Consider the following 72,089-nt stretch of genomic DNA (forward strand, 5'->3'; position numbering starts at 1 on the left):
ATATCTCGAACACCGATTTCACCTTTTCAATCCATATCTTTAGGGTTATGATTCCCCCTGTTCCATTAAAGGTTCGTGGATTGACGTTGGTGAAATCTTTGTAGGAGCATGTCTTGGTAGGCCCTTGATTCATTCCGTTGTTTGAGCTCCCAGCCCCTTGCCCATTGTCTCCACCATTGTTCCCATTGTTGATAGAATCAGAGTTCGACAACGGCTTTCGAGAGCTACGATTTCTAATTGGATTTTGAAGCTACATTGATAGTTATAGTTATTATACATATCAAAATGGGAGACTGTTGGATTGGGTGTCTAATCTCATAACTATAATTGGTATGTACTTGACTTGATAGTAGCATGGTCCTTTTGGGTTGCATTCACCAGAGCAACTTGATAGGACGAATATTTGAGAAAGAGGTTATTTGTGATTTATTAATATATTATATTAATAATATATTAATTGAGAAATCATATTATTTAATTGGTATTGATCAAGAATTAATTTAGTGATCAAAAGAAACTGGTTAAATTTATGGGGATTGATTAGGTAAATCAACAATACTTATAGTTTGGGCTAATAATCCATGTTGATTAGCGATGGGCTAAATCTATGTGAGAGTCCATGAAGAGTTAGTCCAAAGGACCTATCATATGGATCATTGAAATACCTAAAAGATTAGGTAAATTAGGGTTTTATGTATGTAACCCTAGGAATTCCATACTACAAAAGTAACCCCTAGTATCCAAAAATCGGCACCTGTGTTCTAAGTAAAACCTTAGCTGATTTTGGTGCTTCCTAACCTCTCTCTCATATTCAACCTTTTGCTTTTGGTGTTTTGTGACTTATTAGAGGTATCATACTTGAGGTATTAAGCTCTTGAATGGGCAAGAATTACAAGCTACAACAAAGAGCTATTCATCTAACTAGTTTTTATGTTGTATATCTTCAATTGCATGCTAGTTAGGGTATATGCTTTTGATAAAATGAAATTGCATGTATAACTTGAGAAAAATTAGATCCAAAGCATCTAGAGTTGTATGTGCACCATAGGATTGTTATAGTGCTCAAAACCCAACAGTTACCTTCAGCAAGGTTGTGCAGGTTATGTAGCTTATGTCATGCATACTCAGGATAAGGGTAATGCGACAGTGGATGATATACCGATCGTGTGAGAGTACCTGGATGTGTTCCCGGAGGATTTACCCGGGATACCTCTGAGGAGATAGGTTGAGTTCAGGATTGACCTAGTCTCTGGTGAGACTCCGATAGCCAATGCACCATATCGGTAGGCTCCTCCTAAGATGCAAGAGTTGTCTACATAGCTGGAAGAGTTGTTAGACAAGGGATTTATTAGGCCGAACAGTTCTCCATGGGGAGTCCCAATCCTATTTGTGAAGAAGAAGGACGGGTCACATCGTATGTGTTTAGACTACCGGGAGTTGAATAAAGTAAAGTGAAGACCCGTTATCCCCTCCCGAGGATTGATGATTTGTTTAACTAGCTATAGGGACCATCTTGGTTCTCCAACATCGATCTACGATCGGGTTATCACCCGATGCAAGTCAGAGACAACGATGTGCAGAAGACAACTTTTAGGACTCGCTATGGTCACTATGAGTTCGTGGTGATGCCGTTTGGGCTCACCAACGCTCATGTCGTGTTCATGAACCTCATGAACCGTATGTACAGACCGATGCTAGATCGGTCTGTGATAGACTGCATCTATGATATCTTGGTTTATTCCAATACTCAGGAGCAACATGAGGAGCACTTGAGGGAGGTTTTGGAGACACTGAGGAGGGAGAGACTTTTCACAAAGTTCTCCAAGTGTGAGTTCAGGTTGCGCGAGGTACAGTTTCTGGGGCACCTTCTCAACCCAAAGGGAATTTTGGTCCATCTGGCCAAAATAGAGGCGGTGATGCAGTAGGAGGTTCCGAGGTCTCCAACTGACATTCAAAGTTTTCTTGGTCTAGTGGGTTACTATCGGAGATTCATTCAGGACATCTCTAAGATCGTTGTTCCTTTGACCTGACTGACCAAGAAGTCGGTGACTTTCTGTTGGGGGCCTGAGCAGTAGGCAACCTTTGAGACTCTGAGACAGCGGTTATGCGAGGCACCGATTCTTACTTTTCTATAGGGCGTCGACGACTTCGTGGTTTACTATGACACTTCGATCATGGGCATGCGTGCAGTTTTGATGCATCGAGGTCACATGATAGCTTATGCTTCAAGGCAATTGAAGCCTCCCGAGAGGAACTATCCGATGTATGATTTAAAGTTGGGCATGTAGTATTCGCCCTCAAGATTTGGCTGTATTACCTCTATGGGGTTCGTTGTACCATTTACACGGACCACAAGAACTTGAGGTACCTCATGGATGATCCAAATATGAAAATAAGGCAATGTCGATGGTTAGATGTGGTGAAGGACTACGACTGTGAGATATTTTACCACCCGTGCAAGGCCAATGAGGTGGCTGATGCCCTGAGCCGTAAGGAAGTGGCGGCCCCGATTTGATACATATGTCTGAGGATGACAGTGATTACTCCGTTGCTAGAGTAGATCTGGGAGGCGCAAGTCAAGGGCCTGAAGAAGGAGCGCCAGAAGTGCGAACAGATCATAGGCTGGGGGGCCTCATTTGATTCTGACAGTTGTGGGTTGTTGACCCTGCATGGGAGGCTCTGGGTTCCATACTGGGGTGGAGTACGACAGGTTCTGATGGATGAGGCCAACAAGTCGAGGTTCTCCATCCATCCCGGGGTGACGAAGATGTATTGGGATCTTCGCCCTGATTACTGGTGGCTCTGCATGAAACGAGATATATCATGGTACGTAGAGCCGTGCTTGACTTGCAGGAAAGTCAAGTCCTGTGACATCCCCATTTTCACGGCCAAAAAGACCGATTTTTGTTTATGCTTTATAAAAATCAGAGTACTTCTTTTAATAAAAATGTTGCGGAATTTGTTCCCAGAAAAACATGATAAATACGTTATTAAAACATTTTCGAAGAAACGTATTTTATTCATTTCAAAACGTTTGGGATGTCATCGTTAATACATAAACATAAGCATAAGCAGAACTTACATTTATTTACACTAGTGATCTACATCTCTTTAAATCTCTCAGTGTAAAGTGACTGCGTATCAACACCTGTGATATAAATAAACTGAGTGGGTCAGGTTGGGAAACCTGGTGAGTACATAGGGTTTTCAACCCATAATAATATAATTATTATGTTTAAACAATCAAGCAATTAAACCCAATTACCCATCCCCATTATCTTCTTTACTCTTAAGGATCTACCCTAAGAATCAACTATTCCGCGTTTGTTCATTCCTAAGGATTATCCTAAGGAATCGGTAAAAAGTCCATCATTGCCATGGTTTACACAACGGGCACTAAGTTTGCATAGTCGCCAGGGTTTAGGCATCAAGTCTGCATGATCACCAAGGTTTAGGCATCAAGTCTGCATGATCACCAGGGTTTAGGCATCAAGTCTGCATGATCACCAGGGTTTAGGCATCAAGTCTGCAAGATCACCAGGGTTTAGAGTACACCGGGTGAACACGTCGTTCACAACACCTACAGGTTGCGAGCCTGCTAGTGTTCCACTGGACTGTCTAGAATAGTCTGTGGTTGTCATCCATACTCCGCTGAATGATGGGGCCATCATTTGGGAAAAAGGCTTCTCACATCGTCCACCTCTCATCCTCACCTCACGGTCTACTTCACCTCTCAACTTATTATCCAACTCATACTCCATATATTACATCTACCCATGTTTTACCCCAACATTATCGTAGATATAAAATACATATACAGTTTAAATCATTTAAAACATGTATAAAATCGTTCATCCAACATAGACAACAAGTATTCATATAATATCCACACATAGCACGTAATTTATATAAAATACTTCATATCTATGTGTAAGATGAAAGTAACTATGCACTCACCTGAAAGGTGGTGACTCAGCACTCGGACAACGCTTTGATACTCTCAAAACAATTTCCTTCGATAACACCTAGTACCAATACCACTAGGATTTAGTTTAACGATAACCGCGGCAAATTAATTAGTCTGACTATTATTATTATTATATAAACGTTAATAACACTCAATATAACTCATAGCCCAAATAATTATTTTAAGGACCTAATAACATTCCTATAATTATTAGAAAGCCATATTAAAAATTACATAAGCGTAGCTCACTTACAGCGAACTTTATCGAAAACCGGAACTTTATTTGGAGCAGCGTTTCGAAACCGAAAGACCCTTTTTCTCGGGACTCCGGGAGCCTCAGGGCTTCCCTCGGGAGCTAAGGGGTTTAACTAGGGCTTAGGGGGTTTAGAAGCCCTAGAGAGAGAAAGGAAATGGTGTGTGAAATTTGGAGGAGTTCGGACCCTTTTTATAGGCACCAACAGCCTCGGTTACGCTGGGCGTACACCTTGGATAAGGTTGCCAGCCGAAGCCAGCTGTCTCACACCGTCGGATGGATTAGACCGAAGTTAAGCGGGGTGTAACTTCTTCGTACGCGGGGCGTAATAGCGAGGGTGGCGTGTCACTCATCCGAAGCGGGTACCGAGCCAGCGATGGAGGGTCTAGATTGTGCCACGTCATCGATTCTTCATCAGATCTCGCAATTTCATGCTTCAACTTTAAAAATTCCTAACTTTCACGTACAAAATCCGTTTTCGATGTTCTTTATATCCACACGAAGGCGGGAACGTACTCTACAACTTTCGTTTAGACTCTGTCGGCTAATTTTGACTCAATTTTAAATTTTATATTATTAACAGGCCAGGATAGGATTGGTCCGTTAAATTCTCATAACTTCTTCATCCGACGTCCGTTTTTTGCCCATATTTTTTCTCGTTATGCTAATCTTAACAAGATCTTCGATTCTTGTTTAGTTCGTGTCGGCTAAAAACCGCTCGATCTAACATTCAAATTTCAGGCTCTACACTACTAATCTGAAACTTCGAAAAATCATAACTTCTTCATACGAAGTCAGATTTGGGCGTTCTTTTTATTGATGTTCTTAGTTTAACATATTCTACGACTTTCGTTTAGATCGCTAAGGCTAAATCTCACTCTATCGTAAATTCACTATTTACGCTTCCCGGTATCGTGTCGGTTCCGTCGCGAAACTTCAACGGGTCATAGCTTCTTCGTTATAACTCGGATTTCGACGTTCTTTATATGTACGAAAACCTTGTAACATATTCTACAACTTGGTTAAGATTATTTATTCTAAATAATCTTTTGTCGAAAATTTATTTTCGACCCGTATTATCTCTAAATTGACTAGCCCGGATCTATGGGCGTTACAATTATCTCCCCCTTAGGATAATTATGTCCCGGAATCATCAACGAAACAGGGCTCGTATAATGAATCCATATGTCATCTCTTCATCCTAGGTAATAATTGTAACTTCTATATTCCTTCAAGTCAATCTCTTAGACTCATTGACTGTAAGCGGCACTCGATCGTGCACCTGCTCTCTTCCTCAGGCTAGACTCCAAATTATGACCTTCAAGTCACAATCTCGATCCTTACTGCATACGAACTTGAGATAAATTCTTTTATTACTATTATGGATCTATGTGTCATATTCTAATGACATATCATCATATGTTGCAACGCTTTAGACTTAGGTCTCTTAGAGTCAAACTCCAAAACAGAGTATACCTTTCTTCATGTTCTAATGTGATATAATCACATTTTAATATGTAGCATTTCTAGCTACCAACTTCTTTAACAATCATCGTGATACTTCTACTGATCGTCTTGGGTTAGCTTTCATTTCAATCTTTTGTTTTAAGTTAGATGCTACATCGAACTTGGTTCTCTGAACCACGTAACATACTCATCGTATTCAGACTCAATTTGATATGACCACTAGGGTTAGAATAACAAAAATCTTCTGAGTCGTTACCGAAATCATGGTAACTACATGATTGAATAAAACAGACTCAATTATTGGCTTCTTGGTAACCTTGTGACTTTCCCTGATCCAAGCGTGAGTCATGTGCTTTCGGTAGTATATGCATCTACTACCTTTCACACCTACTCATACTCGTCCCAAGTATTGTCTTGCAGTTTCCCAATTTATTATCACAAAACAATTTTTAACACATAAAAATGTGTCCAAACAATCACAAAATTTTCCCTAGACTCTACTAGGACTTCTTCTATATGTATCTTCAATCATCAATTCCGCTTCAGCTCGGTGGAAATACCATACGATGGGTCAACTTCATGAATTACGCCAATCATTCCATCATCCTGCCAATCGAAGGTGTACTTCGGACGTACTGTACTCCTCTAAACGTACTGCATGACATATTCTAAAGGTAAGATACCACTCTTATGATATCTTCCGATAGGTGTCATTCACTATCGTAAGCCTTTTCATTTCCTCCACTTACTCAATTCTGTATGAGTCCTTATCATGACATTCTATTCTCCAAAGCAAGCATTTGGTGTATCGAGACGAGAATATAGATAGAGGAAGAATTAGACGCGTATTCCTCCTTATTACTCCAAAAAGTTACATGCCAGTTCTAATATCGTAATTAAACGTTTAGAAACCTGAGCACATAAAATTTCCAGATCCGGTTGGCAACAGACCATAGATCCGATCATATAATGCATATCATAAATCATTTAGCACATAAACGCATGTTAGGAATTTTCCCTAAATAAGCTAGTGCTTGTGTCTATTCAGGTGTATTACCTAAATTTTATTAGACACACTCCTCACAATCATTGCTTAGCATTCTAAGTTTAAGTCTAGAAGTAAATCCATATTCCTAGTTCGCTTAAACTAATGCTCTGATACCAACTGTGACATCCCCATTTTCACGGCCAGAAAAAACCGATTTTTGTTTATGCTTTATCAAAATCAGAGTACTTCTTTTAATAAAAATGTTGCGGAATTTGTTCCCAGAAAAACATGATAAATACGTTATTAAAACATTTTCGAAGAAACGTATTTTATTCATTTCAAAACGTTTGGGATGTCATCGTTAATACGGAAACATAAGCATAAACAGAACTTACATTTATTTACACTAGTGATCCACATCTCTTTAAATCTCTCAGTGTAAAGTGACTTCGTATCAACACCAGTGATATAAATAAACTGAGTGGGTCAGGTTGGGAAACCTGGTGAGTACATAGGGTTTTCAACCCACAATAATATAATAATTATGTTTAAACAATCAAGTAATTACACCCAATTACCGATCCCCATTATCTTCTTTACTCTTAAGGATATACCCTAAGAATCAGTTATTCCTCGTTCGTTCATTCCTAAGGATTATCCTAAGGAATCGGCACAAAGTCCATCATTGCCACGGTTTACACAACGGGCACTAAGTCTGCATAGTCGCCAGGGTTTAGGCATCAAGTCTGCATGATCACCAAGGTTTAAGCATCAAGTCTGCATGATCACTAGGGTTTAGGCATCAAGTCTGCATGATCACCAGGGTTTAGGCATCAAGTTTGCATGATCACCAGGGTTTAGAGTACACCGGGTGAACACGTTGTTCACAAAACCTACATGTTGCGAGCCTGCTAGTGTTCCACTGGACTGTCTAAAATAGTATGTGGTTGTCATCCATACTCCGCTGAATGACGGGGCCATCATTTGGGAAAAAGGCTTCTCACATCGTCCACCTCTCATCCTCACCTCACGGTCTACTTCACCTCTCAACTCATCATCCTACTCATACTCCATCTATTACATCTACCCATGTTTTTGTTGGGTTATGAGCATTCTAACACTCCTAAGTGTACATGCAACCCTAAATACCTTGGATCTATGTTTTCTCTATTATACATGCAAATATGAACATCCAAGGTATTATCCTAATCTAGCATACAAAATAATGGATATAACAAGATAGAATACATACCTCTTTGATAGTGCTTGTCTTCATGAAGCTTGAGTGCTTAGTGCCCCAAGTGTGACACCTCAAATGGTTCACACAACACCATAAGCACTTGGAATAACTTAGAGAGAAATTAGAACACTTCATGAAATCGTGTAGCCCTCATACATACACATAGTGTTAGTGTCGATTTCTTGAGCCATGGGTTTCTTTTATATGGTGGCTATTAGGATTACACCATGTAACTCATGACTTTACCCATTCCTTATGCTCCATGGATTTTAACCTCCATGGAGTATCCATGGGTCACCCCATGGACTTAGTCCAACATAAGGAATCTTGGATCACAAGCCCACATATATAAGAATGAATGATTTACACAATCAACCCATATATTTAATTAGTCTTCTTTTGATCACTTAATTAATTCTAGATTAATTCTTGATCAATACTAATTAAATAATCTCATTATTCTTATTATTAATATACTAGAACTTATAATATATTAATAACCGTAAGTGTCTTATTTCTCTCATTATAGTCTATCCAAGTGCATGATGCCATGCAACCCAAATGGACCATGCCGGGTCGGGTCAAGTCTTACCAATTATAGTTATGGACTTAGACATTAATCCAACAGTCTCCCACTTGGATAAGTCTAAAACTATTATTGCGTATGACTTCAGGAACCAACTGGCAATCGTAGCTCTCAAAAGCTTCTGTCGAACTCTAACCTTGTAGATGAACTCTGATCTTTGTCAACGACTTGTCCATTAGATAAGGGATCATATATTCCTCCATTCTAGATATCATATGGACTGAGACATGGATTATAATCATTCTCTCTGTCCATTAGTTGTTTCCTGATTTCCGATTTATGACGACTGACTAATTGAACAAATCAAATCAGTCCTAGCCCGGCCGAGCACTTCCATTTGTCATCATCAAATCATCGAGGGGCCCACAGATATCGCTTTTATCCCGAAGGTAAAAGGAATGGATAAACTTCGACTCATATGGCTTGTTCTACTACTTATTGAATCATACACAAAGACACGTTTTATAGCACCGAGTTACCAAATGCAGTTTCGTGCAATCAATGTACAACCAACTCATAGTAACAACTCATATCTCTAGGTTTGAAGAATAAAAGATATTATCATCTCATGATCACTCGTGATAAAATCCATGAAGTGATTCCAATGAGTGCGGGTTGAATCCAATACTCAGAACTTATGAGCACTCATGAGTGTTGTAGCCCTTTGTCCAACAACTTAGACCTCTACAAGCCAACCCATGACAGTCTTAATTCATATCTACTTCCAACATATGACCGACTGTGGATGGTTTGAATAACTTAGTCATTCCGGAAGAATAACCTAGTTTATTCGGGAAGTCAAAACATGCAAAGTGAAACACAATAATAATTGAATCCAATATGGTCTCAGAACTTATGAATATAAATAAAACTCCTTTTATTTATCACCATATGGTTACACATTATTCATTGTATATTTTTTCAGCTATCAATATTATTCTTGAATTTGAAACAATAGTTGTCCCATGCTCCAAGCATGCACACTATGTTTTCTAAACAATAGTCATGCCATACACCAAGTATGCATAATATGTTTGTCTATGATCTTTATTTTGTGAACTAGATCAAATGAACATAACTTCAATGATTCTCTTTTCACACTCCCAAATCCTTACTGCAAATGCAAGAATTCCAAATTCATGTCATTTACTGAAATCTGTTAGATTCTAAACTTATATGCATCGATCCTCTTGTAATGACTATGCACAAAGTCAGAAAGACTTAACAACAATCATTACAGAGCATTCCAAAGGAGATCAAGTCCTTGGAACCATCCTTCTTGCATTAAGTTTCCTTAATCTTACATAGATTGAAAATTCTAACTTTGAAACATTTCCAGATTCCATTTCGACTATCACTTCTGAACAAGAGTTGCCTCCTTACAGATTATGTCAATATGGTCCTTCCAGAATTATCACTATACTTCCAACTGTCCTTGAGCAACCAATCTTTGGTAACCCTTAGATTGTCCTCGACAATTGTTTAATCCTTTTAGTCATATCCAATTCTAAACCTTTTCCCTTCTTAATGCCCTAGGCATTTGGAAAATTTTAGAAAGGATGAACATAGCACATGTAATCGGTCCTATATCCGAAGCATATGGGACACGATTCATGATGTCTCGCATAAAGACTAAACCAGTCTTTTGCTATAACATTTCCATTTCTATTTGCCAAGTTCTCATAATTCAGATTATGAAAAGGGATGTCGTAATCATAATCGAATTTAAGAACGCAAATAATGGACCCATATACATAATTTCCTTATGTTGAGCCATTCCAACATGAAATTCATATATATCCTTGACTAAATGATTAAAACCTCACGATCTAAGCTTATAGATTTGAGATGAAGTATAATTTCCTCTCCCTTAATTATAGCAAAACAACTTTTTCCCAATTGAAACCTTTGGTTTTCTATAATTAACATTGCTAGCTTGCAATACTTATTGTAATTATCATGCTCCCACTAACATGATGATTATTAGCATAACACTTATGCTCCCACAAGCTTTGACATATACTCAGAAAGCTCGACTTCTAGAAATCAATACTTTATTGACTTTGTTACCAAAGTTCAGATTTCTGATACTAGATTGTTTTGATAAGACTTTATCAAAAAACATACACCTTCCCTTAGATAGCTCGTGGGTGTGTCAAAACAATTTTAAGAACTATGAAAAAGGATGCCGTAATCATAGTCTTGATCGTTTTGACCTTTGCCATTTCTCACAAGTCCAAGTTAGTGTGCCGGTAAACCACACACGCTCCACTAACGACTTTGAGAATGCAAAATATCACATTTGCTATCTAGCTAAATTCTACTTAGTGAAAGTGTTTCCTCACCATCATTTTTATGAATCGGAGAGAAACTTTATGACACTTAGATTTAATGGTGTGTGTGTTCTTATCCATGTGAATTGTCAAAACCATAGTCACAAGACAAGGTTAATGACAAATCCAAACTCATATGGACTGAACTCAATCTTAATTTCTTGCCACCTGGTAGCTCAAGGGCCTACCATTGCTTCCAAGTTGTTGTGCAACACATTGAGAACTCTAAGAACTCATATGCAAAGCCAACTTTAACTGGAATGGGCATAGAATATGTCAACACGATAGGTTATAAACCTCAAGTCGTGTGCTAGTGAAGAACTTCAGGTTTCATTCTTGATTAGTTCTTGAGACTTTCAAGACCTTTAAGACTCCCACTGTCCTCTTGACCTATAAGACTCCCTTGTCAAATATCCAAGAGATAGTGTGGATTCTAATCAAGACAAACACTTCACACAATTAGCCTAAGTTGGTCTTTGTTTTATCCAAAACATCACAACTTACCAATTTCAAATGTACAAGAGTAGAAAACTTTTACTCTTACAGTTGTCAAGTGTTTTAAACCTTCTTTAAGACATGTCACTCAAATTACAATCTTGGAGTATGACTCTAAGACTTGTATTGAAACGAAGTATGACTCATCTTCTTGATTTAACCATTTCAACAATTTCAAGATCCCTTCTTCTTAGTCATAAGAATGCACTAAGACTTCCTTAGAGAACAAATTTTTGATATGGTTTCTTAATCATTAAGATGATCACAAAGCTGATACTAAAGTACTCTCCCATCTTTTCAGATTTGAGAAACTTTTATCCTTCTGCCTAATTTGATTCTTCTTATTCGCTCTGCCTTACATTGGAACCTTTTTCCAATGTCTCAGAGTTACACTTAAGCTTGTAAGTATAATCATATTTACTGAACTCTAGTAAAATATGACGAATAGCCTTATATCTTTTGTGGTGGACTTAATCAGTGCACATGACTATGTACTCGATCCCTTAGTCCATTACTTGACTCACACATCCATGTGAACAAGTAATTAGTCTTAATTTTCCAATACTTGAAAGTTCTCATTCATCATGCTATAGAACTTGCATGATTCTAGGTCCCGGTCCACTTGAGACTTGGGTGATGAGAATCTTTCCTTATTTGGTAAATTTAGACATTACCACAAATAAAAGAATCAATTTCATATTTCCACTCTTGCTATTAATGGAATCATATAAGCAACAATTTTTTTCCTCAAATGCCATTGTAAGGATCAAAATTTTCTTTTATTTTAAAACTATGCGGAAAAACTTATCCTTACAACCCATATGAAAAACTTGTTGTTATCTATTCCTTAGCAATATCTCATAACTCCTAAGAATTAGCTCAAGAATCCGATTTTTCAAACTACGCGATAGAAATCCATCTATGCGATCAGATTCAGCATATTCTTTCTTTAAGTTCCTTTACTTTTCTTTGATTCTTAAAACATTACCATGTGACCCAGTCACATCATGTATCAGGAATCTGAAAATAGAAACTTAACAGAGTTAGATTAGTGGACTTTGACCTGAAGTAGAGTCAATCTTATTGACTTTAACATCCTTAGGTAAATCAGGCAGCTTCGCAACCAATGCCCCTTCCTTTGGCAATATAAACATATGGACCCTTTGATAATGGTACACGAGACTATCACAGACTTAGACTTTTCTCTTTACCATTTGGTCAACCGAGTTGACTATGGCCGATCCCTTTCCATTGGGAAGAGAATGTTTTTCTGGATTTCCTGTGTCACTATTGTCAATGTCCATAAAGTTTCAGGAAGTTGATCTTAACAAATAGATAAGATCATTAAGGGTCTTGTCATAGTCTGTTTCATAGGTGTTCCAAAAGAACTCACTATGTGACTTAGAAAGTGATTGAACCACCAACTTTCTCAAGACTTTGACACCCAACTCTCCCGGCTTGTCAATATGTGACTACATCTCCAAGATGTGATCACACCTAGACCTTGCCTTGCCATTAGGGCTTGAGTGACCTTAAACTTTTAAAGAACTTGTGGGGTAGGGAGAATAATTTGGAGGAGGTGATAGAAGTATGATTTCCATGGGACATCATCTTCATTTAGGAAAGCTTGTTTCAAGAGATTTAGGAAGATCATAAATGTCTAATCCAGACATCTTTTGGGAGATATTCAAGATAGTTGATCTAAAGTCCTTAATATGACACCCAATATGAAAATATTAAGGCTAGGACCCAACAAACTATTTTATAACTTAGAAGAGGTATGCCGTAATCCAAGCTATAAAACAATTTGAAGGTAGGTGAATGACGATTCACCAATTTCCACCAAGATAAACGAAATGTATTATTAGGTTTTAATTGGTTCTGAAACTCCTAGATCTTTTGAGATTCATTGAACTGTTCAATGGCATGTTTCAATCTCGAGTGTGCCCTTCAGGTTTTGTGACTGGGATGCCGAGGATCACAAAACAAGGTGTGAAGTAACCATGCAAATTACTTGGTACCCTTAATAAATTACCCCTCAATTGATGTGCCGGTTAACCACACACGCTCCATCGATACTATGATAAATATTAAGTTACCCTTTGCCTACCTTGTTAAATACGAGTTAGTGTGCCGGTTAACCACACACGCTCCACTAACCGACTTAAACAAAGTGCAAAGTGTAATTTCATGGATTAGCACCTTATTCACATTTTCCTAAGTAACTAAGATTGGGTATTATTTAGAGTTTAGTTACTTAGTATTTATCATTAATACTTTTAATGAAGGGAGAATTATAGTCATGTCAAACCCGTTCGGCTAACGACCCTCCACCAGTCAAGCAAGCGGTGGGTGAGAGTGAACACCCATTAAGTTGCCATTTTATAGGCAACAACCTTATACCCACCTTATAGACCGGCTTCGTGAATGAGGCGTACTAGCGGTAAGACCGACTTTACTCTTATACATATAAATATTATTAACTTATAATATTATAAAGTATAAGGGTTGAATTTTAACTTTTAAAAATCTAAGGGCTAACTTGGAATTAAAGTATTCATAAGAGAAAACTTTACAAATTCCAAAACTTGAGGGCAAGTTTTGAAACTATTCAAAACTAATTAATTCCATAACTTATGTATTTAAAGTAGTTTTAATCCAAAAACTCTTCAAGTTCCATAACTTGTGGACAAATTATGGAAGACTTTAAACTAATAAAGAATTAATCTTTTCTTTTATTTTATAACTTATGGAATTAATTAAGGTTACATATTTTATTTATTTATTTATTAATGAAGTGACTCTTGAACCTCCATAACTTAAGGACAAGTCTCTTCATCTTTTTTGTAACCTTTGCCAACTTTATGAGTTTTATGAGTCTTTAATGTGACTCTTCATGTAACTTAAGGATAAGTTACACAAACACATTTTATACTCAACTCTTAGATTAAAATGGATTGAAACCAACTATTTCATTCAACTTTTCTATTAATCTAAGAAACTCATAAGAACAAGATGATTCAAATCAAACTTTTTCATGTAATTAGTCTAACCTTTAAACTAATACAAAACATGAATCTATTGACAATTATCTTTGAAAATGGATTAGCATGAACATTACCACATTAAAAAAAAGTTTATAAGTTCAAAAACAACTTAGGGTAATGTTCCTAGTCCATTTCTAGCCAAAAACCTCGAAGATATGCTGTCTGGGGTCCAACTCGTCGAGTGCATGAACACAACTCGGCGAGTTGGATGCATTTTGCCTTGGACTCGGCGAGTCAGCTGGGCTGACAGCATCAAAACTCGATTTTTCAGCTTCTATTGCAGGTATAACAAGAAAACAAGCCTAGGCTCTGATACCACTGTTGGGTTATGAGCATTCTAACACTCCTAAGTGTACATGCAACCCTAAATACCTTGGATCTATGTTTTCTCTATTATACATGCAAATATGAACATCCAAGGTATTATCCTAATCTAGCATACAAAATAATGGATATAACAAGATAGAATACATACCTCTTTGATAGTGCTTGTCTTCATGAAGCTTGAGTGCTTAGTGCCCCAAGTGTGACACCTCAAATGGTTCACAAAACACCATAAGCACTTGGAATAACTTAGAGAGAAATTAGAACACTTCATGAAATCGTGTAGCCCTCATACATACACATAGTGTTAGTGTCGATTTCTTGAGCCATGGGTTTCTTTTATATGGTGGCTATTAGGATTACACCATGTAACTCATGACTTTACCCATTCCTTATGCTCCATGGATTTTAACCTCCATGGAGTATCCATGGGTCACCCCATGGACTTAGTCCAACATAAGGAATCTTGGATCACAAGCCCACATATATAAGAATGAATGATTTACACAATCAACCCATATATTTAATTAGTCTTCTTTTGATCACTTAATTAATTCTAGATTAATTCTTGATCAATACTAATTAAATAATCTCATTATTCTTATTATTAATATACTAGAACTTATAATATATTAATAACCGTAAGTGTCTTATTTCTCTCATTATAGTCTATCCAAGTGCATGATGCCATGCAACCCAAATGGACCATGCCGGGTCGGGTCAAGTCTATGTGTAAGATGAAAGTAACTATGCACTCACCTGAAAGGTGGTGACCCAGCACTCGGACAACGCTTCGATACTCTCAAAACAATTTCCTTCGATAACACCTAGTACCAATACCACTAGGGTTTAGTTTAACGATAACCGCGACAAATTAATTAGTCTGACTATTATTATTATTATATAAGCGTTAATAACACTCAATATAACTCACAGCCCAAATAATTATTTTAAGGACCTAATAAGATTCCTATAATTATTCGAAAGCACTATTAAAAATTGCGTAAGCGTAGCTCACTTACAGCGAATTTTATCAAAAACCGGAACTTTATTTGGAGCAGCGTTTCGAAACCGAAAGACCCTTTTTCTCGGGACTCTGGGAGCTAAGGGGGTTAACTAGGGCTTAGGGGGTTTAGAAGCCCTAGAGAGAGAAAGAAATCTAGGGAGAGAAAGGAAATGGTGTGTGAAATTCGGAGGAGTTTGGACCCTTTTTATAGGCGCCAGCAGCCTCGGTTACGTTGGGCGTACCGAGGTTACGCTGGGCGTACACCTTGGATAAGGTTGCCAGCCGAAGCCAGCTGTCTCGCACCGTCGGACGGATTAGACCGAAGTTACGCGGGGGGTAACTTCTTCGTACGCGGGGCGTAATAGCGAGGGTGGCGTGTCACTCATCCGAAGCGGGTACCGAGCCAGCGATGGAGGGTCTAGATTGTGCCACGTCATCGATTCTTCATCAGATCTCGCAATTTCATGCTTCAACTTTAAAAATTCCTAACTTTCACGTACAAAATCCGTTTTCTACGTTCTTTATATCCACACGAAGGCGGGAACGTACTCTACAACTTTCGTTTAGACTCTGTCGGCTAATTTTGACTCAATTTTAAATTTTATATTATTAACAGGCCAGGACAGGATTGGTCCGTTAAATTCTCATAACTTCTTCACCTGACGTCCGTTTTTGCCCATCTTTTTTCTCGTTACGCTAATCTTAATGAGATCTTCGATTCTCTTTTAGGTCGTGTCGGCTAAAAACCACTCGATCTAACATTCGAATTTTAGGCTCTACACTGCTAATCCGAAACTTCGAAAAAATCATAACTTTTTCATACGAAGTCAGATTTGGGCGTTCTTTTTATTGATGTTCTTAGTTTAACATATTCTACGACTTTCATTTAGATCGCTAAGGCTAAATCTCGCTCTATCGTAAATTCACTATTTACGCTTCCCGGTATCGTGTCGGTTCCGTCGCGAAACTTCAACGGGTCATAACTTCTTCGTTATAACTCGGATTTCGGCGTTCTTTATATGTACGGAAACCTTGTAACATATTCTACAACTTGGTTAAGATTATTTATTCTAAATAATCTTTTGTCGAAAAGTCGTTTTCGACCCCTATTACCTCTAAATTGACTAGCCCGGATCTACGGGCGTTACAAGGCCGAACATTAGTACCCACACGACAAGATGCAGCTATTATACATTCTCGGATGGAAATTGGAAGATATCACTATGGACTTCATCACAAAACTTCCCAGGACCGCACGTGGAGTAGATTCGATATGGGTCATCGTGGATCGGTTGACCAAGAGTGCTCACTTCATCCCGATCTAGAAGAGTATATCAGCTGAGAAGTTGCCCGAGATCTATGTACGTGATGTAGTGGCACGACATGGAGTGACTGTTTCGATTGTGTCAGACAACAATGTTCGTTTCACTTGCATATTTTGGAAACATTTTCACGATTAGATGGGTACTCTTCTCCACTTCAGCACTGCTTTCCACCCTTAAATGGATGGGCAAAAATGAGAGTACGATTCAAACTGTCGAGGACATGCTACACGCATGTGTATTGGATTTCGGTGGCAGTTGGTATACGTATCTTCCAATAGTGGAATTTTCGTATAAAAACAGCTACCATGCCAACATAGACCCACCTCCCTTCGAGATGCTCTATGGGAGGAAGTTTAGGACCCTAATCTGTTGGGGCGATGTCAGTCAGAGAGTCATGGGGAGTATTGAGGAAGTACTCAAGACTACGGAAAGGATCATGCAGGTCCCGAGTAGGCTCCAGACTGCTCAGATTCGAAAAAGAAGCTATGTCGACAAGGGACATTCAGACTTGGAGTTTGAGGTAGGCGACATGGTTTTTCTGAAGGTGTCACCTTGGAAAGGTGTCATCCGGTTCACGAAGCGGGCAAGTTGAGCCTCAGGTATATTGGGCCTTTCAGGGTTATAGCCTGTGTGGGAAAGGTGGCGTATCGATTGGATCTTCCAGCAGAGGTCATCCAGATCCACAACACTTTTCATGTTTCTCAGCTATGGAAGTGCTTGGTTGATGACTCATCGAATGTGTCATTAGAGGATAGTCAGGTTCACGACAGTCTAAATTACATCGAGAGACTGGTAGCTATTCTCGATAAGAAGATGAAGAAGCTGAGGAACAAGAGGATGGAGTTGGTGAAGGTGCATTGGCAGACTTCGATTGTAACGCCCTGTTCTAAATTATTCAACTATGGAATTTTAGAGGCCAAGGCTAGAGGCGTTTTAGTCTTTGATGAATCTTAGAGGTATTATTCGAGAAGGTTTCGGGCCAGGGTGTGCTGTTAGAAGCGTAGGGCTTCTCGCCACCTTTCCGTGGATATAAAGTTCATCGGAAATAGATCTAGAATGAAGGAGTTATGACACTTTGAAGATATTGACATTTATGGCCCCTTAATGGGAAAAGTTTACAGGGATAGCCATGCATGCAATTTGGGACATGCGTGGGTATGCCCAGCGTAGCGGAGCAAATGATCGTAGGTGGGAGAGGCGTACGCCCACCGTACGAGCAGTACGCCCAACATATGCTAAAAGCCATTAAACCCTAATTTAGGGTTGAGCCATAACATAATGGCTTCAACCCTAGCCCCCATATCAGCCTCCCTAATCTCAGAAGAAACCCTAGAACGTCCCAACCTTCATTTTGTGAGATCTTGACGTTGAGAAGCTTATTTTGGTGGTTTAAAGCTTGGAAGAGAAAAAAAGAAGATTGGCAAGGAGGAACCTTTGAAGCTAGAACTTATAAATCTGGGATAAGTGCTTCATTTTGGACCTCTACAAGGTAAAATGTTTTGAGCTTGATGATTATTCTCTTAGATCTCTCTTAGTACAAGTTTATGGACTTTTTGGTCCCAAGAATGGGTCTTTGAGACTTAAGCATGTTTCTAAGACTAGGGTTGCCTCCCTTAGAGTTAGATATGTCCCATAAGCAGTAAAGTTCCAACCTTTAGGACTTATATGAGTTCATGGATGAGTTAATACCTTCTTCCATGGAAATAGATTATGGTTTTTGGAGTTAGGGCTTATGTGAGTCAAGGAAGCCATAAAGTAAGCAACTTTATGGTTTAAGACGTGAAATAAGACTTGGATCTGAGTTGGAAGCTTATGAATCGAGGTATTAAGCTCTTAATAGAGAAAGGACTTAATAGAGCATTACGTTGAGCGTACGTGCAGGTACGCCCATCATACACGTCATTGAGCCTGTACACTAAGCATACATTGAATTACGCCCCACGTAACGCTGCCAGTTTGGGCCTTGAGTATTTGGGCCTCAGTAGGCCATCAGGAGTCAGGGAATATAGGCCAAGTATGGGTGTTGGGCTTAGGGTAAGGCCCAATAAAGAGATTGGGCCCAATGTAGCAAATTGGGCCATTAGTAGGCTTGGGAAGCCTACCTAGGGTTTGGGCCTTTATATATTATGCTTGGGCCTTAGTTATGGACTATATTAGGGTAGGGGTAAAATAGTAATTTTACCCTGAGAAAAGACTATGATATTGAGCTAAGTAATATTATGATCTTGGTAGCTCGGGGAGCCGAAGAAGCAGAAGTCAGGGAATCAGCAGTAGAGGAATACCAGCAAGTTCAGTAGTGTAGGTGAGTTTTCCCTTTGTGTGGATGGGTCTACGACCACAATGCCGACCCATGTAGTTAAGAATAGGAACACTCGAGGGTTAGCCCTAGGCATTGTATGCTAGTATGATACTCAGGACCAAGGTCCAATGTTAGCGGACGGGTGCCTAAGGAACAATATACATGATAGTTTATACGTGTTGTCTGTGTGATACATGTATGTGCCTGGTAGGGAGGTAGGTGTGGGTGAGGTCCCGTATCTCACCAATAGCAGATTGTGGATGGTGTTCCATATCTCATTAACAGCAGAGTAAGGGCGAAGCCCAAGGTAGGAAACGAGTGAGTGTGGGCTGAGCCCGTATCTCACTATTAGTAGGAGCGTGGACGGGGTTCCATGACTTATTAGTAGCGGGACAAGGGCGGGGCCCAAGATAGGCAAGTCCTTAGAATAGGAATCCAGTAGTATATGTTTAGTTTATGTGATATGATATGATTGTATGTTAGTTTATGTTAGCGGGCGGGGCCCAGAGACAGGCGAGGCCTAAGAGAAACAGATTTGTACACCGAGCGGGGCTCGAAGCCAGGCGGGGCCTGTTGTAGCGGGCGGGGTCTGAGGTAGTGGGTGAGGCCTAGTATTTGCAGTATGTGATTATGTGCATGGTATGTGGTAGGTTGGGGAACTCACTAAACTTCGTGTTTACGGTTTTCAGTTTTTTTCCAGTAGGAACGGGTCGAAGGCACCAATGCTGGCTCGTTTATGTATGTTAGTAGATGCCAGGCTAAGGTCTGATGTCGGGCTGTGCCCGATGTAGGTTTATATGTTTCCGGATTTCGGTCCAATGTTGGTGCAAGCCGAGGAATGTGTGTAGGCTTGATGTCTTCGTGATTATTGCATGTGTCTGTTTGTATGTTTCCGGACTTCGGTCCGATGTCGGGGTAAGCCCGATGAATGTTTATATGCTTCCGGATTTCAGTCTGATGTCGGGCGGGGACCGACGAATGTTTATATATTTATGTTTATATGTATTTGTTGATATGCTAATGTATACCGAGCTTTGTTCGATGTCGGGCGGGGCCCGATGCCGGATTTTGGTCTGATGGCAGGCGGGGCCCGATGTAGTGAGCTAGGCCCAAGTTATGTGTTATGTGTTTATGTGTTTACGTGTATGGTATGTGGTAGTTTAAGGAGACTCACTAAGCTTCGTGTTTACAACTTTCAGTTTTGATTTCAGGTACTTCTGTTAGTAGGGGGAAGAGCTCGAGATAACTGCATGACACACCACAGTGTTTAGCCTGGGATGATTTACTTTGATGTTTTGACATACGATTTTGATATATTGCCAATTGGTTATGATATTTTTGTGATACACGATTTATGATTTTTATATGATGAGTGACATTTATGGTTTTATTAATGATTTAAAAATAAAATTTTTGGACTGTATTTTTGGGATGTATCGGTGAAAAACTGTTTTCATTTTCTAAGAAAAATATTTTCAGAAAATAAAATTGAGTTTCATTTTCAATTTTCGATGAAAATTTTAGAAAACACGTTTGGTTGGATACATGTATAGTTTTCATTTTTCATCTTAAAAATTTGAAAATCTTTAGAAAATTGTAAAAATTATTTTTCTAATGTACTTACTATTTGGAAAACTAAAGGTGCGTTTGGTTGTGAAAAAACTGTTTTTGTTTTTTAAGAAAATGCTTTTAGAGAATAGAATTGAATTTTTATTTTTAGTTTTCAATAAAAAATTTAGAAAACGTATTTGGTAGAGTTTAATTTTCTATCTTAAAATTTTGAAAAACTTTAGAAAAACTGTAAAAATCACTTTTCTAATTTAAATACAATTTGAAATTTTGAAAAAACCTTCATTTTCTTAGAAATTTCAAAAAATTAAATGAGCCAAATGTGTTTTTAATTTTTTTTTTTTATTTTGTAAAGTTTCCACGACCAAAAAGACTCTTAATTTCCTACCACTAATCACATAAATAGCCAAATACCGAATTTGCATTTATGAAATATACCACCAACTAAAAACGACATTTTTCATTCCAAGAATCCAAATTTCCCTACCACTAAACACAGAAAAGTGCAGGTGTTCTATTCCCAGTGTATGAGATTTTATCATCAAAAGCTTACTACTAAAAACCATCTTCCGATAATACCCCTCTAATATACACTTTCCCCCAGAATCCATAAATCACATCATCATGTTTGTCCAAACATCGACTCCACAAGCACATACAACGGCTTCCCATGCAATTTTAATCTCTCACGACCCTACAAAATCCACAAATACAAACAATTTTAAAAAGAACAAAAAAAAAAAAAGTTTAACTTCCATATATATTTTTTTTAAGATTCTTTCGCATCATATATACCTTTAAATCCGGCACTTCAATCACGCAAGCACACTCCACAACCACACCACCAGCACGCTCTGTGCACGTGATAATCCAATTTTTAATAAATAAAAAAACAATATACATATATTTTTTTTCATAAATTTATGAATATTACCAAGTAGGTTGATTGCAGCACAAAGGGTCCCACCGGTTGCCACCAAATCATCAACCACAAGAGCCCGCTCTCCCGGTTGAACCGCACCTACATGCATTTCAAGACAGTCTGTTCCGTATTCCAAAATGTATTTTTCTGATATCACTTCACCTGAAATTAATTTATAATTTAAAAAAAAAAAAAAAATCCATTTATAATTTTATATCTTATGTATTTCTTTATTTATTTACCAGGCAACTTTTTTGGTTTCCTTAAAGGAACAAACTTGGCTCCTATAGCCAGTGCAATTGCAGGACCAAACATAAAACCCCGAGCCTCAATACCTGTCATCGATTGATTAAACTACCTTCGTTATATATTTTTATGTAACAATAATTCATTACTAGAAAATGACATATCAAAACAATGATTAACTACCTAAAAAGAAAGAGTAAGCGTGTGGGGTGACTTGTGAGGTCATAAAGATAAGACAAAACAAACAAATATATATACATACGCATTGAAAAGTTATATGAAAAATCTTATAAAATCCACATTGTAACGAAAAAAAAAAAAAAAACTTGTGCCCACTAGGAGAGGTCCGGTCCCACTGGCTTTCCTCCAACAACAACTGCCATGAGCCATCATTCCACTCCATATTTGGATCTTGAAAGAGAGAGAAAATGCAGATGCTTTAGTAAGCAGAAGGCCACTTTCAGCCGCTCATACTCATTCATAGCAACTAATCGATGACCTCTCCATACCCTTATTTGATTTCCCACTATCAACCACTACTCGTATTGTTAATAAGAAAGTACATGAATATTGTTGATAAAAATCAGCAGCAAGGATGACGAAGGGAGAATACTCAACCAAGTTTGAAATTTTGCTAAATCGAATTGAAAATTGTGCGATTTCCTTCTGACATTTACGCTATGTAAAACTCAAAAGTCAAAATTGGTCCCTGTTCTCAATAAGTATTTTCGATTTTTGGGGAAAGGTGACGTTTGATAAGTATTTTAGTCCAGAAGGGATTAATTTTGGTAAAGCGAGAAGAATTTTGAAAAATTACCAGCAACTACAGAGATGTTTTCCTGTTTGTAACGCTCGACGAACAAATCGATTGTGTCTTTGAAGGCCTTTGGATCGAGCAACAATGTAGTGATGTCGAGGAACAGTATCCCTGTGATTCACAAATTCTATTCACGATCATTATTCTTCAATGTAAGCGAGATTATGTGTGCAATTTTCGCTCATATAGATACTTGTGAATTTCATAAAAAAAAAAAAAAAAAAATGGAGATTGAGTGTACCTGGTCTGGGGAAATCGGGGACGACACGTAGGGTGGACTTGATGCCATTAACACGATCGGAAAATCCGTCGTTTTCGCCGGCAAGCATACTTGAGAGTTCAGATGGAGATGATGTGTGTGTGAAGTAGCAGTTGAAGAAAATTAAATGGCGGAGTTAACACACGCAGGAGGAAATTGGGAGGGAAATTGGTTTATTTATAGGAGGGTTTCTTACTCCACTTTCGGAAGGTGTCGATTTGATGTTTTCCAAAATGAGGAGGGCTGTTTTGAAATAACAGTATCTCAAAGAATAAAATGACAAAAACAGTCCCTGTACTTGTACAATATAACTTTATTTCTTCTTTGAAGTAATAACAAATCATGAATCTTCTATAAATTTGTCAAAATCTAATTGACTAACTAAACGTCAGTATATATACGTAAAACGTACAAATGATCATGTCGCTTACTCATAGTAAACTAAACCACTTTTTATCTTGGTTGTACGAATCTTTTAATATATCAGTCATTGTTACCAAACATTGTTATGATTATTGTTTTGCAAACGTCTTTCCAACCATCAAAACAAATTATTTACGTAACTTCAAAATGTATAACAATTATAGTAGAAGATATCACGGAACTATCTCCTAAGACTGTTGTTTTGCGTGATGTTTTTCAATTACTATCAATCAATATATCAAGGCAAGAATTAAGCTCAATTCAGTTTTAATCACGCTCTTTTCCTTTCTTATTTTCTAAAACTTTTTAAATGAGTTTATTAATATAGACTAAATTGCAAATTTGATCTCTGTGGTTATCGTAAAATGTGGATGAAATCCAAAAAAAATTCAACTTGCACCACTAGTCCAAAATCATAAATTTATTGTGGTTTTGATCCTGAAAAAATTAAAAATACTATTTTAACCTTTTAATTTTTTTACATTTTATATTTATTTTAATCCTTTTTACTTTTGAAAAAAAAAAATAGCAAAGCCAACTCACCCACCTCTCCAACGTACCCCCTCTATTTCTCTCTCCCCCTCTCTCTTTCTCTGACCGTGTTCTTAATTCTTCATCTTATCTTCATCCCATGGTTTTCAAATCGAATAAACATCACTCCTTCTATGATTATTATGAGTTCAGACATCAAATCCTTTCTCCCTTCACATGTATTCCAACAAACCCATCTAAACAAAAATTATTAGAGAGAAAGGGATAATGGATTGGAATCAAGATTGGAGCTAATTTGGTTCCATCTTCCTCATGTCACTATTGAGTTTACACCAGACCTCCATCGCATATACCATCTTCTCCTCCAAGCTACCATATCTACACATCAACCATTTTCACCACTATTTACCAAGACTCCCACATCACCATCTTCACACTTTATCATCTCAATAGTTAACACCACCATCTGGAATCAAAAATACAAACAAGTAAAAAACACATTTGTTCTTCCATGGTATAACAAACCAGTAAATCAATTCCTTGAGGGGAAGAGATGAGACACAGACAAGAAAAACGGTCCATATTATTTGATTTCCACATACGATCGAATCAAAAAAGTTAGTGGGTTTAGGATTTCTTAAGGGGAGCAGCAAGGAGTATGAAATTCAGATGCACTAGTGGTTTAAGGTATAGGAACCCTAACCGTGGTAAGGTCAAAAGGGGATGTTGTTTTTTATAGCAATCATGGTCACCCCATTTAATCTGTGAAAGGGATAGTGGGCTAAAGATAAAGGTGGATCTAAGGAGAGCATATCGGAGGAAATTTATACCACAAACCATGAGGTTCAAGTTACCTGGATCAACGATTCTAGCGACTTATACGTTTGTTTCTCGTTTTTGAAATGCATATTAAACCTAGGTTCGATTGTGGTGGTTTGGTTGTTATGATCTTGTCGGGCGACGAAGACACTGGGTACATCGGATGAAGGTGTGTTGGAGGAAGAAGACGTTGGGTTTGATCGATGGGTTTTTTTATCTTCTGTGTGTGATATATATATATATATATATATATATATATATATATATATATATATATATATATATATATATATATATATAGGTAAAGGTTCAAATGAAAACCAAAAAAGGTTAAGAACCGTAAGAACCTCTAATTTTAAATGTTTATAAAGGGTTTAGGGTTTAGGGTGTTTATAAAGGGTTTACGGTTTATGGTTTAGGGTGTTTATAAAGGGTTTAGGGTTACCCTAAACCCTTTATAAACATCTAAAGTTAGAGGTTCTTACGGTTCTTAAGCTTTTTTGGTACTCATTTGAACCACTCATTATATATATATATATATATATATATATATATATATATATATATATATATATATATATATATATATATATATATATATATATATATATAGGGATATGGGAGAGGGTATATATAGGGATATGGGAGAGGGTATGGTAAAGGGGTGGGTGAGTTGGTTTTGCTATTTTTTTTATTTTTTTTTCAAAATAAAAAAGGATTAAAATAAATATAAAAATGTAAAAAAAGAAATTAAAAGGGTAAAAAAGTCTTTTCAACTTTTTCAGGGACTAAAACCACAAAAAGTTTATGATTTCGGACTTGTAGTGCAACTTAAAAAGATTTTGATCTCCATCTACATTTTTTTGCTAACCACAGGAACCAAATTTGTAGTTTAATCATTAATATAGAATAAAATTATATGATTAGTCCTTATGGTTTGTCATAGCTACCAAAAACATGTATATGTTTGATCCATGTAGTTAATAAACATTGTCGTCTGGTCCCTAAAGTTTTATTAGGGTGGTCAATTTGGGCAGTTGTGTCGTGTTTTTGTTCGATATGATTGTCGTGTTTTTGTTCGATATGACACGACAAGGTTTTGTGTAATATGAACACGATATGACATGATATCATGTTTTTTCACTAACACGACACGAACCAATTAAAACACAACACGACATGACATAACAAAGATAACATTGCATAATTATTAGTTTATTTAAATTCATACTTAACATATATAACAAGACAAAAACGACAAACAAACAAACACATGCTCAGTCGTGTCAATTTTTGTGTCGATTTGTGAACATGAAACGACATAATATCGTGTTTTTTAAACTTGGCTTGAACACGACATGAACACAAATTTGAATTTTGATTTTGACCCGATTTCATTTCTTGTCATGTATTTTTGTTGTGTCGTATCATAAATTGAATCCCTTGAGTTTTATTTTATTTCAAAATGGAAAATCTCTGATAAAGTTTTAATATTTTTGGTTATTTCACAATTTAATTACAAATTATTATTTTTTTACAAAAAAAGATAGATTATTAACTAAAATTTCAAAATAACCATTTTTGGTTGGTTTGACAGATTTAGCCAATATCCCATATGTTTTTTGCTAATTTTGTCAAAATATTGGAACTCTTCTAAAGACCACCTTAATTTTAATCAATAGCCAAAATATTGTGACTTTTTTTTTAAGATTACCCCTGAATTAATGTATATTATAATTAACAACTCGTTTATAAAAGCAACAAATTTTTTATTATAAACGAAAGAAATGCATTTGTTATTAATTTCTAGGAATTAAAAGGTGGACTAAGTACTCATATATTGTTTGTCGATCACATCAAACTCTTTATGTTCCTCGTATGCATCATCGTGGATGTCATACTGAGATGCACTATGTGGGTGTTCCTCTTATGTTTTTTTTGACCTAATTACCACCTAATCTGCATATGTCACTTGGAAACAACTACAGGCTAACACACATCCATCTAGAATGAAAAGTAAACTTTGAATGACAATTTAAATAGATAATTATATTTTAATCGTTTCCATTTAAACTACCATTAAAGGTTGACTTTTTTACTCTTGGTGGATGTGTTATGTGATGATTATTACCAGATATTGTGTGAAGGTTGGGTAGTAGTTAGGTTAAAAAACATAAGAGAAACACCAACATCAAAGGAACACTGATAAAGTGCATCTTACCATGATTTGTTAATAATAGTATAAATTAGTTCAATGATAATCTTCAGAAAATACTTCATATTTTGGTTATTGATTAAAAATAACGCAATCTTTAAAAAAGTCACAATCCGAAAACCCTAGATAAACCCTAATCCAAGTTAATCTTAAATTGGGTAATTATTGACCTTGCTATTTATCTACTAAAGACTATTCTAGAACCCTTAGGCCAAAAGAAACCATCCAAGACTCCATAGAGGGTTCTAGATTGCCTTTTGCTTAAGTATTGAATAATTACAATTTAGTCCCTACACTTTTAATTATTTAATTTAATCCCAAAATTAATTCAAATTAGTTTTTAATTAAATACTAATTAAATATTATTATTTCTAATTAATATATTATCTTCATAATATACTAAAAAATCATTTATTTCAATTTATTAATCAAATAATAAAACCACATCTTTCTCCTAAATCATCTTGTCTAGTGAATAGTTTTGAGGGAAACCCAAAAGAACTGTGCTACTATCAATTCATGTATATACAACTATAGTTATGGGCTTAGACACCTAATCCAATAGTTTTATGATCTGATATTGAGCTCTTCAATTCAACGGTCGAGGGGGAGATAGTAAACCTGACCGGTTGTTGGGCACTAATTAGTTTCAAAGATTGGGATTTCATATTCTTATTCAGAGTTAGGTCTTGTGTATGTTATTTGATGCTAAAGATTCCATTGCTAGATTCTAAGATAATAAATCTTCAGAATTTCCAAGATATTTAAGCATCAAAACCTGCTCGCCGAATGTTCAGCCTTTTATCATAACTATTTACACTCATCGTCTCCAAGCATTTAGAGGGATATTGTTGGAGCATGAAAATTCTCTACAATGATGAGTGATTTATTATGTTAGAATATTCCTTTGTATGAGAACATATTCCATCCACTAGTATATAAAGTGGAGGTGAGTAGTCATTTAGAAGTGAGTGCACCATGTAGACTTTAGTTAGAGAGATTGTTTGGTTAGGGGTTCTCCCTAGCCATATGAGTTGTTAATGTAACTTTTGATATCTCTATATCTATCCATTATCAGTTTACTCACAACATTTGTTCCTCATGTTCATACACAATTATCTTCTTGATATTATCTTTGCATACCAATCCAATCGACAAATGGGATCCAACATCCTTTCAAAACATTTCATATATCAACGCATTGGTATTTCATTATAAAAAATCATCTTTACATGTACCCCAAAGTAGTAAATGTCAACACGTACTCACCTCAATTACACAAAGATAAGCTAGTCCTCTTCTAGTTCCTTTCCTTATAGAAACACGCTCAAATACCATTTATGTAACAAGTAGGTAAAAGTCAATAAAATGGCCAAAATACCCATCAAGGGTTCCATTACTAAATTTTATTCCTTCAAACTATTCATCATGAAATTTATGAACGTAGGCAAAAACTACGTGTAAATCTAAGTACGTATGAAAAAGTTATAAAGAAAACAAGTAAATCTATAGCAAAAACCTCTAGGTTCACATTTTTCCAAAAGTACCTAAGATTGAGAATTTTTTATGAAAATTATGTTTAGTTACTTTATAAATCATTATTCTTATTAATGAGGATTAAGTTGTCCTATCAAACTCGTTCAACTAACAACCATCCATCAATCAAGGAAGCAAGGGGTGAAAGTGGACACCCATTCAATCACTATTTTATAGGCAATTTCCTTATACCCCCTTATAGATTGGATTTGAGAATGAGGCATACTAGCAGTTCGACTGAATTGTCTTATATATATATATATATATATATATATATATATATATATATATATATATAGTATTAGACTTTTAACGTTACATATAATATAAGGGTGTGTTTTTAAAACATTTTAAAAAATACTAGGTTTTATTTTAAAATTTTGAATTTAATATTCAATTAATTAAATTGAAAAAATAAAACCAATTATGCATTCTAGATAAGGATATCAAATTACGTTTTAAAATATTTAATTATATACAATTAAAAAATATTATTAAAGGTAATTATCATAGTCAATTCATAATATATTCAAAAGCCAAATTTTTTGAATCTGACAGCTCACCACGTCGTGGTAAACAATCACCACGTCACGTTAGAGCAAAATCATAAGGCACCACGTTGTGGTGGCATAACACAGTGACGATTCTATTTTGCATATCCTTGTTCAAGTTCACATTTGTATCAATTCAATAGAAAACTAAACCTACACTTTGATACCATTGATAGGTATTAAGCAAAACATGTAATCTTATATGTGCATGCTACCCTAATTTTTTATCTACGTTTTCTCTAATTGAACATATAATATGAAAAACAATGTGGAAACCCTATAACACTAGTATATAATAAAAAAACACACAATTAGGGCTATTGAAACATACCTTGACCCATGAAATTACACATTGCACTTTATGTGTCATTAGTGGAGCGTGTGTGGTTAATCGACACATTAATACTGACGAATAAGAGTGGCAATGAGTGTCTCGTAAATTATCATTGATTAATGGAGCGTGTGTGGTTAACCGGCACCTTAAAATGAGATGATAAATGATATCAAGAGTACCAAGTTAATTTGCATGGTTATTCACATCTTGTTTGTGATCCCCGCTATATCAGTCACAAATGGAAGAGCATAATCGAGATTAAACATGCCATTGAAAAGTTTCATGATTCTTAAAAGATCTAGGAATTTAATTCAAAACCAAATTCATTAAAATTTCATTTTAGATGGTGAAATTGGTAAATCGTCATTTACCTACCTTTATATAATCTGCAATTAGATTACAAAATCACTTTTCTAAGTTATAAATTATTTAGTTGGATCGTAACATTGATATTTCATTTGGGTGTTAGATTACAAAATCACTTCTGGTTCCTCCTCCTCCTCTTCCAACAACAACAACTTCTCTATGTTGAACATTTGCACAAAGGTGTAATTGGATGGCACCAAATACAACGACTGGATGCGCAACATCAAAATGGAACTTCTTTTTGAGGATAAGGAGTATGTGCTCTAGAAACCACTTGATATGATCGATGAAACTAAGGTCACTCTTAAAGAAATAGTTTCCTACGAGAAACACTACAAGGATGCAACAAAAGTTGATTGCATCATGGTGGCCACGATGACTCCAGAATTGTAGAGACACTATGAGGATTACTGGCCGTACAAGATGAACAAGGAACTTACGGAAAAGCACCATACGTGGTCTTGTCAAGAGAAGTATGAGGTGGTAAAGTCCCTTGTGGCATGTAAGATAGACTCATAAAGCTAAATGTGAATATTGATGAAGATTTGGAAATCGACATAGTATTGAACTCTTTGTCAAGTTGTTATGATCAATTCATATTGACCAATCAATTGAACAATGAAACTACTTTATCACAGTTACACAACCTTCTGCGAACAGCTGAAGCAGGAATGAAGGGAAAATGTGTTTTCTCCACTCCTGTTGCTGCTCCTATTCTATACATTAGTCAAGGGAAAGGGAAAAAGAGGAAAGGTCCTCCAAGCTGAAATGGAATGGAAAGTCCCAAGCTGGGTCATCTAGTAGTGGACCCAAAGGAAAGTCTAGTTCCGATGCTCCCCCTGTTTCCGACCCAAAGGAGGCCACTTGCTTTTACTGCAATGACAAGGGTCATTGGAAACGAAGTTGCCCGAAATACTTGCAAGAAATCAAGGATCTCATTCATGGGTCCTTGACACAAGATGTAGATTTCACATTTGTTCTGATTTGTAGGGGATAAGAAGAAGTGAGGATGTGGAGCATGGAAAGATGAACTTGATCATGGGAAATAGGTGGTCTTCACATGCTACCAATATTAGAGTTTATAACTTAATGCTTAATAGTGGTTTAGGGTTAGATTTATTGAATTGTTGCTACTCGTTAGAGATTACACAAAACATCACTTCATTTCATGCTTTATTTAAATGGTGTGTTTTATTTTGAAGCTTTACCTTGTGATGGTGTGTATGAAACTGTGATGAACGCAGGCAATTTAGGAAATATTGTTTTTCATGTTGATTCTTCTAATGGTATAGACAAAGCATGCTTATGGCATTGTCATCTTGGACATGTCAGCAAGAAACGCATGGCCTAAATCCAAAAGGATGGAGTGTTGGAATCATTTGACTTAAGGTTAGATGATACATACGAGTCTTGTTTGCTAATTAAGATGAAAAAAAATCACCTTTCACTGGTTTTTGTGAAAGAGGTGGATGATTGTTGGATCTCATACACATAGATGTGTGTGGGCCTTTCAGACCCGCCACAAGGGATGCAAATCGATTGTATGTGACTTTTATTGATGATTATAGTAGATATGATTATATCTACTTAATCAAGCATAAGTTAGAAACTTTTGAAAAGTTAAAAGAGTTTAAACAAGAAATCATGAATTAATTGGGTAGAATAATAAAGATGCTTAGATCCGATAGAGGCAGCAAGTATCTTAGTATCGAGTCCACAAGTACCTCAAGGAATGTGGAATAGTTTCATAATTGACACCTCCTAGGACACCACAATTTAATGGTGTGGATGATAGGTGTAATCGAACCTTATTATACATGTTTCATTCCATGATGACTTGAGCTTCACTTCCAATCTCTTTCTACGGGTATGCCTTAGAGACTGCCACCCACATTCTTAATCTTGTCCAAACAAAGAAAGTTGCCAAAACACCTCACGACATGTGGACAGAAAGGTTCCCTCGTTAGCACATATCAAAGTTTTGGGTTTTGAAGCTTTCATTTGATGAAAGACTCACGAAAATCTTGAACATCGATGTAAGAGATGTATTTTCATCGACTACCAACATAAGTCCTTTAGATATTTGTTCTACATACCTAGTGAGAACGTGTTCTTTGTAGCACGAAGTGGAGTCTTTGGTGAGAGAGAGCTCATATGCAAAGAGGATAGTGGGATTACGATTGATCTTGAAGAAATTCAAGAGTCAAACGATGAAGGAACCAATTGATGAATCATTACCTCTTAGGCGTTTCCTAGAGTTAGAATACAACCAAAGTTGTATGGTTTCCATATTAATACATATGGTGATACGTTTATTAGTGATAGTGCACTCGTAAATTTAGATGAACCAACTAACTACAACGAAGCCATGACAGGCCCTGAGTTAGTCAAGTGGAAGGAGGAAATGGACAACAAGATCAAGTCCATGTAAGACAATCAAGTTTGGAATTTGGTTGATAATGTACTAGGTCGTACGACAGTTGGGTGCAAATGGATCTTCAAGAAGAAGACCGACATAGATGGAAAGGTACACACTTTCAAGGCACAACTAGATACAAAAGGCTTTACTCAAACCATAGGGGTTGACTATGACAAGACTTTCTCACCAGTTGCCAAGATAAAATCTATAACACCCACGTTTCTGTCTAAGAATTATTATGATGATGTAATAGTTAAGGTCAACAACGGTAACATATTTTGAAGTAATGAAAAATAATTATTTGAGTATTATGTGATTTATGTGCAATATATGTGGTTATAACGATATAATAAAATAGGAATAAAATACACATCTAAAATAAAATAATAATTAGACCCAATATCTTTGAAGAATGTTGAAGTAGTTGTAACAAGCATTCTGGAGATATAAGGAACGTTGAAATCCGACTTATAACGTAGAAGTTATGAACCGTCGAAGTTTTACAATTAAACTGGCACGGCTCCGCGTGTCATAAAAAGTAAATTCTTGATGAAATACTTTTTAACCTTAGTAATCTAAATGAAATTCGTATTATAAATTAAACCGAGAGCATGCATATAGAGAACGACCAAATCTGATTTCGTTAAAGGAAATCATGATATTTCTAAGATTCAGCGTAGCAGTAGACAGCTTGGAAATTGAATTTTAGATCAATTATTTTTAGCCAACACAACCTAAACGAGAATTGAAGATCTCGTTAGTAGGAGCTCAACGATATAAAGATAGTTGAAAAAGGACGTCGGATGCCAACGTTATGAATTTTTAACGGAATTTAACTATTTGGGTCTGTTATAATATAACTTTAAAATTAAACTAAAAATAAGTCAATGGAGTCTAGATCAAAGTTGTAGATCCCGTTGACACCTATGCATGGATATAAAGAACGTAAAAAATGGAGCTCGTATACGAAAGTTACATATTTTAGAAGATAATTAGTTTTTGGAGTAACCACTGAGTGACACGTGGCGTGATCTGGGTTGTACCTTTCTCCCCACGGCTTGCCACCAGATGGTGACACGTGGCTACATTATGCCAAATGTAATTACACCCAGCGTACTACCCTTCCTCAACCTATAAATACAAGGCACAAATCACTCTTTTCTTCACACCTCTTCAACCCATTCTCTCTCAAACACTCCCAAACCCTCTAAGACTTTCACTAGCACCTCCTAGGTGTTAGTAGTAAGTCCCAGAGTGCAAGAATTCCATGAGAAGAAGAGCTTTCAACTTAGAAATTTTGCTTGCACAAAGCTCGATTCCCCACTAAACCCCATTGTAAGTGAGTTATGCTTACCATACTTTAAATATAACTTATGTTTAAGTTCTTTATTGTTATTATGAACATATAAACAAGATTTATTAGTGATTCCAAATAGTATACTTCATATACCAAGCTGAATCTACCTCCATTATGATCATACCTGGTTGTTCCTTACTTGATAGATCTTGAAAGTATATTTTGAATTAATGTTGAATATAGACTAATAATTAGTCGTGATAAATATTAGACTAAAACTTTGTAATAATAACACTAGGTTACGTCAATGTAAAAGACAGTTGCTATGAACGAAATGTTGCTTGAATTTCAATTCGTCACTTTAAAAAGTGAGCGCATAGTTACTTTCATCTTACACATGGATATGAAGTATTTAATATAAATTATGTGATATATGTGCCTGTTATCTGCATTCTTAATATCTATGTTGGATGAATGATTTATACACGTTTTACTTGATTTAAATTGTATATGTATTTTATACCTATAAATATGTTGGGTAAATATGGGTAGATGAAATAAAATGATGAGAGGAATCGATGTTCAAGCTAATCCAGTCATCGAACAAAGTATAGATGATGACCATGGATTATTCTAGACAGTCCAGTAGAACACTAGCAGACTCGCAACCTGTAGGTGTTTTTTGAACTGTGTGTTCACCAGGTGTACTCCATCCACCTCATGGTTTCTTTATAGACATATGTTACTGAGGAATCCCCTAAGCAATATTCTCTATCTTGATGATAATCCTTAGGATAGGTCCCTTAAATTAGATGTTTTAGGGACATAAAGTGAGGCTAACGAGAACGGGTAATTGGGTTGAATGGTTTGATGAAGATAAAGAATTTAATTATTGTGGGTTGAAAACCCTATGTGCTCACTAGGCTCCCAATCTTGACCCACTCAGATTCTTGATTTACAGGTAGTGGCATAAGAGCACAAGTGTGATGATCAGATGAGAGATCTATGAATTATAAGCCGTTAGAATAATAGATGTTGTAAGACCTATGTTATTTTCCGATTATGCTTATGTATTGTATTGACAAAGACATCCCAACTATTTTAATATAATTAAAATACATTTCTTCGAAAATGCTTTGATAATGTTTTTATCATTCTTCATTACTAGTATTGGGTGTGAGCCATTAGAGGCATGACAATTGTGACGCTTGCTTTCAAAGCTTCTACAATACTAAGGGTTTGGATTGTTATTGCTATATAACAATCAAGGTATGTTTCAATAGCCCTAATTATGTATTTCTAATTATATACTAGTGTTCTAGTATTTCTACATTGTTGTTCATATTATAAGTTCAATTGGAGAAAACGTAGATAAAAAATTAGTGTTGCATGCACACATAGGATTGCATGTTTTGTATAATACCCATCAACAACGTCTTCAATATTCCAAACTCGAGTAATAGTGCACCAAATATTCTCGGAAGAATAACCTGCTGAAAATGTGATACATCCCAAAGTAAATTTTGAATAATAAACAATATGAATCTGAAGAAGGGTCTAGCAATGCCAACAATTTGATTGGAAGATCAAAAATCAGTGCCACGTTGCATCGCCAAAAGAATCTTCATCTTCAAGGTATCACAAATCCAAACTCGATCAATCATAAGATCTGATCCGGATGCAATCACAAATGCGACATCCCAAAATCTAGAGTATGAAGATAAATAATCGTAATCCGAAGAACATCTAGTAATGCCAAAAATTTGACATGTGAAGACCAAAAATCAATGTCACATCACATTACTAAATTAATATCCATCTTCAAATGTCTCTAAAATCCAAACTCTAATAATAAATTCACAATGGAGGCTCATTATTCTCCCTATTTTTGATCAACCATGCAATAAAGATAAAAAAATAATCATGAAACCGGACAATAGAATATGTCGGGTATGATGAAGCATCACACACTCCCCCTTGATATGGGAATCTACCTATAACAATGAGGATATTCGTTTTCGGGTCATGGATAGACTTGGTGATTTTTTGCCAAACTATAAAAACAATGTAATATATATATATATATATATATATATATATATATATATATATATATATATATATATATATATATAGGGTAAAGTGAATATACCTAACAACCTTATATAAGCTTAGGTACCTAACCACATTATACTACATTGTTTTTCATTATATTTCCATTGCAATCATCTAAGGTTCTTAAACTTTAATCCTTAACTTGATTTACTTCTAAGATTTTCATATATTCAACATTATATTCTTCCTACACCATTTGATTTGTAACGGTAGTATATAAAGCCCACCAGGGGGTCTCCGATAGAAAGACGTCATTTGAAGGAAGCTAATGGTGAAAGTCCAAAGATTTTGGAAGCAATCAAGTTATGAGGTTGAATTTTATTCACTTTGGGTGATTACAATGCAAATATGATACAAAATTACATAGTATGATGTGGTTAGGTACCTAAGCTTATATAAGGTTGTTAGGTATATTCACTTTACCCATATATATATATATATATATATATATATATATATATATATATATATATATATATATATATATATATATATATATATATATATGATAAAATCCGTTGATGAAGAATCATAATGTTGAATCGAAGTGAAGCTGATAACCGAAATACAAACCCGAACTACCGAAGCACGACCAATAACTCATCAATCAAGGTCGAAGTGAACTAATCTAGACCTTTAATCTAAGGATCTTTGGTCTGAATGATGGTCCAAGACCTTATGTAACCAGCCTAAAGGAAGTAAAAATACAAACCTTAAAAAGATCCAATCGTCAGAAAGCATTGTTGATCAGATAAGTTTCTGAATGAAAATATATGGATCCAAATCTCTAAAGCATTTAAATTGGAGGATGCAAAGGCGAGTCATTCGGTAGAATACAGAACACACAAATAATAGCTTCTGAAATAATTATGTCTTCACTCGAAAATCAACAAAAGAAGAATGAAGCATTGAACCATGGGGCTAAAATTGGTGTTAAAAATTGATTTTAAATGAAAAAAATAATTGGTTCTAATAAAAAAGATAAGTTTTAATGAAAAGAAATAATTGTTGTTAAACAAAAATTAGTTAGATAAAATAAAATAGAAATTAGTTTTAAAAAAATAAAAAACATGTTCTCGGAATGGATTTTAATCTCGGAATGAGTTTAAACAAAAGGTGGATTCGATTTGTGTGAATCCAAGATTAGATCTGAATTGAGGAATTGGGTCCAAAAAAATATTTAATCAAAAAGGGTTAGAACGAATTAAAGAGAATATGAACTAAACAGGAATCTGGTGTAAATATGTTGGAATAGGCTGATTTCAAAAAGGGGTGGATCCAAAATGGGTTTTAATCTCGAAATGGTGGATCCACATTAAGAGAATCCGAGATGGATGAGTGTATGAGGTAAATGAAATTGAGGTGGGTCCAGGTGGGAAAGGAATCTCAGAAATGTGATGCATGATGCCAAACTCACAACTGCTATATGGGTTCAAGTAGATCCGATGTTTAGTCCAAAAAACAAACAGTAAAGGTAGGGTAGGAACTCGAGATTCTATCTTGGAAAGCACATAAAGGCAATAGACCGACTCAACATCTTTTTGCAACATGCATGAAGCATTAAATGAAGAGATGGATAGATAGATAGATAGATAGATAGATAGATAGATAGATAGATAGATAGATAGATAGATAGATAGATAGATAGATAGATAGATAGATAGATAGATAGAGAGAGATAAAAGAGAGAGAGAGAGAGAGAGAGAGAGAGAGAGAGAGAGAAGGGTATTGACCTTGAAATACAACTCGAAGCGATTTTGTCTTCAATCAAAACCACAATCAACAAAAGGGAGCTGTTTGAAAATCAGGATAAAGCCAAAAGAAAATGAGTGTACCAAAAGAAGGATATTAAAAGGGTACATTGTCTCCCTCTACAACTAACAACCCATTTTTCCTACTCTTGGAACCCTCATATTGCAGCATCTTTAATGAGATTTGTCATAGTAGGACCGGTTGGCCAATGTGTCACGAGTTTACTGGAGGCCATATATATATATATATATATATATATATATATATATATATATATATATATGCAAGACATGGAGTATGGCACGAACTTACAATTCCAATATTAAAGTGAGAAGTAGGACTTGAAGTTAATGATGTGTCATGAAGTTGAATGGTGTGTGTATCTTATTTCTAGTGGCTGAGAGTGATATGGGCATGTAAGTGAGTTGAAAATAAGAGGCTTAGCATTTTCCTTTTTCAACTACAAAACTTAATTTAATGAAAAAAGAAGGTGGACCCGACATTGGACTATGTACCTCTCTTATGGGCCGACATAATTTTGAGTATAAAATGTGCATATTTTGGAAAATCGTATTCATTCCCACTAAGCTACACCAACTTGTACCATTAACACATCAAATTTGTACACTCCAAAACAAATATTTCCCCCCTCAAAATTGTTTGTTCTCGGAAAATAAAGGATCATTATATGTCTTTTTGTCTAACCCTTTCTTTTAGTCTTTAACTTTTTCACCATGTCACCTCATTAAAATTTGAATCCGCAATATCCTTATTAGAGATCTTGAGAATGTTCCGCCTCAGAGTATTTCACATTCTAAAATCTTATTATTAAATCCACCTTGGAATTCAAATCCAAGTTGGTAAAGTGATCTCGGTACTTGTCTCTTTCGGAGATATGCTCCTTTAGCTCTTGAAACTTCTCAAATCTATGGTTTTCAAAACTTGACCTCTAAAATCTTCATTCATTATTACCTCTGGTATTCCTTCAGACAGTGTTCCTTCTCTTGAATCTATATAAAGTACCAATGTTGCTTTGAAATTCTTTCTGAAGTATCTTATATTATCCTATCTCGAAACCTGATCATTCCGAGATCCTTTTTAAATAAACAATAAATTGAATTTTAAGGTTATCATTCAAGTTTTCTTTCCAAAATATTTTCATGGTAATTTTCTTTATGATTATTCTTTTAATTCATAATAAATATGCTTTGGCACAAAATTCAATAATTCCAGTGAATGTTTTCTGAATCAAATCAACAATTACCCTTTTAACACAAATAAACGTCCTATCTTGTGGTTTAAGCTGTCACATAGGGTGGCCTTTTTAGACCTGTGCATTTAGTGTAAATCATTTCCAAATCTGGGTGTCATCATTCCTAATCTTTGACCTGACTCGAAAACATCCACCTATAAAAGGATTTTGAAATCCTAACTGTTCCTACTTTTCTCGCTTTGGGTATCGTCTCCCTAGAACTTTCATTTGTACTCTCATTGTTCTTTATTGTTCTTCAATATCTCATCAATGGCGTTCAAAATCTTCAAAGTTGCAACTAAGAAGAAGTCTTCAAATGGATTTGCTTTGTCCTCATCGATTGAACCCATCCTAAGAGAAACAACTAAACCGTTCTCCCTTGATCCCATGGATTATGATGAGTCTATAAGAGTTATGATCAAGTACATCTCAATACAACTCATTGCCATGCCACACACTAAAATCCCAAATCCTAACTTATCTCTTAGGTTATTGCACAAAGCGTTTGAACGAGTAAAGTTTGAAGATGGAATTCTGGAATGCAAGATCACTGATGATCGTATGGTCCCCGTTCACAAGGAAACCTTCCTTCGCGCCATTGGAGTTGTAGAAAACCCTCAAAGTTTTCAAGTTGTAGAACCCTTATCTGAAGAATTTCAAATTTTCCTTTCTCAAATAAAGTATAAAGGGTAATTCAACGCAAAATAGTTCAAGAAATTGGTGGTTCCTGAAATTTGGACCATTTTGATGCACTTCATTCTTAGTGGCCTATTCGGAAAGCATGAAGGCACATATATCTTAAGAAAAAAATTGGCTCTATGTTTTCTATAGTATCTTTACTGACCGATCAAATGCAGTTGTGAACACACTATCGCGCGCGTATTAAGCAAATAAATTTATCACTGCAGGTAGCAGTAAAAATATAGCACAGGGAAGCAAGGTTGAATCCTCATGGGCATAGCCTAAAAGTCAATGCCTTTTTACATGAGACACAATCTAGTCAAGACAAAAATTATTAAGAAAGGGGATTTTAATTAAAATAAAAGCTAAAAATGCAGAGATATTATATCAAACGAAAATCAGTAATAAAAACGATTTTAGTTATGCTACGACTTTCCTAATCATGCGACTAACCCTGATATGATTATTTGAGATGCGTTCTATCTAAGCTGGTAGTAGGAAAAACTAACAAGCACTAGTATAATCTCTTTTACCTAACTAGTTAATAAAAACAATCTCTTTGAATTAATGCTAACTTTTTATTGTTCAATTAAACAAGCTATTAATTAAATAAAAAAATTACATTAAGTTCTTTGCAAAATTCCAAGCAATATCCAATACTTCTCACAAGCTTGGAAGCGTAAAGATACGATTTTTCAATTTATAATAAAGTCAAATCACAAACACGAAACCGATTTATTACTTGTTACTTATTACCAATTAATTAGAACAATTACAGATTCTATTAACTGATTAACTAGAATGATTAGACCCTAATTAGGCGATCAGACTAACAAGAATTTAAAACCAAACATCCATTAAGCTCAAAACTAAAAAATCTAGATAGAAACACAAAACAAAAATCAGGTCTGAAAACTAATCACATGAGAAGTACTAGTCCATGAGGAACTAAAAACTAAAGTTTTAGACATACATGACTAAAATCTGAAGAAAATAGATGAAAAGAGACACCAAACAACTAATCTTACTAATCTAATTGAAGGAGAAGAAACACCTCCAAAATTGTATTTTTGTCGTCTGGAACTTCACGAATTGAGTAGGGTACCAAATCTCCTTATTGGAAGGTTATGTGTGTCTATTTATACGTCCACCAGCAAAAAACGGCGTGCATGTGATCACATCTATTGAAGTTACGATTGCAAGTTTTGAAGAAAATGCATCTCGGGCCTTTTTAATAAAGTAGGATGCTATTTTGGAACTTTTTGGAAAATTTGTTATTGCATGTAAATAGATTACGATCACATATATTCATTTTCTTCTCCCCGATGAACTTTTGGCACTAAAAAACCTTGAAGACAAGTTGCAAGCATCAATACGATCACATAAAAGTTCCATGTGATCGCATGGACAAGAGTTTCGATCACATGTTTTTCCTAAGTCATCTAAAATTTCGTCTAGTTTTCAGAACATTTTGAATCTCGTTAATCAGAGTTATGGTTCATGAGATATGGTAAAAATACTGACATTGGCTCAAAGCTGCCAGCAACATCCTCTAGCTTCAGATTGCATGTTCTATCTTTGTGTGATCAATTTGATTGAATGTTTCTTGATCAAAAAATATTCCAGGCATTCCTCATAATCCTTCATAAGTTCCAAACTCTATTTTAAGCTCCAAACGTGCATCCAACTGCTCCATTCAAGCTATATGAAATTGACATAAAAAACATGAACAATACTAGAATTCTAACGAAAGACATGAGCTGAATATTATTTAAATAAATGACATGCAAATGTACAAAACATGATGCTAAATGATAATAAAAACTATAATAAAAGTACCTTAAAAGATGCATAAAATTGCATCTAACAAATCTCCCCAAGCTTAAACCTTATTTTCCCTCATGTAAGAAAAAGATAAAACAATATACATAGGTGGAAAATGTAGATTTCATAAAAATGATTCAGAATAAAAAAAAAGTTATACCAATATACTTCACTCTTTTTTTGTCACATGATCAGATTTCACAACGAGGAAGCTCCAATGAAATTACTACCTAGACAACAGTCTCAATACTTTATATTAATGATTGATAATTATATTTAATTAGGTCAAACCAAGCTTGAACAATTTGTGAAAACAATGTATTTTTAAAATTAATTTCACGAAAAATCTTTTATAAAAATCTTAGCTTAACCAACCCCTCCTTTTTTTTTTCGAACTCATCCAGTAAACGTGGTAAGCTCCATTATGGACAAAATATTCAAGCTTACCCTTATAATTCCACTATCGAGGGATCAATCTCATTATACCACATATCTTCTTTGTCTTTATAAACTCTTCAAATTTAACTTCTTGCTTCTTGATTTTGACTTGAACTTGACTTGGATTTGAATTTGAATGTCATATTTCTTCAAGTTGCTTGATGTACCATTTCTTATATATATATATATATATATATATATATATATATATATATATATATATATATATATATATATATATATATATATATATATATATATATATAGACTGGGTGTGGATTTTACCTTGAGGTCCACCATGTCTTCAATAATTCAAAAATGATAATAAATTGTGGGTATAGCAAGAGTTCTCTCGCAACCTCAAAAGGCATAGAAACTATAGGGTTCAATACATAAAGGAATGATAAGTGTAACGACCCAAATTTTCAAAGAAAATTTTCACTTTTAATTAATAAAACATAATTGCATAAACCATGAATTTCTGGCATAATTGTTTTCAAATCAACGATTCATTACAACTTATTCAAATCATCAGAGTGTCCCCAAACCCTAACGGTGAAAGAGAGAGAGAGAGAGATAGAGTGCACGCCGCTTTATCATGCCTTGCCCTTTCCCTTTGGCTCAGATGTACCTGAAACAAATCAAAAACCTGTAAGCGAAATGCTTAGTGAGTTCCCCAGAGCATACCACACACAAAACACATACTCATATCATGTTAGCTAATTAAAGCTACACATATATCACGTAAGTCATGCATACAACAGATAAGGATGTCGCGGGCTCGTCCCCAGGGTCTAACTCCAGGATGTCATGGGCTCCCCCACATGGTCTTACACCTAAGTGCCATGGGCTCTCCCATGGTCTTTGATAGGAAGGCCATGGGCTCTCATCATGGTCTTACATCCAAGTGTCATGGTCTCTCCCGTGGTCTTTCATACAAAACACACAATCATATAGCACATCGAACAAATAATAACTAACACATATGTCAAGGTCACATAATGGGCTGACCTTGATGCCTTAGACCCATTGTTATGGTGAGAAGACTCACCTTTGTCTGCTGAATACGAAAGATGCTCTCTTAAACTCCAAACACATCCATGAGGCCCAGTCATCCTTCCCTTGCTATTAGGCCCAAAATCCAAGCCTATATTTACTAATGGACCTCTTAGCCCAATAAGGACCAACCAATAAATTTATGGCCCATAATAGATAAAATAGTCCATAATTCATAGAATACACTAGGACCAATAATCCCATGAGGACCAAATAGCTCAGAGGCCCAAAACATATTTGGCCCATCTGCACCGCGTACGTTCAGCATACCATCCTAATACGCGCGGCGTACACCAGGCTATGCCCAACGTACAACCAGATCAAGCACTTTCTCCATTAAGTGCTTAATGCCCGATTCATTTACATCCAAAAGCTAGATCTGAGTTATTTAATACGTCCTAAGGCATAAAGTTGGCAACTTTATGCCTTTGCATGCTTCATAAACACTCAACACATCCATTAAGACCTTCCCAAGGTTCTTAACCCATGCATAAGGCCAACACTTCCACCAAGACTCCATTTTTGTGTTGAAATAGGACTAAAGGGCCTCAGATCTGCCATTTTTGTTCTCTGGAGTTGCCTAACTCCCAAGAAAAGGTCCAAACCAACAAAAAGGGACCAAACTAGAAACCTTAACTAGATCTGAAGATTTGAGTGTAAAGATTCAAGCTTCTTACCTCCAGGAACTTCTCAAAGTCGACTATAAGAAAATTCTTGAAGCCAAAGACACTCCAAACTTCCTTGAACACTTCCTTCTTCTTGGATGAACAATAAAGGACCACAACTTCACTTTCAAGGATCAAAATGTGCTCACAATGGATATTTGGGTTTTCAGAGGTGTTTGAAGCTGAAGAAAGTTGTTAAGGGTGAGGCTCAAAGGAGTTAAGGGCGTTTATATAGGTTTCAAGTCTAAACATTAGGGTTTGAACATTCTGGCACGTACGCCCGGTGTACTCCACGTACACCCATCGTATGTGTTGTCCCTCCGTGATCCTCCTTGCCAAGTACGCTAAGCATACTTATAAGTACGCACAACGTACTTAAGGGTCTCTTGTGACATATTAACAATACTTCAAGGGTTACAAGGTCATACCTGATTTGGAGTGTTACAATAAGGTTTATCCAATCTAGGTTCTTCTTAAGGCATTTAAGGAAATAATTTTTAAAACACTATTTGTTTTTCCATTCCACACTTCCATGTAAAGACTATCTGACTCTTATGTTGGTTCATATTTAAAACATTTAAAGCACTTGAAAAGATAATTCTTAAAAATTGATTATAATGAGACTGTTATTTTCGATAATTATCACACTTCATCTTAACAGAGGTATCGAATGTGAAAAGATATCCTCATCCCATCTAAAATATTTTTTATTTTTTATTTTTTGATTTTGATATGTAGAAAATAAGTATAAATAAAAAAATCTTTTTGGGTTTTTTTTAGGAAAGCAGAAAAATAAAAATAGAAAATAAAATAATTTTGGATTTTTCAAAATTTTTATATGCAAATGCAATTTAGAAAAAAAATTGAAAATTTTAAATCAAAAACTGAAAAATTAAAAAATTTCACCAACCCCCTCTCTAAGCTTAAAATGATGCATTGTCTTCAATGCTCAAAGAGGAATGAACAACTTAATAAAGAATATAAAAACAAAAGGGTGTAGCTAGGAAAGAATGTACCTGATAAGATTGCAGAAATCTGATTTTGACGACAATGTGGTGAAAAATATGAATTTCAACAACTTTGAAGATCCTCTGATTTCCCCAAACTTTCTTGGAACTGTGACCATCTCTTTATTGAAAGCGGAAAAATAAAACGAGTCATTAGGTTGCCTCCCGAAAAATCATCCATTTTTAAAGTCGTTTGCTCGACTTTGCCCAACCAGATTAACTAACTGGTGTGGTTAGGACTTCTCTGTGTTGGGCTATAAAGTGTTGTGTCAATTTTGTATTGTATTTATTATAGCCCATTTGTAATGGGTTGGGCCTATCCACCCAGTTTCATTATTGTGCTAGGGTTATGGTATTTATAGTGCATGCATGCACCGTGATTGGTATCAAATCTCTTCTAACCCTATCATGCTTTTATAGTAGAAGTTCTTACTCGAGCTCTTCTAAACACAGATTATAATCATTCAGCACTGTTTTGATCTTCATTCTTTGTGTTTGATTCTTATTCCTTCTCTTGAATCTATCGATCAACTCTTGATTTATTCTAACAATCGGTATCAGAGAAAGAGACTGTGTAAACTATACACATCTCTTCTATTAAGAGTTATTAGGGTTTCCGCTTTTATTGGATCTACTCTTTGCCATCTTCATCATTTTTGACGGCTGTTGACGTTGGATCTAGATCTTGATACTACCCTAAACTCAATCTCAGTTTTACACTTCTGGTTTATTACAGGTTTTTATTGAATCGACATCACGTATTCATAAGATTCTCATACTCTTTAATTCAACCTATCCAGTAGTATAGGTTCTACAACAAGAATCACGATTCTTTTCCACATGAATATAAGGTGTGGGCGGTACACTTCGAGGATTATGTTCTAGGGTTGAAGACAATGGTTCCCTGATATGGGATACCTTGACTATTTAGATGTTTGCTCATACTAGTACAAGAAGAGTTATTAAAACTCTAACCAGCTACAACAAGCTTCTTCTCGATGTTGCAGATATCCCACAGGACAAAAAAGACAAATTAATCAATAACGTAAAGGTGATGAGGATAATCAGATTTTCCTTGCCTCCAGACACCTTTCGTTTGGTGAGTGCTTGTGAAACAGCAAAAGATATTTGGGATAGGCTAAAAGAGCTCTACTCCAGTTATGCTTATTTTGAGCATTCCATTCAGACGCTGCTTCTCTCTGAGTTTGGAGCCTTTGTCCAGAATCCTGAGGAGAAACTTTACCAAACGTTCAACAGGTACAATCATCTTTTAAGCAGGATGGTGAAAAATAATATTGGACGCAAACTGATTAAACAAAAGGTCACGTTCATGAATGGTTTAAAGCCAGAATGGAAAGATGTGGTGTCTACGGTTAAAGCTCATGAGCAGTTTAAAACTACTCCTTAGCGAAGCTTGTGAGAATTCTTAGGTCTCACGAGGACGAAGTGTTAAAAGAAGGGAAGATTGTTTCTAGGATGGGTTCTTTATCCCTAGTTATATAGAGCAAGCAGCTTGTAGAGGAAGAAGGCTCGGAGATTGATCTCTCTGATTGTGAACTCTCCAAGGAGGATAATGCTCTAATGGTGTCAAACCCTAGGAAGTTCACCAAAAAGAACTTCGGACACAACAAAAAACAGAAACTGGCAAGGAAGTTACAACTTTAAGAAGACGAAGGGTGAGAGTGTTAATAACTCTCAAAAGGAAGAAGTGAAGAAAGATGGAAAGTCGGTGGGAGATTTTGGATATGACTATAATTACTGTCATGGAAAGAATCATTTGGCGAAAGAATGCATGTCGAAAAGGGTAAATCAGAAGAAGGGTGAAGGAGAAGAAAAATATGAAGCTTACTATCTTCGGAAGATAGAGGAGCTCAAGATTAAGAAGAATGTTGATAACGGTAAACCTGCTTTGATTGTGCAGGAAAATGATGACGAATTTGGAAGCGTTGAAGTTTGGTCAACTGACTCGGAGGATAACGAGGTTCGCAGATCGACACATGAAAAGTACTTTGTTACGAAATCTGGAGCTTCGGAGTATAAGGGAAAATGTTTCATGGTCAACAGTGATGTTTCAGAACAACGGGGAAATGCTTCAGATAACTGCTTTGCTGTGAAACCTATCATAGAGCAGATTAGTGAATGTGAGAAGATGAACAGTAAGGTACACTCTATTCTTGAATCTTTATATATTCCTGTCTCTCGGTATGAAACTGAATTAGAAGACTTAAACTTTACAGTTTCTAGTTTAAATTATAGTTTAGAAAAGAATCCATTTAAGTAATACTAAGTTAACCGATCAGGAAGGGTAACATCAAAGAGTGAAGAGAGACGCTTATGGATTGAGAAGTTAGAGTCTGATTTATCTAAGACTAGGGATGATGTAATTTATTTGCAAAGAGACAACATAGGGCTTTTAAAACAAAGAAACAATTTTTGTTTGATTGCTAAACGTCTTTACATTAATATTACTCAGTTAGATATAGATTGTGAAATAGGGAAGAAGATACATAAAATGATTTTTCCCTTTCTCGAATTGAAAGAGGACAAAATCATTGTAGATTGCTACAAATGCAAATCCATTGTCTCTCCTGACAATATCAAAGATGCTTACACAGTTGGACTAGGCAAAATCGAAACTTATATATAGTCCAGGGAACATAAAGAAATGTTGAAGGATATTTTGAGTGAAAAAGATAAAGAACAAATTAAATCTGATATTTTACATAACTTTGACTCTTTATGCACTCAATTGAGTTCAAGAAATACGCCTAATGTTGAAAATATATCTGAATTTGATGATGATATTATTTTCTGAATTTGATGATGATAGTGACATGAGTGAGATTTTTATAGAGGATGAGATTGATTGTTCAGAATTTATCAAAAATGAATCTAAATCTAAGAAAAATATGATTTTTGAAAATTCTGTTGAGTATGCTCGCATTTCTGAAAACAAAAGTTCAAAGATTTTAAAGGAAAAAGCTACAGTATTTCCCAAAGTTCAAACTGTTCTGAACCAAATGTTCGCAACTTTAGAACTGAACAAAAATCGGACCAGTGAACTAACGTCCCTTGTAGAAGATGACATTGCTGATGGATGTGATGAATTCTTTTGGTCCGCTCCAATTATTGATAATACTGATGAAACCAAAGGTCTTTTAGAGTTGACCTCTTGGAAAACAAAGGGCAGATATGTGGCTGAACCACTGAAAAAGGTCAATTCCACCTACGAGAAAGGAAATCTAAGTGAAACCAAAGTTTTTCCAACTGAAACATCGTCCGAACAGGCTAAAACCTCTTTCAGAAAAGTCAAACTTAGGCCTAGTGTTCATAAGTCTGTTGACAAACTTGTTGGTCAAAAACATCAACGAAATGCTAGATACCACAAAAATCTAAAAGAAAGAAAGCATTTCTGGAGTTCTAAAAACTCCAACTTCGTTTATCAAGAAAAATCTGCTAAACCAAGTGTGAATGTCTCCTCAAATTCGAATTCTAATTTTTTTTTCAAATACTCAATATTCGGTTCCACAGGTTTCAAAAACAAAAGTTTTTCAAAAACCCACATTTTCAAAACTAGCGAAACCTTTGGAGAAGACAAAACCCAAATTTGCTCCAAAATCTAAAATTTCAAAACCAGCCAACACATCGAAAGATGTTAAGGGCATGAAAAAACTTGTTTCGGAGTCTAACACAATTTTACAACAATATGAAACACATGTGCAAAAGTAGCAAAAGAAGGTTGAGAAAGAAGTTGTCAAACGACAAATCAAAAGTAAACAAAGAATAACTTCTTTTAAACAGGATCCTAAAGATAATAGGATTATTGTTTTTAAAATAACAAAAAGAGAGAATTCAAACCTGGTTAAAAGATCTTATTTGGTTGATGAAGCAATTACATTTCCTGTATCTACGAAAGTATCACATGGACCCAAACAACTTTGGGTTTCTAAATCTCTCTGATGTTGCAGGTAATTCATGACAATCAGTTTGACTCCGAATGGTACATTGATAGTAGCTGCTCGCGTCACATGATAGGGAGAAAGGAAGAGCTAAGGGAATATAGAGCGTTAAAAGATGGAGGAAGTGTCAAGTATGGAAAATAATTCACTCGGAGAAATCAAGGGATACAGAATGATTACGAGCAGGGAATTCTCCAATCGTAAGGTTGCCTATGTAGAAGGCGTACAACACAACTTAATTAATGTTTCTAAACTAGTTATAGGTATTAGCTTGAAAGTATCATTCAAAGATGAGGGATCTGAGATAATTGAAAAGAAATCCAAAACAATGTTGCTGAAGTCCAAGCGAAAAGGTGAGATGTATCCACTTAATCTAAACCCCATCAAAGGAAAGACAACCCTTTTCCTACTTACGAAAGCATTTTCGGATGATAGTTGGCTTTGGCACCAAAGGCTCTCACATCTCAACTTCAAAGACATCAACAAACTCATACTTGGTGATCGTGTGTGAGGGGTCCCATTTCTGAAGTTTTAGAAGGATCATCTTTGTGCCACCTGCAAACTAGGGAAGCCGAGCAGGAAAAGTCATTTAACAACCATAAACGCCAAAGTGATCGAGCCACTTGAGCTTTTACACATAGATCTCTATGGTCTATTGGATATCGAGAGCATTGGTGGTAACAAGTATATTTTAGTTATTATTGATGATTTTTCCAAATTTACGTGGGTTCATTTTTTAAGTAGAAATCTGAAGCCACTTCCAAGCTTCAGGACTTTATTAAGATGATTGAGCTTCAACTGTGAAAGCTTGTCTGGAATGTTGACCGAAAGGGAGTTTCTCACAACTTCTCGCTCCTTACACTCCTCAGCAGAACGGGGTTGTCGAAAGGCGAAACTGCTCTCTATATGAAGATGCGAGGACCGTGTTATCATTTGCGAACCTGCTGCTTTATTTTTGGGCAGAAGCAAACAGAACAGCTTGTTATACTCATAATGGATCCCTCCTTAATATACAATTCTCCATTACCGCTTATGAAATTCTGAATAAAATAAAACCTAACGTTAAGTCTATTCATCTTTTTTGTTCTAGGTGTTTTCTCTTCAATTAAAAAGAGCAAAGGAACACATGTGTTGTGAAAGCAGATGAAGGAATTTTCTTGGGGTACTCTCTGACTTTGAAGTGATACAGGGTTCTCAACAAAAAGTCACGACAAATAGAAGAGACCTATTATATCACTTTTGATGACAATTATTTAAAGAAGTTCCAAACAACGAATCAATAATCCGAGGATATTTTTCTAGTAAAGAATCCAATGACCATTCCTCTTTCTGATTTGTATGTATAGTTTTTGAATTTATTTGATGAGCCAGAGGAAGCAATCACTTTGGAATCCAAGGCAGCAGATAACATGGAGGACGAGCTAAAGAAGATTATTGATGACGATGCAAAAGATATGGAACACGAGCCACCCACTCTGAAATACTCTAACATTCCATCTTAACCACAAGCTGCAAATGCTTCACCGCAGGGGGAGGGTTTCACGCCAACATCTTCATCTGGCATAGTTATTCAGAGGGAGCATGAAGTCCCGGAAATCATATTAGAACCTCCGTTCGAGGGGGAGAATCCAATTTCGCAAGAAGGTCAGAATCCATCATTTGAGGGGGAGAATGTGAATACCAATAATGATTTGGATGTTCATTCAGAATTTGAAGAAGTGAATGCAGAACTAGATCCATCCTACGTTCCGAACTTCCCTCCAATAGCAAAATGGACCAGAGATCATCCAAAAAAGCAAGTGATCGGAGAAGTTTCCTCAAGAGTTCTTACGAGAGCACAACAGAAGGCAAAGCAAACTGCACTATTCTCCAAAGTGGAATTTTGCATATTTAATTCATTTATCTCCAAGATTGAACCCAAAAATGTTAGGATTTCTCTTGATCATTCTGATTGGGTGTAAGCAATGCAGGAGGAGCTTAATGAGTTTGAACGAAACAACATAGGTAGATTACGCCTATGTGTTCTATTAATGAGTTTGAACGAAGCAATGTAGGAGGATTTCTTTTGGTGTTCTATTATATTTTGTAAGTATCTTCTTGTATCAACATAGGTAGATTACGCCTTGGTATTAGTTCTTGATTAATCTACATAATTAGAAAAGTCAACACAATACTTGATCGCTTTTACTTATTGGTTTCTTTAGAATTTGAATATGTTTTATGTTGTTTCTATTTATTTCTTGATTTTAGTTTATAAACAACCCATTTTGTTATTTGTTTATTATTATAGAAAAATGTTCATTATGCAAATTGGTATATACCATTAGTCCGTGTTCATATGAATCGACTCTGCATACCTTGTACTATCTTTTTGTGCGACAAATGAGTAAGGTTACAAACTACAATATGTCATTTATATGTATAAAATGCCAATAGGTAACGTTACAAACTACAATGACCAAACTAGGGATGAACATTATTTCTGACTCAAAACGTGAACCAAATACTCGAGAACCGAAATGCAAAAAAAAAAATATATATAAGACCGAGAGTCGAACCAATTAAGGAGGTATCGATTCCAAAACCGGGTTTAGGTCACAAAATATTTGTTTCGAGAACTGATTTCGGTTCCAGACTCGGAAATTGAATTATTGAAAACCGAAAAAATAAATATCTTGAAACAAGGAACCATTATGATAATATTTAATTTTGGTGGAGCCGGTTCAGATTTTCTTTTTGAATCCAATCTGGTTCTATCAAACCAAATACTCATCCCTAGACCAAACATATATAAGTTGTAATAGTCCAAACGGAGCACTCATGTAATTTTGTCGAAACGTGCCACAAAGTCCTTTTTTGTTATTTGATTTTATGTGTTTCTTTTCAAGCATCATAAGTCATGAGTGAGTCTTGACTTTTGAAGCCTTCACTTTTGTTGTTTGTATATTTTAAAGCAACTTATCTTCCAAATAATCTCTAAAAAGATTTACTAGACTTTATATAATAATTATTGATTATTTTTCTCTAGTTTATTTCTTCTAATAATCCTCCCAAGAATATTCTTTTGGAAGAATTTAAAATATAGTTTTTTAATATGCATGATGTATGCTAAAAACAAAAGTAATTGTATTTTCTCTTGTTTTATGCTAATAGCAACAATTTTTACTTTTATAACTTCTTTTTTATTGTCTATGGGCCTTTAAGATTCGGAAGAGCTAAAATGCATCGACTAAACGCTAATTTATTTCTTGCTGGCCTTTCGTTCACGTTTAAAAAAATAAACCATATCTAAAACAATGACTAATAATCGTCTATATTATCATATATGGTTTATGGGGTGATTATAATATGTCAATTATATGTTTTTGCACACTGTTTAAAAAATCTTTACATCATTTTAAATCTAAAATAATTGTTCATCGTTTATATATTTCTGGTAATGTATACGTATAAAATATTACTGAAACATAACCATAGCCTAAATATGTCTGTCAAAGCATAACTAGATAGTTCTAGAATAGTGGTCTCTAATTAGGGTTTAATAAGGTTCATAGATAACATGCCCATCTCTATCTTCATTATCATTTGTTGCTTTCATATCTCCCTAAAAAATATTCTGTGGGCTAACCCACACATAACCATTTGTCATGTTTTTCATCAATATTCATAAAATAATATCTTTCTTCAACTAAATTAAATGATAATGAATGCTACAAAGGATCCATGCCTAACTTGTCCCTCTTAGATTAACAAGTGGTAGTCGCGATTAAATCAATCAAAATAGATTTTTTATTTCATTTTGTACAAAGATTAGTTAAAGAGGTAGGAAGATTTCAGGGTACACTTTATGAAAAGCAAAATATGCCCGACTCGTGTAAATGTTTCTCCCATTCATGTATCTTCATAATATAAAAGTAAAATATAAATATTGATGAAGAATATACTATGGAAAAAAAAGTTTAAATAAAGTTTTTCATTAGTAAGTATTCAATTATTTTTGTCGAGCCCTTAATTTTATAGGGTTCTTTGAATCTTGGCGACTTTTATGGAAACAGAAAATGATTTTGCATTTGTCGTGACGGTTTGTTAAAGATGTTAAGAGGTGACCGCAACGCTTGGGTGCTTGTTTCAACATGAAATATCATTTCAGAAAATAATACATTGCACGTTTGTTGGAGGTGAAGTTGAACACTCAAAAATGAGTAAATATGGAAATGTACAAGTAATTAATGCATGCATGCGTAAAATAATTACATGATGTAAAGAATGTCCCAACGATGTTTTAATTTCTGTTTTTATAGCATCAAGTTATGTTGGGTTGAGTTGTGCATTAATGTGTTGTTAATTGACACTACTAGAAAAATAGCTTTCCTTGTTGTAAATGCCTATACATGACAGACAAGAAAGCCATGTCATAAAGGATAATGACAGGCATTTGGCCTGTCATAAATTTTGCGACAGACATTTATGACCCATAATTACAACATACATACACGACACACATTTTCGAGATACATTTACGATTGGCTTTGTATGTCGTAATTTGTAACATTCTTGCAATTATGACAAACATTTATGACATTCTATACGACATGATTTTTGACATAGTTTTACGACATTTTGTATGTCATGGCGCTATATATATATATATATATATATATATATATATATATATATATATTCTTAATTTGTACCATATATTAAACAAACTAAATTACACATTTAATGTCTAATAATGCAAAATAAGATATCATACATATACAAAAATACATTCCATTACACTAACCATAATGTCAAAAGGTTCTCTTGAAATTTTGGTTTTCATTTGAATTTTGTAAGGTTTTGGTTCTGTCGGAATCACTAATTCCAATTCTATTGTAATCGTTGATTCTAGTTCCACCTTCAATATAATTAAATTTCGCTGATTTGGCAGTGGAATGGAATCATAGATTCTGATTCCATCATAATCACCGATTCCGATTCCATCAGAATCACTGATTATGGTTCCACCTTCAGATAGAATTAAACTCTGTTTATTTGGCATTGGAATGGAATCACATATTCCAATTCCGTCGGAATCACAGATTCTAGTTCCACCCTCATACCTTTTGTATTCTTGTAGATTGTGATAAGCATGGTTTAGCAACTTGTGACCACTTTCCACAAGATCCCTCCTGATATGCACCAAATTGATAACTTTAGCTAAGTCCTCCAAAACACAACTTCTTAACCCCGCAACTTCAAACAGAATTCCATCGATTCCAACACCGATGCTAAGTCAGCATCCGGACCTTCCAACCCTAAAATTAACCAAGGGTATTTTAGTAATTTCACATCACTCTAACACACACACAAACACACGCACACACACGCACACACACCTGCAGGATATTAAAGGGCAGCAGAAACACGAAAAATATAAGGAATAGCAGAGGGGTCTCGGGCAGTCAAAAGGGCAACATTCTTTTTGTAGCAATGACAACATCAGGTCCAGTAGAGCCACCCAATGCCTCCAACATTGCTCGTGGGGTTGATGGAAGCATGTAATGGGTATTATTGAGATTTCGATAAATCAATCAAATCTTTTGCAACATTTAATATGTCAGTCACAACTTTAAAAGCTGGAATAATTGTACTCGATGCATAGTCTCCTGCGGCTAATGCTTGTTGACTTTATCCATTTTTCCATACATGCAGATTCTTGTCACCAAATACATTTGTAATTATGGTGTTTGTATCATCCAACATAAACATATGATTCACAGGACCCTAAAGAAAAGTAAAAAAAAATCATCAGAACTGCAGTAATCACTTTAAAAATGTGCATACAAAAGGTAGGAACATACAACATCTGTGGAAAACTTAAGTAGTTCGTTTCCATCATCTAAGGTGAGAACTCTGATCTTAGTATTTGATGCAGCTAATATTTTATCATCTATCATTACAAGAAAAGAAACGTTAGAAGAAAAAAGTTTAGACAATTTAAGGACCATGTGTTGGGAAGACTCGCCAAAAAAATATATACAGATGAAGAGATAAGTTTATTTGAGATTTTCATTTCTTTTAACAGTTCACCAGTTTCAGAGTTCATTTCGCATGTTGTTCCATCAATAATCTGAAAATTTATGATCATATCATCTTATTATTTTTCCTAGCATACCTATGATAGTGTACAAAAGATTTCCATTTTAACTCTACAAAAGTGGCATTAATGGTGAAGACTTCACCATCATCTGTTCCCAGTGCCACCAAACAAGTACTATTTTCTTTTCTGCGCTGAGAATTAAGAGGGAGAAGAAGAAATAAGGGATTATGGAGCCGGATATGAAACTATTAAGGCAAAAATGGAGTGTGAGAATTGAGATTTTCAATGCACTATAGAATATTCAAACATAAATCGATGGTTTTGGATCCCAACTTATATTCAATCCAATCTTTTTTTAAAATATATTAATAAAACTACTTGCAATTCTTGAAGGATAATTGAGATTGATTCATCTGTAGCAATGGAAGAGAGGATCTCAAGTTTTAGAGATTTGACTTGATATGCATATGAAGTGTTTGTAAAGAGGTCTTCAAAGTTTGGAGCAAAAAGAGAAGGCATCACTTTTGTAAAGACTTGAATGTTGCAGAGGACCTCTGTCAATTGCAAAAACCTACTTCTTCAAATAGTATAATAAATATGATTAAAACAGTTTACACTAATTTTAATATTGGTTTTAATGTTGCAGAGGACCTATGTCAGTTGCAGAGGACCGGAGTTTTTTGAATCTTAGAGAAGGATGAATGCTTAAAAGTGGGACAGATACACCCAAAAGATCAATCTCTCATTGAGAGATTCATTCATGATTGTTGTTACCAACATCTTCGTCCCACCTCACCTGTTGAAATGGGTTTGAAATTTAAAGAATGAAAGTATAAAATAATAAAACTAGTTATGAGGTTGACATGTGAAGTACCATTATGCATCTCCATTTTGATTTAGACCATTTGTAAGGAACTAAGGATCCATGTCACTTACTCTAGTCACATGGATTATCTTCACCTTTGAATTGACTACAAATCCATAATCTGTAAGAAATGTCAAATGTCAGGTTGCATTAAATTAGGAAAGCTAATAAGTAAAAACACTAATTGCATATTCCAAAACAAAGTATGTGTTAGTAGTAACTAATATCCATATTAACAAAATTAAGGAGTATCTCCAATCTAGCTCTATTATTACTCATATCAACATGAGTTTTCTGAGTAATCAGAGATGAAAAATTATCCATTGCTTCATCACAGTCCGAGATACTACTGGAAATGTAAGGATGGTTGAAAAGAAGTAGAGTGAAATTGTAGAAGGTGATTGATTGTGTACCTGTTGATGACAACATCTATGATGATTTGAATGGGATTAGCATCGGTTAACAGATGGATCATTTCCATTGCGTGTTTGAATATGCAAACAACCACGAGATTTTTATCATTGTTTCTACCATGAATCATGACAGAGTTGGTTAATCGCTCCACAATTAGGCATTGAGCCTTCCTGAACCTCCTTGCTTGGTACCTTCCAGTTGTGTGAGGCATGTAGATTTGGTGCTTTGATGCAGTAGTAGTACAGAAAGATCAGGAACCTGTTTACAGAATTCGCATATCATTCTAAATCAACCAGATCAAGATTGATGTTCATAAGCTAGAATCACAATACATTGAGCTTAATTTCACACAACCATTGAAGAAATTAACAGGAAGCACAGATACTAAAACACTTTACACAAACAAAAATCTACTGATACCGGTGAATTTGGATTAATCGGTTAAGAAGATAAGCTGAACATCATCGTAGGTCCAACGGTTAAAAAGCAAGATATCGATGTGAGCCTTCCCGTTATCAGAAATAGGTACGATAACCTCCATTGTTTATGATTCTTACTCAGACTGTAAAGCAAAAGCCTTTGTGATTCACGAATCGGTGGAAGGAATGACAATGGTGTAACCGGTGGGGTAGTGGAAAGTCGGCGAGTGGTAAACGAGGATGGAAATAGCAAGGCAACGAGTTGATTTCTTGAGTGGGGCAACCCTGATCGATCGATGCTTTCTTTGATTTGATGGAAATGGTGAGGTGATTTTGAATGGTAATACGAGATTTGAGGGTATCACAGTGTCTGAGCTTTCCAGTGAATTGTTACAATAAGAAGCCCCACCAATCTTACAATGTACAATACTACCCTTTTATTTCTCTTTTATTCCCTTTTCAGTCCCTTGAGATATTATATATTCTTCAAAGGAAGATATATGGTCTATGGAAATATGAGTTGCAAACGTGAATTTCATGGTGACCCAAGTTTAGTCCTTTATTTTATAAGTCATATCTTTTTTTGGAATATTTATGTGTTCATTGTTAAAAGAGTTAAGTAATGGATCAATACAGGTTCGATGTAAAAAAATGTAACTTTTTATTTAGTTGACTGTGTTGGATATATATTAAAGGATTTCAATACAATTTAGACAACTTATGGACCATCCTCCATTTTCATAGTACCTTTTTTCGTTTTACATATTTTAAATAGATAGTCATTTTATCCATATATAGGATGGCACTCGTAGCATTCTCCTTACATAGTCAAGATAGTCACCGACAACTATAATTAAAATGTACAACTTTTTTTTTCTTCCTTGCATCTTTGAACAAATAACGACTATATAGCTTCTAGCAAACTTTATCAAAAATACCCTGTATTAAAATTATATATCCATCTAAGATAATATCTATATAATATATTATTCTATATTATCTTAAATTTTTTAATTATTCCTATATTTCTTTGGATTGAATTTTAATTTTCAAAAACATTTTTATATTAAGTTACATTATGTATCCTTTTAATTTTAACTTTTTCTTGTAATATTAAAGGATAAAAAGCAATTTAATTTATTCTTTAAAATACGACATAAATTAATGACCGACATTTCTGTGTGTCGTGATTCATTGAAATTTTACAATATATGACATAAATTTTATGACAGACTTTAGTGCCTGTCATAGAACTGCTGTATGTCGTAATTCGTCTGTCAAGAAAAGTCTTTTTCTAGTAGTGTGAGATTTAGTGATGGTACATTTATCTATACTTTGAACTAAGTTTGTATTTAAGCGAAAATTTTATTAAAGATGCACCCTAGCAAGATACTAAGGGCCAGAAGTACAAAGATTAATCTTTAGAGAAGAAAGCATACATTATGTACAATTTAGATGTGTAGCACACCACTTATCCCAATCCATTTCGTCTCATGTTTTTTCATGTATTTTCTCCATGTAAATACTGTGGCTTTGATAAAGTCCACAATTTTTGCGGGTTTCGATGACTTGCCTCTAAAAATCCAATCATTCCTAGCCTTCCACAAGCTCCAAATAGTTCCGTATAGAATACAAGTAAGGGTCTCTTTCTTCTTTGGACAATGTCCCCCGATCCTGGCAAAAGCTAGCACCTTATTGACTCGAGAGAATATTCGGGGGATAATTCCACACCAGTTGAGCACCGTAAATAAGATCTCCTTCGCCAGGCTACAGGAGGTTAAAATGTGGTATGCATATTCATTTCTATCTGCACAAAAGTCGCACATCGGTAAAGTAACAAGGATGTTTCTTCTCTGTAAGTCCCCAATCTGCTTGTATATCAATCAGATACGTTTGATGGTGCGGAATCTCAATCAAACGGATGATGCCAGATCAAAATAGAAGAGAAGGAGAAGAAGAATAACTTGAATCTATGATGTATTCAAAGATATGAGTGATGCTTCATACACATTAGATTTTCTCTCACATACTAATCTTCTCTCTAGATTCTCTCTCTACAATATACAATCCTTCTCTATCCCCCTTTTGTCAAGCACTCCTTACCCTATATATATGAGATAGTTGGCCGTACACGGGTTTACGGTTGTAAACCTGTGTACGACCGTACACACAGCCGTAAACACACATTTAGCCGTAAACACTGAGCTGTTTATGGTCCTAGACATGAAAATACATACTCCTAGAAAAGCAAAGTATAAACCATAGTTTTAGACCCAACAATCTCCCCCTTAGTTTATAGCTTTCTTTTCTAATTGGCCTAACAAACTCCCCCTAAAAAGGTAGTTGGCTTTTCTTGTCAATCTCCATTTGGAGTTTGACTTCAGCTTTAATCTTTGATATCTTCACGACTTCAAGATGAACATACGAATCTTCAATAAATGACTTCATCTCGAGCAATTGGGCTTTTCTTCAAAATTTGACTCTGAACGCACATTGGGTGAGGAGGCTTTTTGATAAGATTCTTGAAAAATAGCGCATTCAACTTGAGAACTTTCAGAGAGAATAATAGAGAGAACTAATCTTCTGGATCACTTCAACAGGTTCATAGATAGAAGAAGACTGATTGAGGAGGTTTCAATGAACCCGTCACATAATCTTCAATTGCAGCTTCACTTTGCTTCTGGGGTTGAAGGATTGAATGTTAAAAGAATAATATTCATTTCTTGCTCCTTCGAATGAGAATTCTTCAATGATCACGGATGAAGCTTCGGCTCATAAATTTTTGACATAGACTTCATGAGTTTCATCTACACCTGAATTCACTTTTCAAGACACAACAAATCTAAAAGAAAAACTTTAAAACAATTTTTTTGGATTTTTCATATTTTCTGAACAAGAAATAAAACATAAATAACACTATTTTTGGCTTTATAATTTTCTGATTTTTGTTTTTTTAATTCTCCCACTAAATTTGTGCATAGAGGAAAACTATGAGCAAATTTAACAAAAACAAAAATAATTGGGATCAAAGTTATGAGACAGTCTTAACTTTTTTTATCAGTACCTTCACCTTTATGAATAGATTTGGTCAGTTGCCGGTATTGTTGCCCACTTAAACACAAAGAATTTTGACAAACTTTTCCAAATATACCATTTAGCTGATGACTACCACGGGTATTGTTGTCCACTTAAATTAAGTAGCGAGATCTACAGACAACCTCTAAATGGTTCAAGTTTAGTTACACTAGAATGTGTTCCCCACTTCCCAATATACCTTGGTTATCATGAACTTCCAAAAAACTCCTTACTTTAGGTGAGTAAACAATTATTGAGGAGGAAGACAGTTTTAGAGATAGATGCATATGTTGTGTCCCCAGGTCGGATCTCTTTCAATCATGTAGAGGGGGCAACATATGACTACCATGGATAGAGGGATTGAGAGGTAGAATGTTGCATATGTTGTGTCATAGGTCGGATCTTTCGATCACGCAGTGGGGACAATATATGGCTAACAAACAGAAAGAATTTCATAGATAAGGAGGTGCGTATAATTAGAGTTGCATATGTTGCAATCCAGGTCGAATCTATTCCAATCACATAGAGGAAGCAACATATAACTAACAAATAGAAAGCAAGAAAATAATTTCTATAGGCCTACTTTATCAGAACCCCCCAGTCGCCCTATCAGAACCAGAATTAAGGACATTAGTCCGTTCATTAAGGAAAAGTTAAGCCACACTTCTAGATGCGTATTAATTTAGTGTATCCTATAGCTTCCCATGTTTATCTCACTACTCAATCTACCCGAGTGTCTTATGGTCAGTCCAAACAATCCTATCTAAATCCACACTGTCAAATCCTTTGTGCCTACCAGCACATTGATCACAGAGTGTAGACGATTCAGATTCAGTCCTTTACACATGTTTTAGACTGCTCTTATCACATTCTTGATATCACTTCCCAAACAATACCTACCAGAGAAAAACTATAAGAAAGAAAATAATTGTCTTCAAAATGAAACAGTGTAAGATAAGCTCAGGAGTATCGAGAAGAAAAATCAAACTATAAGTTACCTATTGAATTTGCATCCGGAAGGTCTGAGAACAGTACGCATAATCTCATAACAAATCCGAAAATTCTTCATGTCATTAAGCACAAACCCTATGTGATCCTTTCCTTTCTTCCTTTCTTTCCTTTCCCGCAAAGGACACATACTCTCAAACAATTTTCTGAGTGTTTTACAGTTGAGAGATGTCCCCTATCATGTGCCTGGAACAGCCACTACCAACAAACCGAAGTCTGATAATATGCCTTCGTACCATAGGAAAAATGGTCGAACCGTCAGGAAATAGCTTAATCGTTTAAGAAATGGCTGAACCATCTAAAAACGGCCGAACCGTCCGGGAATGACTGAACCTTTAAGAAATGGCCGAACCATCCAAAAATGGTAGAACCATCCAAAAATGACCGAACCATCAGGAAATAGCCGAACCGTTCAGAAATGCACAAACTGTCAAGAAATGGTCAAACCATTTCTAAAAGGTCGATGAGATATACATATCAACAAAGTGAAATCAATGACATATTCTATTTGAGCTCCCAAAACATTATTAAAATAATCAAACCATGGTTTACCTGCTCTATATAAATGGTACTTAATTGTGACTACACAAGATTGCTGGAATATTGGATTCCAACAGCCATGTGTGAGCATGAGGGAATTAATGTATGGTTCCTTGATGTTAGTGTTCAACAACTAAAATCATGTTGCCGTTTTAACTTTTAACATCCCAACAGTGGTCAACATCCAAAAACCTTCTATTTTAACATGCACACTCTCATGAAATTACATGTAGAAGGTGTTATTCACATTCAACTACTTAATAAGTAACATATATTCACCTTTGAAAACATTAGTATAAATAAGGCATCTAATGAATTATCAATCGATAAAAAGTTACAACACCTTAAGATTTATCGATGTAAGTCCCTGATCTGCTTGTGTATCAATCAGATCCATTTGATGGTGCGGAATCCCAATAAACGGATGATGTCAAATCAAATCACTACTAGAAAAATAGCCTTTTATGATGCGCGAACCATGACACGCGGTGATTTGTGATACGCAAAGGTGAGTGTCTAAAAAATAATGTCATCTCTTCCAAAATTTAAAGGATTTCAGACGCGCATTTTTGCGTGCCCTAAAATTAGTGTGTAAACAAAAAAAATAAAAACACGTAGGGCACCTGCGTGTCGTCTACGACTATCGCTTTATAAATTTTAATAGAACGCGCGCGTTCCATCCGGGGAAAATGAAATCCCAAAAACTTAAAATCCCTGCCTTCCTTTTTTTCTCCCTCCACTTTAATTTCCCTAGTAGCTAGGGCTTTTTTCAAGAACTTGCCCCGATTATGCCCTCCTGTACTGCTCGTTCTCTCTTCAACTTCCCTTTCTCTCCTTCTCACTTTGACAAACCCTTTCTCTTCTTCTCAGTTCTCGATGTCGACAGCTTCTCCCATCTCCGACGTTTCTCTTGGTGTTGGCGCCTCCCACCTCTGACCTCCGTCTAGCCCCGCCCCACCGTCCAACGCTTTCCAGCGTCACCCAGCCGATGGAGCCCCTCATCTCCGGTAATCTCACCTCGCCTGCCCTTGCCAACAACATTAGGTCCGGTGACCTTAGGGTCATTGCTTCTATTACTCAAATTTACAAGCCCTATGTCTTATTAAGGTATGTTTTTCTTGATTCAAACTTCTCAATGTTTTCATTCTTCTATAAGAACCCTAGCTTTGCTAAATCTCTTTTTATTTCCGGCTTAATTTCTCTCTATTTCATTTACGATCGAAGGAACAAACTTCCGATATTTGGTGAAACTAATAATCAATGATGTGTGATTAGGTGAAATAATCGACTAGGGTTAACTAGGAACAAAGACACATGGAAACGGGAAAGGGGATGAAAAAGAAACACACAATATGTTGGATTAGGTGAAATCATCGGTTTTGGCAATTTTCTTGCCATCATTGATACTACCGGAAAGCTTAGTTGGCAGGAGGAGTCGCTTCACTTTGGCTAATGCAGATACAGCAGTCTCTGCAGCATCAATGGAAGATGATGTTTTGGCTAATTTGATCAGAGGCTTCACATCCCCTTCTACAATATAAGAGATTTTGTTCTTGGACAAAGCACCCAAGGCCCGAGCTGATTGAGTGGCAATAATTTGAGTGTTGCTTGTTAAAAGCTTCATCAAGGATGCACAACCTCATCAGTTGCAAGACTATCACATATATCTTGACGAATGCTGAAGAGATCAGCCAAGACAGAAGCTACATGTTCCTGTGTTTCCTCATTTGAAGAATTAAGAATCTGAACAAGCGATCTCAACCATTTATAAGCATCTGATCCTTTTTGAACAAGGTCATAATGTGATGCCATGGTAAACACATGACCTAGTACTTCAATTTTGTGGGCTTTTGATTTTGGGGTGTCCCCCCAAAGTAGAGCTAGTTGCTGATTAATAGTGGCAGCATCTTCCATGCGTATAAGCTTTCTTAGTGCCTTCCATGAGGCTTCTTGTCCCTTTGTTCCACCAGTTTTCAAGAACCATAGGAAAACAGGAAATGCTTCAGCACTTTCAACACATGCATAGATATCTTCACTGTGACAACATAATTTCCACAGAACATAAGCTGCATCCTCCCTCCCTTTATCAGATCCGGTTTCTAGTTTCCAATACTAATATATGTTTCTCAAATTGAAGTATTTGTTGTTCATGATGAATTACTTCACATTATTAACGCGTTTAGCTCGCAATCACCTATATATCTATTAACATTATTGATGATGAGATGGGGGCATTCATGTCTTTTTTGCACACAACAAGTTGCAAGTATAGTCCCATTGATTCTTTTCTAGATGTTTAATAGAACTCTGTATAAGAGCACATCAAGATGCAGTGCTTTCTTTGACTTCTTCGCCCGTTTCCCTTCTTCTCACGCCATCTCATACCCATCTTCAGCTACTAACAAACTACACCCACGACCTTTCTTTCTCTAAACAAAAATCTCCCAGCCTTACTCTACAAGCTCTCTTTCTTTATATCTCTCTCTAAACCTAACACTCCTCGACCATCTTCCCATGATTACTAAGAAACAACACAAAGAATGAACCGATTCAATACTTTCAGTCATATTCTTTACAAAAGAACCTCAAATTTTACATGAACTTGGTTTCAATAGTTTCATTCACACCATAATCAGTGTTCAGAAAGGAAAGATGAACCGATTAAGAATACAGAAAAAGTGATGTCTCCTACCAGGGTCCAACCCTTGAGATCGAGGGAGTTCTTTGGGGAAATCACATATAATCGATGCCTAAGGAATTCGTCGTCAATGACAGCTGGAAAACGACAATGGCGGTGAAAGATTAGGAGTCTGAGAATCGCTTTCATTATCTTCAAAGATTTCGTTAGTCGTCTTTTCTCATTTTTATTTCTCATCTCAAAAATCTATGTTTGTATGTTTATTTTAGGGTTTTATTTTGCGTGTTATTCAGCCCCACTCTTGCTCTTTATCCACTCAGGTAAGCTATAGTTTTATTGCAAAAACTGCTATGTGTTTTGTACGTAAAATATTTTGATCATTTGTTTTTGGTGGAGTTTAAAATTAAGAAATCATGTCTTGAGTTGCTGGAATTCTCTTTACCCATAGTGCTTTGGCTTAGTATTGATATTTGATTATGCTATTTGACCATATACCATCACAGGTTTTCATAGGTTCACTAATGTGTGATCAGATAATGAAAAAGTTTTAGAGGCTACAGATGTTTAAATAGTTCATACAATGGGCTGATGTGTGCTGTTATAGAAAGAAATAGACATCTATTGAGTAATTGATTAGCTTATGGTGAGGATGTTAAAACATGAAATAAAACCTGATAAATCTAGTGCATCATCTGTCCACAAATAAGTTCTTGTGTCTTCTTAGCTTAAATATAAATAAGTATCAATCTCTTTTCATGACATATACAGTTTCTTTTTACATGTATAACAAAACGTCTGGAAGGAATCGAATGCCATGGGGCCCACATGAGGGCCCAATACACCAGGCCCATGGGCCCCTCCCCAAATTACCTGTTGTGAAAGGGAATTAACTGTTGTGAAAGATGAGATTCATATATTAGGTTAAATCATCCCCTAATTACATGCTGAAAAAGATGCAAGAGCCTTTGTGTTGGTTGTTATCTTTTCCTGTAAAATTAAGACAACTCTTTTTCAATCTTACACTTCAGAAGCTTAAGTACAATAGACATGAGGTAAAATTGACATAAGCATATATATATATATATATATATATATATATATATATATATATATATATATATATATATATATATATATATATATATATATATATATTCCTTTGTGTTGGTTGTTATCTTTTCCTATAATGAAGTTGTTTGTTTTTTGTTTGGAAAATATTGGTTTTAGAAATATAATTATTTTTCCTGTTCTATGACGTATAAGTACACCCATACTAAAATAATATTAATATTTTTTTTATTGTTGTTTAAAAAGCCGTAGGAGAGGTTTTAGATGGGATGAAGCCAACCTTGGTGAAATTGAAGCAAATAAACATGTAAGACAGAAAATCACAGAACCCAAAACTCCATATCATCCTATGATGCATGATACTGATGGTATTATACATATCCCACATTCCATTAAATTTAAATTAATTATTAATTTGTTATGTAAATTAATTCAAGTGTTGTTGACTTACTGTAGGATCTTTATCTCCTATTGGGGGCTCTGATAGTTTCCTTGAAGGAGATGATAACAGCAACATCAGACTGAATGCTGATGCAATTCGTTCAACACTAAATGAGATGGCATCTTCTAGTAGAAACAGTAACTCCCATTCTGGATGGACATCTTCAGATGATGAAGATGAAGCAGATGTCATGGATCATGATCTAGGTTCTTCCTACTTCCTTCATCTTCACTCTTTTGCTTTTCTTTTATTAAAAAAAAAATTAAATTAAACTCATGATATGATGAGGACTCAGATGATGAAGGTGGGAAGAGTGCAAGAAGCTTTAGGGAGAAAAGAAAGGTGCACTATGATGAATATCGCAAAGTGAAAGAGTTACAGAAGAAGGAATCAATGAAAAAGGATGATGAAAAGCAATCCATTGTTGATGGTGTGGGAGATATAAATATCAGTATGCACTACAAAAGATAAGGACACGCAAACATGTCCTTTATTTCTCATCTTCTTGGATTTATTTATAAAATAATTATTAAGTTATCTGATGAGCTTATTTTGTACATCAGAATGCAATTCACATATGAAATTCGAGAGGGTAGGAGAAAACGGGTTCTCTCGGTTGCAGGGCGTTTGGATGCTGCGGGAGATTGTGATCTCGATTGTGATGAAGATACTAACAGCTCTGTGTTTCCCTTATGTGTTGTCACGAGGGGTATTTACGGTATTTTGTTACCTGTTGGTGGTGAACTCGGGTGTTTACAGGTTTGCATGGGTGGGGTGTATGACTTTTAGTATGGTAATCGGTAAAAGGTAAAAGGTAAAAGTGAGTCGGCATTATATCATATCATATTATCATATATTGATATGTTATCATATATGAGTGGCTATTTGATCAATGTCAGTTGACACAAATATATAAAAGTGGGCTCACTCTATTATGATCTTTTTTACTCAATTGTCACATTACGTTTGTCCCAAAGTGAGTAGGCTTCAACAAATATTAATTCTTGTTTTTGTTTTATATTTGGGACAATGTTATTAAATATTATTTGTATTTTTGTATTCCCATGTTATTAGGTCCAAACCATGGTCATTTGAATTTGTTGATTTTAGAGGTGAAATGAGACGATATATATTTGCGTGTTTTCCAATCGGGTGACACTGAATTGGGTTTGTCATCAAAGTAAGGTTTGATTTAATCTCTTCAATCCTTAACACATTGATATGTCATATGTTAAAGTTGACTCAATCAGTTCGTGTTTTTGTTGTAAATTGTAAATTGTAATTCAGGGGATTCTTGGTCCATATGCATCACTTGAGAAGGTTCATATAGTATTTTAAATAATGTTGACTCTTTGTTGATTTATTGTTGTTTTTTGTGCAGAAAGGTGCTTTATGTTCTGATACTAGTATTGGTCAAGGGGGTACTATTACATGGAAGGTGCTTCAATACACACTTGCTTACTCCATTGTACACAAACTAAGGAAATAGGAAAACACACAACGGAAATTGGAAAGCGAATGAAAATGACAAGTGATTTTGTGTTGTGTTTACAGGGTTGATGAAAGCGAATAGCTCTCGAGTTAGAAGTGGAAAAGAAAGCTCAAGCCGAAAGAGATAAGATGCTGAAAATGCAAGTGTTGTATTCTTCATTTCAATTGTTAGTATGAAACATAGAGTAGATTAGATGAATGCAAATTTATATATTGTAAGAAATAGAATTGTATGACATTAAAGTTTATTCAATGGATTGTATTTTTTTGTATATGGTATTTTATTTCTATTATGACACATTAAATGCAAATTTAATTTAAAAATTAATAAATATATAAATATATATATATATATATATATATATATATATATATATATTTAAATATTTAAATTTACGATACGCAAAAATGTGTGTCATCTTCATTTATGACATGTCCTTTCTTGACAGGGGCTTTCTTGATACACATTGCGTGTCATTAACACGCGCGTCGTAAGGTTACGACACGCGAATGCATTTCGTCTTCATTTATGACAGGGCCTTCCTTGATACGCATTGCGTGTCGTAATTGCGCGTCGTAAATAACCGTCATAAATGCGCGTCGTCTCTCTTTATGACAGGGCCTTCCTTGACGCGCATTTGCACGTCGTCTGAGCCTTTTACGATGCGCAATGAGCGTCGTAAAAGGCTGTTTTTCTAGTAGTGAATAGAAGAGAAGGAAAAGAAGAAGATGACGAATCCTGTATGTATTGATAATATGATTGATGCTCCTTACAATAGATTCTCTCACACACACTATTCTTCTCTCTAGTTTCTATCTCTACAATGTGCTCTCTATGTCTCACACACGACTCCTCACCCCTAACACCTATATATATAGGCTTGGTGAACATGAGCTGTAAATGGGTTTACGGTCGTAAACACAGACCGTAAACACATATATGGCCGTAAACACTGAGGTGTTTACGGTTCTAGACATAAAATACATTCTCCTAAAAAAGTAAAGTATAAACCATAATTTTGACCCAACAATCTCCCCCTTGGTTTATAGTTTTCTTTTCTTAATTGACCCAACAAGCTCCCCCTAAAGAGTAACTAACTTTTCTTGTTAATCTTCAGTTGGAGTTTGGCTTCAACATTTATCTTCGATTTCTTCACAGCATCAGGATGAACATATAAATCTTCCATGAATGACTTCATCTTGAGCAGTTTGGGCTTTTTCTTCAAAATTTTGGCATTGAACGCACATTGGGTGAGGAGGCTTGATAAAAAGATTCTTGAAAGATAGCGCTTTCAGCTTGAGAATCTTTAGATAGAACAAATCTGCTGGATCACTTCAGCAGGTTTAACATAGTAGCAGATTGATTGAGCAGGCTTCAATGCAATCTGTCACATAATCTTCAAGTGCAGTTTCACCTTGCTTCTAGGGTTGAAAGATTGAATTTGAAAGAATAATCTTCATTTCTTGCTCCTTCGAATGAGAATTCTTCGATGCTAACAGATGAAGCTTTGGCTCAGAAATCTCGATACAGTCTCCACGAGTTTCATCCACACCTGAAATTACTTTTCAAGATAAAAGAAAACTTAGAACAGAAACAAAATAGAAATAACACTATTTTTGGATTTATAATTTTCTGATTTTTGTTTGATTTTTGAAATTGTCTGATTTTTCTTTGATTTTTGAAATTTTTTTAATTCTCCCCCTAAATTTGTGCATAGAGAAAATACTATGAACAAATTTAACAAAAACAAAAATGTTTGGGATCAAAGTTGTGAGACAGTCTTAACCTGTTTATCGGTACCTTCACCTTCATGAATAGATCTGGTCAATATCCGATATTGTGGTCCACTTAAACACGAAGGATATCGATAAACTTTTCTAAGTAAACTATATTGCTGACGATGACCATGGGTATTGTTGTCCACTTAAATTAAGCAACGAGATCTACAGGAAACCTCTTAAATGGTTCAATTTTAGTTGCACTAGAACATGTTCCCCAATTCCCGATATACCCTGGTTATCAAGAAATTCCTAAGGACTCCTTACTTTAGGTGAGTAGACAATTATTAAGGAGGAAGTCAGATTTAGAGATAGATGCGTATGTTGTGTCCCAGGTCGGATCTCTTTCAATCACGTAGAGGGGACAACATATGGCTAACTAGGATAGAGGGATTGAGAGGTAGAATGTTGCATATGCTGTATCCCAAGTCAGATCTTCTGATCACGCAGAGGAAGCAACATAGGACTGACAGATAGAAAGCAAGAAAATAATTTCCTACAGACCTACTTTATCAGAACCCCCAGTCGCCTTATCAGAACCAGAATTAAGGACATAAGTCCGTACATCAAGGAAAATTTGAACCACTGTTCTAGATGTGTATTAATTTAGTGTATGTTGTAGGTTTTTGTGTTTATCTCACTGCTCAATCTACCCGAGCGTCGTATGGTCAGTCCAAACAATCCTATCCAAATCCATACTTTTAAATCCTTCATGCCTACCAGCACATTGATCACAAAGTCTAGACAATTCATATTAAGTCCTTTACACATGTTTTAGACTGCCCGTTATCACTTTCTCGATATCATTTCCCAAACAATACTTACTAACGAAAAACTAGAAGAAAATAAAAGATTGTTTTCAAAACGAATCAATGTAAGATAAACTCAAGAGTATTGAGACGAAAACGTAAACCGGAATTCACCGATTAAATTTGCATCTAGAAGGTTTGAGAACACACATAATCTCAGAATAGATCCGAAAATTCTTTATGTCATTAAGCACTAACCCCATGTGATCCCTTCCTTTCTTCCCTTCTTTCCTTTCCCGCAAAGGACGCATACTCTCGAACAAAGTTCTGAGTGTTGTACAGTTGAGAGATGTCCCCTATCATATGTCAGGAGCAGCCACCACCAACAAACCTTTGTCATCTTTACAAGGTACCCTTTCCCATGACATATCTTATTTATCACAAACAGAGGATGAAGAAATATTATAGTCATTAGGAGATTTAGGAGATTGAACCTTCGGTACCCATCGGTAGTTGGGCTTAACCCATTTCTTGTTCGATCAGATGGGTGCCTCAGCACTTGATTTTGAACTTGAAGTCGGTCATTAAGATGACTTTGACCTATCCGGTCCTTGTTTCGCTGGAGCATCTCTTGGATTGGACTTCTTGACTGACATTCCCTTCTTGACCTTGGGATTTTGATTCTTGGTCTTGGGAGTTCAACTCTTTCCCTTCGTGGCATTCCATTCGCCATTGTCTGAACGTGACCTCGAAGGATTTCCTTCGTGGCATTCCATTCACATTCCTTCGACTTTGTCATTTTTGCAACAAAAAAAAAATTGTGCCAAAAATAGAAATTTTTTGGTCCATAACAACAATTGAAACATCTTCATCACATTTGGTGAAATTGAAGTCCAATTCATAAAACCTTCAAGTTTTGAAGGTATACTTCACTATCTTAAGCTTAATTTTGTGAAAACCATCATGAAATTTTATTGACGTTATTAGTAGGCTAGCAACGGATGCTTGTTTAATATTGTTTGAAATTATAAAACTACATAACCCAAATGCATATTATTTTTGATGTAGTTGGTGATGCCTTTGACTTTTGTTGATTAAGGCAAAAGTGAAATAATTATAAATTTAAGCTTGGATTATTGTTAAAATATTAATACTTTATGAATATCTTATAAAAGTGGTTCTATGAGATATTCAAGAATATCTAACATAGACACACGTATGATGTACGCAATAGAGGATTAAGTATTCAAAAAGTTCAAAACCAAAGTTGTTCCATTGTTGAACAATCGATGTTAAGTTAATGACCACCAAAGTTGTTCGTAGTAGTTATTGGGGTAAATTTAATATACTCTTCACCTATCTTTAATTCCATTTATGTTCACCACATAACTTGAATACTCAAAGAGGAAAAATAACACTGGATGGCTGCACTAAAAGTCCTTTAATATCGTAATTTAAACTCCAACAAATACTCTCATAAATTAATATCATTTTTATTATGTCATTACTCATTCATTTGTCATTTTTTCAATTTTATATAAAGACCACTTAATAATCCTCTATCCTAATAAATAAGTAGAATCGTGCCACGTGTCAGTCTTCCAGACCCCCAAAATAAGGTTTTCCCGCTTCTTTTCTTCAGCTCGATTTATATAAATACCCTTCACTTCAAATTGAATCGGCGCAATTCAATTTGCCTATTTTTTCGTCCCTGCACTCTAATTTTTTCCTAAAAATCTGGAATCAATCAACGATATACTCTGCTTGTAAATAGGTATTTGATATGCTGACTTCTTATATTTCCCATTTTCTCGATCTAAAACCCTAGATGTCACCACCATTGGATGTGTCTCATTTGTCCTCTACCCACCGACAACGAACCCCACTATAAACGATGTTGCTTCCTTCTCTTCTTGCTTCCTTTATCGTTACTCATGGCATGCTTCTACCTCCGTCTACGATTTAACCCCAAATTGATGATTCTTCTTTTCTTCTGACTCAAATGTGTCATCCTTGACATTGATATTGCTCTTCTTCTACAATTTTTTGTTTATCCAGGTCCGTTCTTTAATATGGGCTTCTTATATTTTATTGTTTGTTCAATTTTTTCTTGATTCTAAATGTGGGTATTAGTTTGATCCATCACTTAATTCTTTCTTCTTAATCTAGCGTAATAAATGATATTCAGAAACCATTGTACATGATGTGCAGATGGAAAACTTGAATATGATGAATTGATGGCGCACTCTATGTGTTTGATAAAATGTCTATGAGAACTTTTTTTCTAACAAAATTTACTTTCAAAACTATTAAATAACGTGGGCTTGTGTTACTATTTGTGTGTGTTTAGAATGTTGTAATTCAAATAAACTAAGTTTGATTGCATGTTCTAGTAGTGATATTTGAACACCGGGGATATAATCAAAATGTCTTTATATATTAACCATGAAGCCAAACATGGTTCTTTGATCTTAAACATTGAGGGACGCCTCCATTTTTTTAGCAAAAGGTTTTTTTGCTTTTACTTTTCATGGTTCACAAGCATTACTAATAGTTTTTGGTATAAATTTGCATTTGGATTACCACATTAAAGAAAGATTGGAGATGAGAATTTGGTTAAATTTTGTATATTATTCTGTTTCTAGCTCTACTACATTATTTATGTGAAACACAATTTATGAATATTTAACATGTTATCTTTGTTGAAAGGAACAAGAAACAAAGGGAAAACAATAAACAAGGAACTTAGGCAACAAATAAGGTTAGTAATATTGAGATGATTAGCATCATTATTATAATCAACTCAAGACACAAAAATGTTGGAATAGTATATTTCTTCAAAATCATAATTGTGGATTCAAATAGTAATATGGTAACCTGACCATGATTGTGGTGTTCTCGAGTCTCACAATTGTTAATGTAAAAAAAAAATAAGAAGCATGTATAATAGGATGAAATGAAAGTAGAATACTTTAATAAAGATACCAACCTGTTAATTGTTTTTTTACTTAAGTGAGGAACCAATAAAAGAAATCTTGAAAACAATTTTTGATTTTCAATTTGATCATCAACCCAAATGAGATGGTATCCTATGATGCTTACTTTGCATTTCATGTGCTTTATCTTTTAAATATTCTTTCTTTTTATCACTACATTTTTTTTCCATAAGCTT

The 72,089-nt window shown here is 35.4% G+C and overlaps 2 protein-coding genes across 2 annotated transcripts; one reads left to right on the top strand and one right to left on the bottom strand.

The window, feature by feature from the left end:
• Positions 1 to 21,302: 21,302 nt before the first annotated feature.
• Positions 21,303 to 23,336, bottom strand: LOC145034229 (adenine phosphoribosyltransferase 3-like). Its single transcript, XM_078982606.1, has 6 exons — positions 23,126 to 23,336; positions 22,885 to 22,995; positions 22,064 to 22,156; positions 21,834 to 21,983; positions 21,695 to 21,753; positions 21,303 to 21,593 (listed from the first exon to the last, which is right to left on the bottom strand). The coding sequence occupies exons 1-6, from the start codon at positions 23,211 to 23,213 to the stop codon at positions 21,522 to 21,524; spliced, it is 573 nt and encodes a 190-aa protein (XP_078838732.1). The 5' UTR covers positions 23,214 to 23,336; the 3' UTR covers positions 21,303 to 21,521.
• Positions 23,337 to 63,518: 40,182 nt separating this feature from the next.
• On the top strand, positions 63,519 to 66,458 carry LOC145033817 (uncharacterized). The gene is made up of 9 exons (XM_078982337.1): positions 63,519 to 63,544; positions 63,658 to 63,708; positions 64,703 to 64,824; positions 64,913 to 65,104; positions 65,194 to 65,349; positions 65,462 to 65,607; positions 66,186 to 66,218; positions 66,280 to 66,336; positions 66,453 to 66,458. Exons 1-9 carry the CDS (start codon positions 63,519 to 63,521, stop codon positions 66,456 to 66,458), a joined length of 789 nt encoding a protein of 262 aa, XP_078838463.1.
• The last annotated feature ends 5,631 nt before the right edge of the window (positions 66,459 to 72,089 follow it).

Source organism: Lactuca saligna, chromosome 3, assembly GCF_052625555.1.
Source record: "Lactuca saligna cultivar CGN05327 chromosome 3, ASM5262555v1, whole genome shotgun sequence".
NCBI classification, from domain to species: domain Eukaryota; kingdom Viridiplantae; phylum Streptophyta; class Magnoliopsida; order Asterales; family Asteraceae; genus Lactuca; species Lactuca saligna.

Coding starts and splice junctions, on each gene's coding strand:
- LOC145034229 (XM_078982606.1), bottom strand. CDS start 23,213: ATGCTTGCCGGCGAAAACGACGGATTTTCCGATCGTGTTAATGGCATC. Junction 22,996..23,125: donor CCCCGATTTCCCCAGACCAG/GTACACTCAATC, acceptor TGTGAATCACAG/GGATACTGTTCCTCGACATC. Junction 21,754..21,833: donor TGCTGCAATCAACCTACTTG/GTAATATTCATA, acceptor TCACGTGCACAG/AGCGTGCTGGTGGTGTGGTT.
- LOC145033817 (XM_078982337.1), top strand. CDS start 63,519: ATGACAGCTGGAAAACGACAATGGCG. Junction 64,825..64,912: donor TATGATGCATGATACTGATG/GTATTATACATA, acceptor GACTTACTGTAG/GATCTTTATCTCCTATTGGG. Junction 65,350..65,461: donor TGTGGGAGATATAAATATCA/GTATGCACTACA, acceptor TTTGTACATCAG/AATGCAATTCACATATGAAA.